The sequence below is a fragment of the Athene noctua genome, chromosome 4 (genome assembly GCF_965140245.1).
Source record: "Athene noctua chromosome 4, bAthNoc1.hap1.1, whole genome shotgun sequence".
Taxonomy (NCBI): domain Eukaryota; kingdom Metazoa; phylum Chordata; class Aves; order Strigiformes; family Strigidae; genus Athene; species Athene noctua.
Window position 1 is genome coordinate 58,803,096 of NC_134040.1, and position 72,089 is coordinate 58,875,184.

Sequence of the window (72,089 nt, forward strand, 5' to 3'; positions counted from 1 at the left end):
GAATAATGTTGTGGATTTTTTTTTCTGGAAGACAAATTTTGATGCATCTTAAATCCTATCTTATTTACTAGACATTATGACCCCTGTATCTGACCTAAGGAAACAGATAGGTGGTAAATACTAATTGAAAGGCACCGCTTGACTTTTTCTTTTTTTTAAATCTTAATAAATTTCCCAAGTCTAATAATAAAGGTTTTGTTTCACTACACAGATCTTGCACAATAAATCAGTTAGTGTGGAGACATATGTGGAAGTTCAAACCTGTGGTGCTTTCGTATTACTACAAACTGTAGAATACATATGAAGTAGTGTAATTCTTTTGAAAATTATAACTAATTAATTCACAGTACTTGCTTCTTTTTCCCCCTCTTTCCCTCTCTTCATTTCCTTATTTAACTAAACATACCTTCTTCCCTGGGACCAGCGTCTGGTACCACCACACTTGGTATGTTTTAAATTGAAATGTTTTCTACAAAAATGAAACCCTTTTTCTTTTCCCACTCCAATAATCTCCACTGAGGAAAAGGTTCACCACAAAAGTGGCTGAGGATAAAAACAGACAACCAAAAATTCTCAAGTTTTAGACAGGTCTATGTTCATTGAGACAGTGGTTCAGGAACAATTCAGCCTGTACTACAGCATCTCTGAAGACTGAATTTGTCCTTTTTCAAGGCTAATTCTCTTCATCCTGAATATTATTTGCTAAATATCATGGAAGAGAAACATAATTTTAGCTGTGATTTGTACTTGTATGTTGACTTTTGACGTAGGACACTGACAAAAGAGAAAATTATGGGGTAATAGAAAAGCAAGCTCTTCAGGATGTTAATCAGAATCAGTCTTCCTGTTAAATGTCTCCTCCCTCAGGTCTTGACAAGGTGATGGCTTTTGGAGGATGGAGGTTCTCAATATCTGTGTGCTGTACCAGATACCGTGGCTTCTGTCAATCACTTGTGAGTTTGCCTTGCTTGCTGCAAACCGTAATAGATTATTATTTTGTCTATTTCAGAGAAACTGGCTCAATGGGCCTTTCTGTTCCTAAGCGTATGTCATCTTCCCAAGATAATTAGATGGTACATATCCTTTCTGACCTTTTGCTTCTGCTAGCCACCATTCTTTATTGCCACTTAGGTCGGAAAACCGAAGTATCCTAACCTTCTGGTACTCCTGAAGACTGAGTTCCTGATCATTTCTTGCTTGAAATGCATAAACAGCATAAAAGGTCTGTAAAAGGAAATCCACAGAAACCAAAATCTGAATTCAGAAATGTAGCCACATCTTACCCTGTTATCGCATATTAGTATGAATTCTGCATACAGAAAACGTGTAGTAACATATATGAACCAGTACGCAACTACATGGTCTACAATTGCTAGACAGACTACAATGAACAGTGCCAAACTAAAAAGTAAAATTGAAGGATCTAGGGAATTCTGCATGGGGAGGAACAAACCAAGCTCTGAGACCTCATTGGCTTACTACACTAGTAAGGTTTTCAGCTCACACCAAGTGCCCGTTTCTGTCACACCAAGCAGTCTTGGATTGGATGGAGAATTTTCCAGCAAGGTTTCCTCGGGAAGAATCAATCACCTTTCCTAAAGCTCCTGTACTCAAATGTGACACGAGTCACTTCTGTGCATTGCTGACCAGCATTGCCACAGATTTCTTGTCAAACATCAGTAGAAAAATCCCCCAAATTGAGCTATTTTGCAGGTTCCTTCTCCATAGGAGAACCTTGAAGCATTATATATGGGGTGTGGTAATGCAATGGCATGTTTTCTGTGAGATGGGACCACAATTCATGGTTTAACTGATTATCCTTTCCTACCTTATAGCTATTTAAGAAAGGCAAAGAACAGAGGATAACGAATTCCCATGTCATACTGACAGATTAATGCCAGTCTTTTCCAGTGTAAAAGAAAATCATTTCAATTATGAGCAGTATCATTCTAGATTTGAAATAGGAACAACGAGAAGACAGGCACAAGCGTGTATCATACTTACATGCTGATCATCCATATCCTGAAAAGCATCAGTCCCTGTGCCATTAATCATGGAATTTTCACAGAAGTGAAGAGATGAGCTGCTGTCACTCTCCTTGTGCCTTGGACCTCTTGTGCTGCTGTCAGTAGAGGGCCGTGAAGAGACGAAGAGGCTGATGTTATCAAAATCATCATCACCAAAGTTGTTTTCTGCTATATCCTTCTGTGCTTTGGCTGGATTGTAAGGCCTCAGGAAGGAGGAATACACATACCCTTTAAGGACTAGACACCAGAATAAAAAGAGAGAAAATAAACAAACAGCAAAATACTGCTAAAACCATTTCAAAGCCAACCCTTCTATGCAGCTGTCAGTATGACAGCGGCAAACAGATGGGGCCAGAATGAAAAGAAATCAATATCCCAAAGGGAAGCTGTTATTGGGATGTTTGTGCAGAGAACTTACTTCCTGTGTCAACAAGCCATCTGCTCGTAGTTCCAAAGGGGTCCTTTCGCTCCACAACAGCCACCAGTTCTCCTTCATGTAAATCAATATCAAATTCCTGCGTGGCATTGCACTTGCGCTTAGCTTGGTATATCAATTCTATGCTGTACGTAGACAACAACTTGGACCTTTGGCCTTCTGTTTGACGTGGGGATTCGAGCTGAAAAGCAAAAAAATTATTCACTGGGAATAAAGCTAAGGCCATTTCTAGGCAACACGGGTGCATAAAAAACAGTGTATGCTGCATGTGGTGACTGATCCTACATTTTTACACCCAGATCAAGGAGTTACTTACACAGTTATAGGTAGCCAAATGCCATCTGCATATGCAGCGAGGACCTGTCCAACTCCTGTATTAACAGGTGAGCAATAGAGAGCAAATTTTAAAGAAATGTAGGAATTTCAATTAAAGACCTCTTAGTCTGTCCTCTGCTCTCAAAGAGACGGTGTTCTGTATGTCAACCATCACTTGCTTAATTGTTTTTCCATAGCAATGATCTTTGAATTCCTATGCGATATCACAAAAAAAAGCATAATCCAAAAATCACTGAGGTGTGCTAAGGTCATGTAACAACTTGGATTATAAGGCATTAGGCAAAAAAAACCCCAGTGGTACTCAAACGGTCTGCTTTTTGTGTGAATTTACTTCACTAAATAAGGGCAAGGTGCTATTAACTGCTGGAAGCATATGCACTAGAGTCTGGTTAGAGGGCAGGGAGGGAGGTGCTGCACATCAATGTGATCTTAACATACCACAGAAGCAAGAGCACATGTGCCTTAGTAATGCTGAAAGGAATCCTTCAGCTTCTCTTGTAAATCTGCATTTGAGTTTTTATTTTACTGTAAACTAGACTCCTAAAAGTTCTGGAAATGTCTGATAAGATTTAGAACCAGGGGGACACAGATTTCGTGGTAGATTTTCTGAATCTTCTGCTGCAGGGGTGCATGTGTGTGCATATGTGTATAAATGCCAGCATGCATAACCACAGCTGAGGATGAGGAAAATAAAGTTATGAATTAGAAGACTCAGATGGACCATAAGAGTATTTAATAAAAGAAGTAATCAAAGTTTATGTATACAACCTTAGACTTAACATGTACTTAAAGACCTAAGGGTAATCAGAGATAATTTGAAATGGATTTTCAAAATAATAACATGAAAACAGAATGAAAAATCTTCAGAAGTTACTGTTCAATGGAACAGATTTATTCCAACAACCTGATTCAGAGCCCCAGTGAAGAGACCAAGCCCAAACTTCTAGGTGGCATAAAAATGGATTTGTTTCAAAAGTGATCAAAAGAGGATGCTTCATGCACAATTCGGACATATGGTACTCACTGGAGAAGGGACAGGTTTCTTTTTCTCCAAGCTCAATTTTCTCTCAATGAACGTTGCACTGCTGTTTTCTTTTACAAAATTCAGCTTGTGAACCTCCTCCATCAACTGATTCTGCACTTCACAGATGCTTGAGAAAGACAGCTGCAAACACAAAGGTGGCTTAGATCTCATGAACAAAATGGTAAGGAAATTTGAGAGAGCAGACTTGGTTTAATGGGCTGAATGCTAGGAGTCGGGAAATCTGACAAGTTCCTGCTCTTTTCTGCAGAGCCCATAGTGCTAGGAACAAGATGGAAAGAAAAGAAAGATCTTTGCTTTAAAAAGTTTCTAATGATTGCTATTAGATTTAAAAGACATACTAATATAACTTAAATCATTAAAAAATATTCTAGACAGTGATGAAAATGAAGAGCCTTGCACTTATGTTACTGAGCCACCTGCTTTCAGATGCAAATGTGCATTTCAGCAGCTATCAGAGAGGCCAAAGTGCTGTAATGCTTGGAGTAGTTTACCCTACAGCTGTGTGTTTGTGCAACTGGGTGCTGCCAAAAGGTTAAAAATCGCTGGATAAGCTGAAGCTCTGAGGCACTGGATAAGTGCTCTCAGTCTGTGCATAACCCCAAATGTATTTCCTGATGTAAATAGGGAAAAAAATAATTTCGTAGGCAGAGCCTCACAGAAAACGGTGCTCAATACAACAGCTTTCAAAACATGAAATGGTCAGACTACAGGGATGCAATTTCTTCATGCAGGAAAAGCATTCATTTTCCCATTAAAGAGCACCGATCTGTTTTGATCCTGACCTTGCTTTCTTAATTTTTCAGCTGTCCCTGACTATAAAGTGCTGTGTTCAAGCCTTGATGGAAAGGAATACTTCAGACTGTCTCACTACAGTGTGTTTCCTGTCTAGAGTCTTGCTCTGGTTCAGGTGAGTGGATTTGGATGTGTGGAATGCATCATTGCAGCTATGTTTCTCAGGGGATTCAAGTCCTCTGGGAAGAAGTACCACAAAACTGAAACACTGTAGGATTTTCACACGAAGAATAATTTCTCAACTTCAATCTTCAGGTAATGATCATAGTGCCCAGAAAGACTGGAGTGGGCTACAGAAACTGATGCCGTTCGGTGTAGCTCAGGCATCTTCGGTACCTTTGGCTACATAAGTGAAATAAGTCAAACTTCCTAAAAACACCAACGTGGACAAAGCTCTTCCTTACTGCCTAGAGGTGTCTGTAGGAGCTTCTGAAGCATATTTGGGTTTAAAAACAACTTGCTTTTCATATAAATTATTTCATCAGATCTCCTAACCTGTTTCTCTTCTTCAGTCATCTGCAGTGACTCTGCAGGCCTAGCAACAGCAGTATTCATGTACATACTTAGAATTTCTCTTCTTGTGTTTTCCGGGCTGCTCGGGGTAGATGCTAAGAAACAAAGACTGAAATGCTAGCAGCTGCCTCCTTTTTGCCTTACTATAATGTTTTTGCCATTACTATCACTGTAGCAGCTGGAACAGCTGCATTAGGATCACTCTTAATGAAAAGTCCAGGCCTGATAAAACTTAAACTCAGAAATTAACTTTTCCTGAGCTTGCAGGCAAAAAAAAAAAAAAAACCAAAAACCTCCGACTGTACTTAGCAGAACAAACAAAATCAGTGTAGCTTGTAGGTATATGTCCTACATAACTCTAGCCAAATCATACAGAAAGAAAAAAGACAAATAAAGGCAGAGCTACAGCTGTTTCTAATGTACTTACTGGAACAGGCACCACCACAGCAGAATTTGATTGAAGTGCTGCAGACATAATATTCCTGAGGAGGGTGATGAAGCAATGCAGGCAGTTCAACACAATCTTTTTGGCTGCTTTGTTGAATACCTGAAGTTCTTCCACTAGCTGTGCATTTAGAGCCTCATAGTCTTTCTTTGCTAGGTCTGGCTCTTCTCCTGTTGACCTCTGAAGGTAGCTGTTGTAGTCTAACAACTTGTCATAGCGCTTCTGGATGAGCTTCTGTGGGCCTGAGAATAAGGCTTGTAGTGCTGAAAGAGGAGTCAAAACAAGCTTGTCCATCTGAGCCATCTGAAAATGTATAAAACAGGTCTAGTTATTACTTTATTCATACAGTTCTTCAGACTCAGTAACAGGTTAAACCTGATGGCAGCCTATCAAGCAATCTGTAAATTTCTCTTCACAAAGCATTGCTGTCAGAGGCAGCTTCAAGGAGAGTCTAGCATGAATCTCCTTCATGACATTGCAAAGGAGAGAGAACAGTTTTGCAGTTTAAAATATCTACTAATGGTAATGGTCCCCTGGAGCATGCAGCCTGTGGTACTGCCCTTAGTGCGCTACCACTGAGGAAAAAGTGGGCAAGGGTCAGTGAAGTGGCCCAATAAAACCGGGATTTCCATAACTGGAAGTCCCACACCAATATACAATCTAGAGGCATTGAGGTCTTGTTAAATGTCAGTCTTGCAGTCCTGAATGCTATCAAAGCTGCTTGCCTTTTTTTTTTTTTTTTTTCCTGGAAACAGCTGTAACTCAATTCCTGTTTAAGCAAACACAAACAATCACTTGATTTGATTAAATTATGTTATGCTTGTTGGTTTTATCTTAGTAATCAACAAAATTAGACACCTGGTAAAAAAACCCAAGCCTTTCTCAGACTTTTCCATCAGTCTCTAATTGTCTCAGGGGATTAATACTGCACGAAATAAAATTTATTTTTGTAAGTCACTTCTTCAAATACAGCACAGGCTTGTAGTGAGTGAAACTCATCATCATATTAAAGCTCTTGAACATTCTATGTGAATTAAGCTGTTGGGTTGAATGGGAGAATAAAAGAGCAGCTGTCCCCCTACCCTCTGTAACACAACACAGTTGAGGACAGATCCATTTTAGCAACAGAATTGCTCTCCCAAAGCTAAGATGATGTACATTGGCAAGATAGTTCCTACTTTATTTCCACCTGAAAAACTGGGCTGTGTTTAGTGAGCCAATTTTTGATGCATTACGAAAACAGTTTTTCCAAACTGCTGGACCTGATTTCTGGAAGAGAAGAGGCTATTATGGATTTCTACCCTAAAAGTGTGAGAAAGGAAGGTATTAATTAATAACAAATGCACAAAGGAAAAAAAATAACCTGAGCTCATTGCTGAGATCTCTGTTGATAATACCCTTTCAGGAAAACATGTGAAGAATGCTATAGGTTGTTCAGTAAGAATATCTACTCATCATGCAATGTCAGGACAAAAGTTTTTTTAAAAAAACCTGATACATAGGATAGAGAATGCTTGTAATCTTGTAAATACAAGACACAGAAATAAATAGATAATAAGTAGAAATTAACATGGTTAATAACAAGGTCCTCAGTTGAAAAGTATAAGATTAAGATTTTTTTTTTTTTTTTTAAATTACATAGACCTTCAGAATAGCTGAGTCATGAGCCAATAGGAGCCACAAATTTTTTTCTGAAAAAAAGTTTTCAGTTTCATCTATTTTGGAATTGCTTCTGTTTTTCTTTAATGTTTCTGAATATGGGGACATCTTACATACAGGACACACTCACCACTACAGTGATAGAGGGGTACTCTTCTGCACTTTATGCACTCATTCATTGTAAAGACATTGAAAATATCTTTCCAATTATTGAGATTAATTTTTGAGATTCTTTTCAAATGTGGGAACTTCAAAGGAAAGGAAGTACAACATCTTACTTCCCTGTCATTATCTGGGAGGATATGGTCTGCCAAAGATTCTTCTGTTTCTTGGCAGACTCTGTTTTCAGTGTTTTGAAAAGGATCGAATAGGTAAATTTTAGCCAGCACAAACCTAAGAAAGCATAAGAAAACCCCCGCCTCTGAATTTTTCCAGCTTGAGCAGCTGTTTGAAGAAGCAGCCTGCCCCATTTTGAAGAGACATTTTAGTCTATCTTAGTAGAGCCAGGCATTGGAGTTCATTTGGACTCTGAAAGCAAGAGACTAGTTGAAAAACTATTACCTTTTTTTTTTAAAAAAAATGTTTTTTAAATTCCTATGGGCTATATTCAGATTTTTCATGCTTTCACTACATGAAGGATAGTAACTTACCTGAAAAGGTAATAAAGCTGAGATTTTCACAGATCTGTGATTCCAGAAGCTAATAGTTCATGAAAACAACAAAACTCAGAAAAGTCACTGTAAAACTGCAAGTACTGGTAACAGAAGTCAGAAAGTAATAATCTGCTGCTTTGTCTGAAGCTCAGGTGAAATGTGCAAATTTAGCAAAGATTTTAGTTTAAACCCAGGAATTTAGCTTCAGAAGTTTTCTTTAGCTCTTCTAGGGAAAACACAATGCACTTACACTGAATTTTATCTTATTCCTTACAGAAACTCAACCAAAAAACCAACTCATCTTTCCCAATGGATTCCTAAGGTTTTTGGCTCTTTTCCGTCCTAGTCTTCCTCACATACACGTGTTTTCTCACACACACAGATAGCTGTGTAACACTGGACATTAGCTGTGCAACACCGGACATTACATAAACTTACAAGGTCTTCACAGAGATTTGCAGTGTTGTTCCGTTTTTTTAAACAGTCATTGACTTCATTGTCTTTGTCTTGCAAGATTTCCTGAAGCCCAATTATATTCTGTACAGCCAGATGCATAGAATCCTAAATTGTAGGAAGATGAAACTGCATTACTATCTGCTTTAATATACTGCATTCACTCATGCAGATACTGCAATAATACTGATTGAATCAAATATTTTCCATCTCTGACACCTGTGCAGTTCTGTGCAGCTTCCAGCCATTGTGGAATTGTTTACTGTGATAATATTTTCTTGTGTTTTGTCTGTTTTCAATGTAAACTATTTAAGAATCGAGTTGTTGACGTTCAACTGAAAAAATTATGCCCCAACCTAATGAAAGTCCCACTGGAAGTTAGCTACTGCTCAGCAAGAAACCAGCTCCAGACCCATGCTCCCTCACAGGCCTCCTCTGGAGGACTAAGACAGACTACAGTGGTATATTTAACTTACTTTGAATTTTAATCTTAATGAAGAGAGCATCTGTTTGGATAACAAACTATCAACACCATTCCGGGGAACAACCCTTGTTGGCTGAGCTCACTGGCCTTCCCCTGTTTGTTGAACCAAACAAGGTGCATTTGCGATAAGCTCTGGCCAGCTGGCTATTGATCTTACCTACCTCTCAAACAACCTTTGTGTCGGGTTTGGGCACACTTACACTTTGAAGGGCCTCATGCCATCTACAAAGTTGGCAAGCTGTCCATGAGAGGGAAAAGTTGATAAGTTACAAGCCCACCCACATCTTCAGAGAGGAGGATTAAAGCATGGACATTTACAGCACTTGAGGACTCTGCACATCTAATGCTAGCTGTCAACACTACCTAGCAATAGGATAAAGCAAGGAGTTCTTACATCCAAAATATGTATTTTAGGACATTTTATTTCATGTGGCTGCAACTCAGTTCTTCCATATTTAATGAGAAACAGTTGGTGCTCCACTGCTGCAGATGTGCATGACATATATGATGGCTTCACACAGTGATTGAAAGTCCTAACTCTGCCACCAGACAGCACATTTTTTTCTGAACTGCACTCATGGATTTCCATAGAGCCTGCTTGTGTGAGGGGAAAAATGCAGAAGTGTGGGTTTCAAAACTTCTTTGCCATGGGCTCAGTAATGCAGCATCAGCACAGCTTATTTATTTAATGCTGTGATGTAGACAGACCTGCCTATAAATAATTTGGTGTTGCCTAACCAGTGGCAGAAATGTGTGTTAAACGGGTTATGGACATGTTTTATGGCCACAGATTTCAAAAAGGCCTGTACCCACCTGTAGGTGTTGCGAAGAGAGTGAAATATTCTTCACACACAATTTCACCGTCTTCTCTAAACTTCGAAACAATTTTTCTTCCTTATTAAAATTTTGATCTTTCACCTAAAATAGATGCTTGCACCGTTATTTTGGCAGTCCAAAAGAGCCTGGCTAATGAAAGAAACGTCCAGAGGACTGCTGAAAACATCCCAATCTTCCCTGAACTCCTCCCTTTGAAAACAGAACAGATCAGTCCCTAGCATTCCCAAACTCCAGTTTTAATTCAAGAAAAGTCAAAGACACAGGACAACATGACAGAGAATTTAAGTTTTAATCCTTGTGGAAGCAGGGAGTTGCTTTATTAAAGCACACCTACGCGTGCCAATAAAACTCTTCATTTTCTGTATTTTGCTCTCCATTTGAGGAAACAATGGTGAAAATTCAGAGATATTTTTATGTCATGGCATTACTTCCCTGGGTGCTTATTTGTGGGTGATGTGGACATTTCCCCCAGGCAGGCTGTAGGTGGAGCTGTTACCTCTAGAGCAATGCTAGCTCTTCAGCTAGAAACCTCAACAGCTGGAAATAGGCTTGTACTAATTTTTTATGCTAGCTGAAAAAAAAACAAAAAAAAAACAAAAAAAAACCAAACCGAAAATACGTTTATTTCTGCCTACCTTTCACTTGAGGAATTTGAGAAATCTCAAGTCTCGTTTTCAGTGACCTTGCTGTAAGGGTCACAGCGTTTTTCAGAGATGTGAACTGGGAACTTTCTTAGTCTAATTAAGCAGGAGAGAGGGCTGAATCTTTAACAGATGTATCCTGATTCTAAAATGATTCTCAAATGTTTTAAGCTTAATTAAGAAACAAAACCAAAAAAACCCATAAAACAGAAGCTTCTAAAGAGAGAGAGAAAAAAGAAAAATCACATCTCCTCTTAATCAAATTTGATTCCTGTTTTTTCTCTGATTTTATAGCCTTGCTGGTGTCCCATTTTGAATACAGAAATTTCCACTGTACAAATAAATGAGCAGAAAAAATAAATGTGGGTAGTTTGCATCAGAGAAAGGGGGAAACCACTGATAAAAAGCAAAACAGGAAAAAACAGCACGTATTTTGTAAAGTCACATCTAGAAAGGCAAGTGTCCTTGTATAATCAGCCATCTCATGCAGCGAGGTGCACTGGGTATAATTTTCAGGTCAGTTGCAATTGACTTTCTTTGAGATTCAGATTTAAGCTTTCCTGAAAATGTTTATTCTGCTAGATTTTTAATTACAACCTTGAAATTATGAAGGAGTGTTTTATTTTTGGCCACCCAACACCCATTGGACTTATCACAGGGTTCTTTGCCTCTGGTAGTTTTGACTGTTCCAGGTTTTTACACATGTAGAGGCAAACCCCCCTGTCCTTCCTAAACAGAAGTATTGCTCATCTTCCTTGGTGGGTTCAGATTCTGAATGTTACGATGTGGAGCAAGACAAACTGAACACATTCTCAGCACTGAGAATAACTATTGCCAGTCTATCCAAAAAGCACTAATCTCAGACTGAGTTTCACAAAACTGCCAGTCACTTCCTCTCTGCTGAAGATCAGAAGTTTGAGAAACTCTTAGATAAAAAAGGAAAAGGTGGAGAACACATTACGTTATTTTCTATTTCAGTCACAAAGATCTTTCCTGTCTTCTGTGACATTCAGAAAATGACTTTATAAATGATGCAGAAAAAAAGCAACACCACAAACTCCATTTCCAATGTGTTTTAAAAAATGCCCAGTGCAAAAGCAGAAGCTGTCAATGCAAATCTGCAGTTGGATGAGTAAGTACCTGAGGTTCTCCCCCTGTCAGTATTTTCAGATGACTGGTGACCCTCTTGGATTTCTTGCTAATGGAGTGGATATTCAGTCGGGAAAACTTTTCTTTAAGGGTTTCATCATCATCATTCCTCTTATACTTCAGCACTGCAGACAGAGAATTTCATGACACTAATAATCTGTATTCACAGGGCTTTTCACAGGGACAGGCACACAAATATGAAACCATTTGAGAGCGGACACTTTGATGTCACTTGCTGTAATCTTGTGTGAAAATGCTTAGGATGATGAAAACCCTGTTATCAACACTAGCCTTGGGAAGAGTGAAGTTCGGGCTTCTATGTGGCAAGTCTAAGAAATATTGCTATGACTGCATCTTAATTATTATCAGTGTTTGCAACTGCATTACAGACAATGAACATGGATATAACATGAATTCTTTCATCGTTTTCATATTTCTGGAGTTACCAGTCAGATAACATAGCTGGCTGCAGACAAGTGACATTAAGGCATCTTGAAACCCAGGATATTACTCAATTTGGGTAGCACAAGCCAATCAAAACTGTTGTAGTGATATGACTGGAGTTGAAATCTCTCTCGTAATTGCCAGCCCAAACCTACAAAGACAGAAGAACTCACTGTGCCTTTTTCTTACCTAGATCTTTCCTCCTTTTAAGTTCATTGATGTTGACATTAATGTTTTTCATAGCAAAAAGGGCGTCTTGTAGCACCTTGTGGTCAGGGTGAGAAGCAGGAGTTGAATTCAAGAGTTCACAGAGTAACAAGGGATATTTCATCACCCGTTGCACTGGTTTGATCATCAGGGATCCCATGTCCATTAGATTTGGCTTTCCTCTATAATTTATACCAAAAAAAAAGTCACGTAAGGAGAAACACCTTGAAGACAAAAGCTTCTTATTATTTCTGTCTAGTCATTGAAGCTGCTGCCTTTTATAGCCTTCAGTTGAGCTTTCAACTACAGAAAATATCAAAACAAGAGCAGTGCTTTGCACTGACTCATAGAACTGCAATTACCACTTCAGTAAAAAAATAAGATCTATCTGTCAGGGAACATGGGCCACTGTAAACGAAACCCTCCTGTCGCCCCCTTAATGAGAAATACACACTAGGTCTGAGTTTTCTCTATCTTCAGCAACCTACCAGACTATTGCTTAGATAGCAGCTCTGAAACTGTCCCACTCAGTCTGAGGGCTCGTGTGGTACAACTTACACACCACAACACCCAGGAAGGGAGATGTAGGTGGAAGAACAAAAAACAGGAAGCTTGAGAAACCCCACGTGAGTGGGTCTGTTACACCCTGCTCTGGCCCCTCAGGCTTAAAATTGCAACATCTCCCTGCTGCGAGTAACTGGGATGCCCGTTCATGGCTGCATCCCTTCTCATAACATCTCCCAAGTTGCCACAGTGACCCTTAAGCTTTACTGTCCTTTACCCATCACTTTTCTTCACTGGCTGCCAGTAGGTTACTTCCAATGATGCCTGAGCTTCCAAAGGGTACCAGATCTGACTGGGGAAACACTGAGCATACAGGATGTTCACTCAGGCTTGATCCAACCCACTGAAAGTCATCTTACAAAAAGGCAAAGCAGGCAGCTGCCTAGGGTGGCAGAATGATGAGGGTAGGGAAGTCACAGATTCCAGCATGGGCATAGGGCCCCTCTGCGGCTCCAGGCTCGATCCTCGTTGGCTCAGCAGGGGCAGCAGTGCAGCTTCCTCAGGCACCTGAGCTCTCTGGCCCCCATGCAAGGGAGTTAGTTACCAGCCAGCTGAATTCATCCTCCAGCCCCACTCTGGACAAAAGCCTTTGCTCGCGCTCTCTAGGCTTGAAGGGGAGAGGCTGTGCAGCTTGCAGGCTGGCACAACAGCCTGGAATAAAACAGGGAAGGGCAGGACTGAGCCACAGGTGCCTTCGTCACTTTCCACATGGCTGGTAGAAACATGGGGTGTCCCCAAAGTAGGTAACACCAGGTGGTCAGGCCCTAGAGCCAGGGCCAGACCCTACTGAGGCTCCCAGCAGGACAGACATGTCCACTGTCTCCTCCTTACAGCCACTCCTGAGCAAACCAGACACCAGTGCTGGCACCAACTACGGATGACTCAGAGACCTCCCCTTTCAAAGTGAGCATGAGCTGTTGGTATCAGCGTAAAAGTCAGTAAAGCAGAGAAAGCTTTCCATTTACATGCCCAAAAAGGCTGCTTTGGAGAGGAAGAGGTTGTCTGACGTTATGCAAGAGTTAATGCTAGTCAAAGAAAGATTTCAGCATATGGAAAGATGGAATAACACAATGTAGAAGGAAAGTACAAAACCCAGGGAACAGCCACTTGGTTTTGCAGGCTGACATCTATTGTTTTGTGCAGCAGAAAAAGAGAAGAAAAAAAAAAAGCTTTCATTCCCACTTTTATATGTATAAAAAGTACAAGAGCCAATCCTTACTGCTGACTAATTAACTAACAATTTGAATGCCTTTGAGAAGAGACATCTGCATATTTAAACCATCTCTCACACACAGGCATTATCTGTAAGAAAGTTCTGCATGAAAAAAATTAACAGTAGATGCCTTTTAAGGCTTCTTGATGTCCCCAAACCTTCTCATCATTACAATCCCCCTCATTTTCCATGTATCCTACATTAAATATAGTGAGCTATTTTCCCTTCTTTCAGCTTCTGGCAGCAATAATGAAAAAAAAAAAAAATCTTAAATTGTTATTGTTTTCTCTGAAAAGCCCCATGAATGCAAATCTATAAAAGCTGCCTCATGAATGGAAAAATCTTCAAGTGTCTTTTCTTTATATAGTTGCACTTTGGACAGCTGCCCAAGTGATAAACAGCCCTCTGTTCACGTATCTGCATGACACAGTCTTGCAATATGGTTCGAGAGATAGTAGGTTTGTTATAAGATAATGACTCCCTGAGGCACTAAATGCTACAAAGTTCAACTCATCTAATTCTCCCCAGCAAGATTAGCTGATGATAGCCACTCTCTCTGGACAGGTACCATTTGCAATGCACCCTGTTAGGATGCACCCAGCCACTGGGCCAGACACACGTGGCAACTGAAAAAGGCGAGTAACGGCTTGTGACATCTATTGTGCAGAAAATTAAGTTGATAATTCATTTGTGATGGTACTTCAGCCTTCTCCCCCTGTTATTTTGAATTTAACAAGTATCCTAGGTCATATGTAGCTGTACTAATCTCATCACAAATTATTACCATAGCTTTGCAGTAAATGAAGCTGGCTTAACTGCACTGAGCTCACAGCATACCCTTCCTCCCTCCTCCTGACAAAAGAAAGTCACAAATGCAGAAAGATTCCCACCTGTTTAAAGTTAAACACATAGTGGTGAGCTATGCAAAGACGGGTGATTCAGGATTTAGTTTCATTTGCTGTCATTACCCAAAAAGCTAGTCCCAGTGGCAAACATGATAGCCAGTATGGTACAGCAGGGCTGAGGTTTGTCATATTCAGCTTGGCAGTTTTGAAGTGGTGTGCGGACATCATAGGCTGCAGCACGACTTAAAATCTCAAGCTCCATGGTTTAACGTGCATGAGTTCATTTTAGTACAAGGCATGTAGGGCAAATAATTCACTGTGCTGTAAGACTCTCATGCAAACCCAGGGAATTCACCGAGGCTGCACAGTTGTTAAGCCAAGCAGAATTTAACCTATTGAGCTGCTAGCAAAGGGCAGCAACTGTCTGGTATTTATGTAATTGTTTTCTTTATCATGCTTGAATGAAAAGCAGTCTGGGAGCAGCAACATCACAGACCATTTAGGGCGAGTTAAACTGTTTTTTCCAGTTCAACGTTAACCAGATTTTTGGGTGAGGTCCTGCCCAAGGGCGGCTGAGACTCTGCAACCTCTAAACTGAGTTGCAGGTAATGGCATTTCTGAGGGCCCTGCTGGTCAGTGGGGAAGGCAAATGCCACCACACAGCACCACACTGTGAGGTAGCCAGGCTCAGGGAGGGTTCCACAGCTAATCCTGGCTTATTTCACTCTGCACACCTTTATAAGAACCAGTTTAAACTCAGAAAGTGAGTTGTATCGTACACTCCAATGGAGACTGTTCCAAAGAGAAAACCAGGCATTCATTTCTGATAGGGTTACACAAGGCAGAGCAGCCAGTCTTGTGCTATTTCTATATGTGTTGCTGTCTCACATGATCTTATTGTGGCTCTCTGGACATTTTGTTCCTCTTGGAGCCCAGCTCATTGGGACACAGGAGTATACAAGAATGTCCCTTATCAAAACAAAATCTAGAAAAACTATTTCCAATCATAGACTAAAGCTTGAAAACCCCAGCTGTAGAACTTCAACATACAAATCCTTCAAAGTGTATTTTACACTGATCTTATTTATGACATGCAATTGACTGCCAGATAAACAAATTCTCTAACTTTACTGGTGTGTTCCTCCCCTACCAATATAGAGCACACTTGCTCCCTTTTTCTCTCTTAACATTTCTGTCAGGTTGTAATAATTTTCTTCAGTTCAGCTAACCCCTTCTCTGACCTCTCCCTGCAGGTAACTTCAGGACATGCTGCATTTCAATGATTCCAACCTGCTGGATGTCCAGAAACTGCAGCTGTGATAAACGTTCCTTTATAGGTTTTCAAAGATGTCACATTTGGCACAGAAGTCCCTTAACCACAAGTTATTGGTGGCTGTGTGAGTATTCTGGCAAAGTGCTGCAATGAGCTTGTTCTTTTCTGATGTTCCTCCAGCCACTCTCAGAGGGAAGATCCTAAGGTAGACTTCTCATGCAGGGCTACCAAAGGGGTCATCACCTTAGAGATAGCTTTACCTGTGAACCTAACATATATTGTAGCAGGTCTAAAGAGTCCTATGCAAAATTATTCCAGAATGTCTGGATTTCAAAGACTGACACAATGTTGTTGCAAGAACTCTTGCGGACCTCAGAGCTCTCTAAGCACATTTATTTACAAGACAGCAAGGTGATAATAAAGGGCTCCAAGTGAATTGGCAACCAAATTAAGCAGCTTCATAAACCACAAATTTTGAAAGATATGGCAAAGCTAGTGCAGTGGTAATTAGAAAACTAGACAGGCTTAGGGAAACTAAAACTGAGAGTCTTTATCACATATATCCTGGAAAAATCTATGGGTTATACTAACACAAAAGGCTTGTGTTGTTAAAATTTCCACATGTACAGTTTTAAGCATACTAAAGATAAATTAAAGATATTTTAAAGTTTACTTTACATGTAAGAAAGGCATAGTACTTACTCTTCCTCATATATCTTTCTGCAAAAGAGAAGAAAACAAAACACATATTAGATTCCTCCTAAAAGGATTTATACAGATCAGGGGCTAGATTCTCGGATACACTTCAGTGACACAGAGCAGCTATAACTGGCCAGTTAACTTAGGTTTATGGTTGCTATGTGTCAGCAGAACTGCACACAACAGCCGGAGGGTACCAACGTATCTGGCCCTATATCTTTTTGAAAGGACAGCCCCAAATGAGAAAGGATTGTCAGAAGCCTGGCTTTGACTATAAGACCCAGACTTGTCCTAACACTGTTAGAGAAGGAAGTTTGGGTCACTGTGCTAGCAACAGTAAGTAACATCAAGTCCTTAATACAAAAAGTAAAATTAAGCATGTCACACTTCATATACATTCGCATTTACTCTCTTTAAATAGAAATGTATTTCTAAATGAGAAAGAATACATTTCAGCCTTTTAGGATACAGAATCAGTGAAGCTGTTAAGTTTTTTGTAGGCAATACCAAGAAGGAAACCTCTTCAGTGTAGGATGGTATTGATACATACTCTGAAAACAGCAGGGACATGCAATGGTAGTTTGGAAATAATTTTCCTTATGGTATGAGTTCACTGAAATGCCAGGGTACCAAAATGTCTCTCCATCCCTGTGTTAGGCTTTCCTGGCATCACATCATCAACCACTGCTTCTTGACTGCCTGCACTCTTATTTCCTTCCTCACCAGTACCTAACTGAGCATCTGGAAGTTGGTGCTTTCATTGCTTCTGCACTGTCAGCACTTTGTGTGCTTATGACGTCCCTTCGCCCCTGTAACAGTTGACCAAGCTACTTCAGGCTGAAAGGAGAGCAGGTAGTTGCCAGCATCCTTTCATTTTTACCAGCTGCATTTCTTTGGCTAAGCTAGCAAACAACATCCACAGTTTGCATAATTGCTGCTGAAACACAGGACTCTACAGAATTTGGATTTGCACGTGTTTCCAAGGCAGTCACCTACATTTTGGGATGGAATTTCTCCTCTTCAGTCAACAGGAGGAATAGGAATCTCAGCATGGCTAATTAAATCTGATTTGTCTGTACAGATGTGCAGAGTGCCACTCTCAAATTGCTCCTGATATAGAAGTTGTTTTTCACATGGTAGATATTACTCAGCTGAGGAACAGAAGCCCCTAGTAACATTAGCCCATTTTAATTTTTTAAAAATGGAACGATATCCTTTTCAAGGGAAAAAAAATAATAAAGAGTAAACATTTTTCAAGAATAGTCATCACCAGCCCCCACATTTATTATGTCTCACAATGGAAAACAGCCTATAACTTATTTGGTAACAATGCTGCATGATTTTCTTCTTAGGGCAAGTAATCTCCAAATAGTAGTAACAGGTTTAGGTGACCACAGCTCTGCATTTGAGTGTGCACTTTCAGGTGTTAATATTTGAATGGGCTGCAATCTTTAGGCACTGGGAAAAAACACAAGGTAGTATACACACACCAGTCCTCTTTTCATTGGTTCCTGTTTAAAGGCTAATCAGAAAAGAACAAGACAAAAGAAGGCTTCATTGTGAGGAAGGCTTTGTCACTTCCTGCTAGCAAAGGCTACAACGGTTCAGCACAAAATATCCTTTCTCTTCACAAATCCCAGCCGTGATGTTGGAACAGGAGCTCCTCTTGCTGGCTCTGGAATTCAAGTGGCAGCATCCAACCTAGCATGTACGTGGATGCTATCTTTTATCTTTATTTCCTTCCATGTGCCCTTGCCTCAGCAGCAGGGATGAATGAATGACAGTAGTGGCTTCTCTTGATTAGCCAGAAAAGAATATTGTAAGCATCAGCAACTAAAACATGCCCTTAGGGGAGATACCTGGCCATTCATTAGCCTGAAAGCCTGAGTTTATGATAATCTATTTCTTCCAACTTCCAGGGTAGCTAAAACCTAAGTACCCTGCACATATACTCTCTTATGTATTTAATAACCGGACGTGTTGCACAAAAAGCGCCTTATTTTCAACATGACCTGTCTTCAAAGTGAATATTTCTCTTAATATTGTTAATGATTTCCTTCACCACTCTTTCCACATTTCACTTGGACATACTACCCATCTCCTCTCTGCAGACTGATCACTAACCTGTTGAAATATCTGTTGCTGATGTACGCTCCATTATTTGTGACAGCTTTACATCTCTCCTACAAGCATGCAGCATGGGCCTTTCCTGGAGCTGGAGCTAGACCTCTGATCTGAAGGACCATGGTGCATTCCCTTCTGACAGCTCTGTGTGATGCTTTTGGGAAAGTGCTGTGGCAAGGGGATTTATGAGTGGGAAGATAAGCACACTTGAGTGGATGAACTGTTTCCTGTGACTGGCTGCAGGGGAAGCTGCACTGGAGGAAAGACAGATCCATTATTCTGTAGCATCCCTGGTTCCCAACATGTTTCACTGAGGGGCTGGCACTGGAGCTGACAGCACAAAGCACCTTCCGCTGGTGGGACCTGGTAGCTTGCTCCAACACTGACCGCTCTTAAATATCCCCATCATGAGGGGTCCAGCACCGCACAGCCACTCCACATTCCTGGAACCTTGCAACAGGAGCCCAGAAACACCAGTGCATGTGAATAACTGCGTTACAGGCTATTTCAATTCAAGCAATAGAATTGCTGAAGATGGGGGCAGCAAGTTTCCTGGGAGCTGGGCAAGGTGTTCCCAATAGGCCATGATGTGATGCAGCATTTTTTTTGCCAGTATGGGGCACTGAAGCTAAGGAAAGAGCAACCTTTCTTGTGCTATTTTTGGCCATCTTAGAGAGAAAGAAGTCTAATCATGGCCCCTGGCTTGTCATCTTTTCATGAAAGCAGCATAAGCCAGAGCTCCCAGCAAGCCTCATAAAACTCCGGATTTACAGGGGACCTTTCATCTACATCCATTTAAAATGTTCCCTGCCAGGCAACTGACTATGGACGGAAATCATCATTTGAAAAGATCTTACTTTAAGGACTGTACACAGTGTCTTAAATGCTGCTTCAGTTCTTCATCCTTTTCATAGGATTCCAGCATGGTGTGTGCATCATCATGGCGATAGCAGTAGATTTTATATGTGTCTTCTAGTGGGCCTTTAATCTGCAAGAACACTTCCCCTGTTAAAGAGAAAAACAAAGCGTGTCAAGCCAGACAACAGCATCTCAGAAGGAGTTTTATTATTCCACCACATTAGCCGTGAGCTAAAAAGGCTGGCTTCCACTTTACTTCCCTTGGAAACGATCTTGTGTGTTTATGTGCATTATTTATTACACGTATTTCTTAGCTGCTCATCTTTGTCATAGCCAGGCACCATTATATCAGTGTTAATGCACAAAGATTCCCTTAGGAAAAGGCATGAAATCTCTACACCTCGCACCCCTTCATAAACAACCCCCTAATTCACAACCCCATCTTAATGCCCCTTCAGTGGAAACCACACACGAGAGCTTAACTGTTAAGGGGAGACCATTTTTGTGTCATGGGCTGGCAGGAGGGGTGAATGCAAGCCTGTTAATTTTCCTTTTGACTTTTTTTCAACTGAATATGAACTTAAATGGGTTGTAACAATAATGTCTCTATCTCCCATTAGCCATTTCAGTTTTATCTATTTTGCAAAATCCTGAAATGGCAACTGTTATGGCCTAGAATAGAGATTTTTCTTCATGTGACAGAGGAGTAACGTCCACCCCTCCCCTAATTAAATAAAACCACAGTAGATTACAGACATTTTTATATAGTATCTAGGTTTACATACAACTGAAGGGGAAAACATTTCCATTTCAAGTCCTCCACACCACCATTTTTCCCCAAAGAACAGTGGGGAAATTTTAGAGGCACTAAAGTAGTCCTGCACCCGTTTCTCATTTAATTCTAGTGCTTAATTCTCTCAGCCTAAAACTCCCTTGTTGGTTTCTGTGTATGTAGAGTGGAGAAAGCATGCTTCATCTCTTCTGCTGAGATATTCATTTGGTTCTTACACCCTTACACAGCAGTGCCCTGATCAGCATCCTTGGAAATGCATATAATAAACAACATCAATGGTGAAAACTCCTGTCTTGGGCATTTACTGAAAATTACATCTATGTGGCAACTAGTCCAATGTTTCATAAACGTTCCTGTTGAGTTATAACAATGATTATTAAAGTTAAAAGCCAAACACCACATTAATTGGGACCTCTCTATTCATTCACAGACTGAATGCCAAGCTGTCAGGCATCCTGCATGTTTCATCCTGGCCAGAGTGGGCTGTTTCATAATACATTGCATTGAACTGCTCCATCTTGAAGTGAAAAATGATTCAGTTACCACAGTAACACAGCTCTGGGTTTTTTCCCCTAGCAGCGAAGGTTAACTGGGCTGTCTGATGCATGTTGGTTTCAAGGTGCGAGTAAGGGAGCAACAATGACAGAGCTAAGGCCACACAAGTTCATTTTAGTTACTGTAAGGCCACAGTCAGAAAATCACCAGCATCCTGTAGTTAAATGCTCTCTAGCTGTCTGTCTGCTGCTTAATGCTAATGTTGATGGGCTACCAACGTACATTGCATCCTAACTTTGCCATGAACTCTCCATACAGGCCTTTATCAGCCAATGGTGCCAGGGGAAACCTTAACAAGATTTCTCTTGATCCTGCTCCCCTTGGCACCTGATTCTCAGAGATGCTGAGCCCTCACAGATTTCACTAACTTTAAGCGGAGCTCCAAACGCCTAGCATGGCCCATACTATGCTAAGCCCTCAAATGAGTTTATGTTTTCAGTAGCAAAAATGCAAGCTGTAGGTTTACAGCTCATTTCAGAATATACTAGAGGCTGAAAATTATCATGCTCTTCTCCAGAATGAAAGAGATGAGCAAGATCTGTTCACTGACGTATTGTGCCACAAAGACAGACACTTTCATTGATGCTCAGTGATGAGAAAAATTATGTGCTGATTTCATGGATAGGGCCTTTTAAAATCAGATGGATTTCTTAAGCCTAAAGCCTTTTTTGGTTCTGAGCCATATGGACCAAATCAGATGAGCTTTGGGCATATTGCTGCGGGAGCTTGCTTTATGAACCAAAACCACATTGTATTTGGGCACAGCTTTAAAAATATGGAGTCTTTTGCACACTCTGACAGAGGCTAATCTGCCTGATGCCCCTTCTTAAGTGTGGTAGTCATTAATCTCAAAGAGAAAATCCTAGGATGAAGGCTTAAGCAAAAGAAACTGTTTCTCCTGTGGCTTTCAGTGGTGTTTCCTGGGTGGACAGCAGTGGGAGGGGGAGGAAGAAGGGGTCTAATGGCTAAAGCCAGGGTAAGGTTACTAAGTCTTAATATTCCTCCGTATACAGTATCCAGAACTGAGAGGAGAAAAAATACAGGGGAGAACTAGAAAGGGTATTTAACCTCAGTGACACTTAGCATCAGAAGACAAAGCACCACAAAAGGTCCGTCTACGTTAGCGTTTTAGCTCAGATTAGGAGAGGGGTTTTGAAGCCAATCTCTCAGTGGTCCTCATCTCCCATGCCTTGGTTGTGTGGTGGAGCAGTCACAGACACAGACACTGGATCCCTTTGAGGATGGTAATTACCAGAAGATGCACTCCAAGGGCACATCTTATGTACTTCAACTGTAAAGGGCATCTCTCAATTGAACCCTCAATTCAGCCAATCTGAAGTAAGACCTCTTGAAATGTGTAGTATGGATACCAGGTCCTTAGCAGCACCTGTTTCACTCTACAAGTCTGCTCCTATTGGACATTACTACTCATCAATGTGGAGATAGCATAAGGTGTGGAGAACATAGACTAAAATAAGACATGAATATGAACAACCACATTGTTTTGGTTTTAAACCAGTGAATTAGCAGTTCTCCTTAACCTCACCATGACTGGCTTGCCTTCCAAAGCAAGGTAGTTCAAAGCAAGGTAATTAAATACCATAAACATGGTAGAATATGATGTGTATGTTAAACATTCTCAAGCCTGCTTTTGTATATACACTGACTTCAACAACATTTACACTGATTATGAAGATCCTGAAAACAAAATTTTCACCTTGATGTACATTTAGAGGATGACAAACTTACTAACTTATTGCTTATAGCGATGCAATTATTCTCCCTGCTTCTATCGCAGCCTTTGGAAGAATGTCTCACACCTAACCAGCCATCATCTTCCCTGCCATAAGTTAGCCAACTCTGTGATCCACAATCCCATTTTCATGGTTCTTTGTCTGATTCTGGAGAAATACACCCTAATAGATGGATAAAATTGTTTGTCTTTACTTCTGGATGTGGCAGGGAACTAAAAGGATGATTCTCTTGGCTGTGAAAAAGGCACTTCCTGCTAGAATAGAACATTGCTTATTAAGGGTATGACTCATCATGATGCACTTTTGTTGAAATACCGCCAAACAACACAGTCGCATCAAACTACGTTAAGCTGTTGCCTTGGCAAACCAGATTGAGACGTGCTAGGATTAATACATTTCCCAAGCCTCATATGCTTTACTATCATGTTTCTTAGTCAAATGACAACCGATAATTTTCTACCCCATTATTTGTGAGAAAAAGGGTCATTTCTATAACATGTTACCTGTGCATTGTGATCAGTTTAGAGAAGAAAGAACCTCTCTGACCTCTGAATCATGGCTGGAAGTTTTTTTAAGTAAACTGGCTGACTTTGCACTGAAACAAATTAAGAATTCTCACCTGATCCCTTAAGGTGGATCACCTACTGCCTCTGCGCTGAAGAAGCAATTATAGGAGAGCTGATGAATGGTAACGGCTTAAATCTCTCCAGCTGTGCCAGAATGTCAAGTGAAGCCTTAACATTCATGGCCTGACCTGCAGAACATGTGACTGTTGTGACATATGCAGAGCCAACCTGTTTGCTGAAAATACCCATGATCCCTACAGACATTCCTGTTCAGATTCCCACAAACTTTGTATCAATGACAGCTTTCTTGCCTTTACTGACCATGTCCCTGTTAAGCACATGTAACCACCTCTTACATGAATTGTATCACCAGTAGATGTATGTTTACAATGCTTGGGGGGTGGGTATGAGGGTGTTGTCATGTGTTTGTTATTCCAATAATTTTTAATGCTTTTCTTGAACGGCACAAATATGAGTATGCAATATAAGAGTTGGTCTAAGTGTGAGCAGAGTTACGTATGCAATACCAAACTAGATGAACAAGATATGATCAGTATGTGACATAACTCAGTGCTGAAGGTTTTGCTCATGCTAAACTCACTCTCTCCTTCCTTTCTACCCCTCAACATCCAGATGAATGGAAAAAGAGCATCATGATCATATGAGTACAGTAGAGCAGCTGGACAGGTTTCACATGTTATTTTTCCTGTGTCATTATGACAACTTGTAGCATGTTAGCCTCTGGGAGTGGTACTAGTTAAGTCTGATGAGGATAAAGGACAGGAGAGTCTTATGTTTATTCTTTCACGTAGCTTTGTAGAACTCAAGAGGACAGTAAACATACCGATTATTTGCATGGGTGGTTCCACATCTGTCGTGGCTTCCTCCAACAATGACAGCAGTTTGGCTGATACTTGATGGACCAGTTCAATATTGCTAAACAAGCCATCCACGTCAAAGCGAGCAATCTAATGGAATACAAATATTAAGCAGCTACTGACAAAGGATAAAGAAGGACATTGTATATTACAGACCTTCTCTTGCTGTGGCCTGAGTGTTCAACACTCCAGGAAACATCACTTCTGTAAGACCTCACATAAACATCCTCCTTGTGACTTCAAGGACACATATACAGTTTTCAGATTAGTATAATATGGTTGACGCAGTTAACAAAGGGCATGCTATCAAGGGCTTTTAACCTTATTTTCAACTATTCCTAATCTGGAAGTGTTTACCTAAGAAGGAAATAAATATTATCATCTGAATAAAGAAAAGATCTTTTGCTGGCTTTAAAATGTTTGTTTAGTTTCCCACTGAGGAAAAGAACAGTTGACAGTGGGTTTGATTCCCTGATTACCAGTTGCTAACAGAGGCTGCTACATAAACTGAGACTTTGGCTCTTTGGTGACTGCTACCAGGTACAAAGACTTACAGACAGTGGTACCATTTTAAGTCAGTTGTCCTATAAACCCAGAAATATAATCAAGATGATACAATTTCCACTAAAACAAACACATTTACAATTCTAGGTATTAATATAACCTAAAGAGCTTCCTACAGAGCCTGAGCGCACAACATTGACTTCAGTCAACTGCATCAATTTACACCAATGTAAAATTTCATTCCATGTCCCTACTCATCTTAGAGCAAGTAAAATATTTCCAGGACACATACTTTTCATGCAGTAGTTATTTATTTCCTTGCACAGCAGGGCAATAGTTAATATTCAAAGGACAATTGGAGATAGCCAGTGGTAATGTGTTAGTACTGAGAACAAAGGCAAGACTGATTTCAACATCCATATTGATACCCTCTGAGTGTATCTTTCCATTAGAAACAGAATTGCTGACTTACACAGCAGCTTACCAGATGCCAGGAGGATCAAATTGCATGCTATTGTAACAGAATCAGAAATATTCTTTCAGTACTAATGCAGTTAATTTCTTTATAAGTATTATAGGGCCTAAAACATGTTTTATCCATTTGGAAATATGAAACTGATTTACTGCTAGGTCAATTTTTTAAATTCTATCCTTCTCTAAATATATTACAAACTTTCAGTACTGTACTAGCCTTAAAACCATGCAACATTCTTGAAAGCCTTTCAAAAATGCAGAGGTTATTAAATTAAGACAGTTATAATCTCTAAATTACTTTTCCTATATACATCTAACACAGGACTTCCGACCTCTGCTCCAGCACAATACCTACATAGTATTTGGAACTACAGTGTGCATGGACACTTACACACATTAATACAGTGACAAAGGACAGAATTTAAATCTATGTTTTCTGTTGACTGGAAAAGAAGGAATACAGCATGCTTGTCAAAAATCTCAGAGTTCAACCAAGGAATACTCTTTCTTGGTGCTGGCCAGGCTGGGGAGGGAGTCAAGTGGAGACTACTTCTAGGCAGATGAACAAGTGAGGAGGAAGAAGTCAAGAACTCCTTAAAATTATGCCAGGAGATGCCAGCTCTTCTGAAAACCAGTTGGAACAAACTCTGACAGAGTTTTAAGAAAGAAAAAACGTTCGCAGGAGCTTAAACATCACAGGCTTCAGCTGGCCACAGCATTTCCTGAAGAGGCAGTACCAATGTCATGTAAAGACACTTTGGCCTCTGCACCTGTATTTTGTCACCAGTTTCATAAGAAACCCTACATACAGAATACTTGGTTTAAGGTTTGGTTTAAATTATTTTTTTCTGTATCTGCAGCAGATATCATCTGTGCAACCTCTGTGACCGCTATGTTGCAGGCCCCACAAACATGAATCTTTCTCTGGACAACCTCCTCTATTCCCAGCTTTCGGCTGCATAATTTTTCTACAAATTGAAATACCGTTGAGAAAAAGGTGCTCTTTGAAGTCTCAGCTGAAAAAGAAAAAGGGTATCATTGGCCTAATAAGATCTTCTGCCTGAAAGTTTATGAGCCTTCCTTCTTAAATGTGCCTTTTCTGTGTAGAATACAAATTTCTGAAGTGCTCACTGGTCTATCAGACATGGTATTTCTCCACCACAGCTGTCTGAAACGCTGGGAAAAGTTACCTTTACAACTGAATTTAACCTTGATGGGGAGGTTCATGCCTTTTCAGGTTGCTGAAAATACTTGGAAATATAATGGAAAATACTGTTTGATATCTTCATAAGTGATCTGGATGATGGGATGAAGTGTACCCTGATGAAGTTTGCTGATGATACCAAACTGAGTGGATGCTTCAGAAGGGAGAACAACCCTGCAGTATGACCTGAATAGGTTGGAAGAGCAGGCTAACAAGAACTTTATGAAGTTCAACAAGAACAAGTGTAAGGTCTTGCACCTGGGAAAACATAATCTGGGAGTGCAGCACAGCCTGGCGAGCAGCTCTGTGGAAAGGGACCTAGGGGTCCTGGTAGACAAGAAGCTCAATATAAGCAAAGTGTGCTGCAGCAGCAAAGCAAGCCAACAGGATGCTGGTTTGCACCAACAAGTGTATTCCCAGCAGAGATAAAGAAGTCATTACCCCACTCTACTCAGCACTTGTCAGGCCACACCTGAAACACTGTGTTCAGTTTTGGTCCCCACTATACAAAAGAGATGTGGAAAGGCTGGAGAGGGTCCAGAGGAGGGCCACAAAGACGATCAGAAGACTGAGAAGTCCGCAACATGAGGAAAAGCTGAGAGAACTGGCTTTGTTCAACCTTGAGAAGAGAAGGCTTAGGGAAGACCTTATCACCATGTTCCGGTATTTAAAGGATGGCTAGAAAGACACTCCCTTTTTACAAGGATTCACATGGAAAAGATGAAGGATATATCTGGAATAATATCCCCAGGGAAGTGGTGGATTCCCCAACATTGGACACTTCTAAAATTCAGATGGTCAGGGTTCTGGGCCATCTTGTCTAGACCATGCTTTTGCCAAGAAAGGTTGGACCAGATGATCCTTGAGGCCCCTTCCAACCTGGTATTCTATCATTCTATGAAAATACCTGGGTTTACCAGTTTTTACTGCTTTTAGAGGTGCCAGTAAAGGACTGCCAGGGCATGTACATGGGGTTATAATTGCAGAGCAGTATGGAGAGTTGTAAGCTGCCTATTGCAGCCCACAAGCATCCAAGTTGCCCTGTGGGCAAGTACCTGATGCAGGCTTTACGCAAGTGTAGTGCAAGTGTCAGGAGCATATCTGACTTCCCGCTCTCCTCGTTAGAGCCCTGGCACATCCCTTTCCAGAGAGCTAGCTCTAGACTCACTCCTGGCATCATGTCACTACCATGTTGACACTTGTGCTTGCATTAAGATTATCTGCAAGCAGAACGTGGGTGAGTTGAGACCTTGACGTCACTGCCTCATCCTCCACCCCCAGCGCTCACCTGCTTGTTTCTCAGGGGCTGAATCACTTCCTTGATGCAAAGATCCAGGTCGCTGATATAGTCTTTCTCTGTCTGCATGAGTTCTGTGATGATTTTCACCCTCTTGGCCATCATCCGTCTGCTAACTTGTTCTTCATCCTCCTGTGGTGAAGACACAGGGGCTGAAGACCCCACCTGTGGGGTCATTTTTTCTGTTTAAAAGAAGGAGATTTGTGAGGAGCATTGTAATCCCACATGCTCACCCAGCTTGCCCTGCATGACCGTGGGGGAACGTAACCAGTGCCTGTTGGAAATTCCCCAGTTGCCATGGGAAGCAGGAAAAGAAGCGTAAGAAATGTCAATACTAGCTCAGACCCAGTGTCATCCCATCTCCCCCTTCTAAAAGTGGACATGGTTTTGGCAAAGGAAACTGTCCATTTGGCAGTGAGGGGATAACCCATCACCAGCTCCCCCAGCTTTAATGTTGTGTATGTGAACAGAAATTTTCCATGAAACACAGAAGAGTCTGATCCTTGTCACAATGAAATTCAAGGATAGCTGATGCCCTTCTACTCCTTTGAAAATGCAGTCTCGATCTGACATCTATTATGATTTGGAGGATGGGAGAAAATGTGTTCCTGTGGAAGAAAAAGGCTGTGTTTACCATAAATAAGCTTCACTGGAATAACCTTTGCTCTGCACAATGTAATGTTGAGTTTATTCATGGGAAGCTGAGGGCTACAGCTACTAGAAGACAAGCTTTTAAATGAAGACAATGTTACTAACACTGACGATGAAACTTGCAATTCTGTTTAAAAAGACTTATTTGAAGGAGGCAAAGGAATTACAGGAGAATATGGGGGAAAACCTTTAACGATAAATAACAAACATTTCTTGGAACAATGGAGATCACTGGGATCAGGGCATGCTTAAGTATTTTTCCACAAGTATTTTACTTGTTTCAAATCATAGAAACGCAAGCGAGTCTTCTACAGATAGGTAATTTATGTATGCTACAGGACCTGCACATAACCTACTTATCTGTAATGATGGTCTTCCCTTTTGCCAGTTTGTAAGCCAGCCTGCAGACACCCATGTCCGCTGTACAAAGGGTACTGAATTTTATCTATGTACACTGACAATCTGTATTTTTCATTAGGAAAAACATACAAAAACCAAGTGAAAGACTTCAGAAGCTATTCTGGTGTTTTTCTGCTAGCCACAAGATGGTGCAGGGTACCAACAAAGATGGTCATATCATTACTGTACTCATCTCTGCATTACTCCGGTCATGCTTTGACAGCATTGGCTTTCATTGCTCAGTGGCAAAGGACGGGAATCTCTACCGAGGATCAGACTGTTACGCCTTTGTGTCAACTTCTTGTTGGGGAGCATACTGTATAATGAGGCAACAGCAAGCAGTACCTGATGCTTTGCTCACTGATAGTCAATACTGAATGTGTTGTAGTTGTTTGAATTGATTGTCAAGGAGAGGTCGTGAGCACTCAAGTGAGCATTGAACAACATGCAGCTCATCTGTACAACACCAGCCAAGGCTGTAGATGATAACGGAGCTGGACTTGTGGGAAAACCAAGCAGCTTTCAAGAGAGAAGGCTTTGAGCCGCCTACCACCGAGAGGTATAAAATGTTATAAACCCAATGTATTGTCATCCCCAACCCCTTCTACAATTATGCTGACCACTAATATTCAGAAAGGACAGTTTCGTTATTAATGCTTCTCCCATCAAGTTTTCTATTGAGACTGATGTGACCAGTTACCGTTTTAAATAGCTACTTTTGGGACTGCACCTCCACCTCCGTACTGCTAATTTTAAACAGTGAGGACAAGGAACCTAAACAAAACAAACCAGGGAGGGTGGCTGTTTCTTCAGACTTTTTTGTATTTAGATGTACTTTTTATCTTTGAGTTTTTAGCCTTGAAGTCTGTGTATAACAGCCATGAACGTTTTGTCCTCAAGTCTGTACACAGACAATAAAATGGAAACATGATGAAGATGTCTCCCCTCCACAAGGCTTGGGCTATCAAAAGGTTTTCAAGCTGAATCTTGCCCTAGTGAGTCCACGCTGGTGTGAATGCATAGATTGTACAGGAGTTCTCTGTGCTGCAGGTCTCACCCACCAAAGGTGCGGTGGGCTGGATAAAACAGACTCTGTCCTTACCTTAGTGAGGAGGAGAGCAAAATTGGTACCAGTATCACTCCACAGTTCCCTCTGAGCAATTTTCTGCCAGGGTTGCAGAATGAGGCCACCTTGCCTGCTGCTTATGTGCTAAACTGGCAGGAACTTTTCCTCTGAAAACTTACAATATGTAACTACACTTATAAATTCACAAGGAACCACATGAACAATACATTTCTGTTCCAGTTCTGCACCAAAATCAGCATTTTTCTTGAGATCAGGTGTGAAAATGTTTGCATGTGTGTGATTCTATATGAGAGTTCAGGGTGACTCCTGAAAAAGTGCAGAGAGAAACAGATGCCCTGACAAATCTCAGAAATGTCATTTCATCTCAGATGCAGCACTGTTACAATATCAGATGGAATTTGAAGGTAAACACAAGATGCTGTGCAAAAGAATTTTCTAATCTTTTATACTAGTGGCAGGGGAGGGCATTATATGAGCAAAATAAAACCCCTGTATCCCACTTCAGGCTTGAAGGTGCAATCCCTTGAGAGGCTGTTCTTTCCGTTTTATGTCATTAGATCACCCTGATCAAATTTGATTCTTGAATTATGTCAGGGCTCATCTATTATCCTTATCGCATGATAGATAATAATGCCAGGAAATAAAAACTATTCTCAACAGGAAGAAATAACTATGAGAAATATCAGGTAGATGCTGTTTCCTTATAGAAAACATGTTTTTTAATAAATGTATCCTTTTGTTAAAAGAAATATAATTTTTCATTTTCACTCAATATGTTCACTTTTTCATTTCAGGTATGTCCTTCTCTATAGAATGCAAGAGCAAGATCTTGAAGTGATGATTACAGCCAAAACCTGTGATTTCATGTTCAGCTGATTGCTTTTGACCAGTTCGAGAACATTAGTAGCTTGTGAAATCCTTGTGGAGTAAGTGAAAGTTTAATGAATGCACAAACAGCAAGTGCATATCTGGAATATAAGCTGGCTTGTTCCTACCTGGTATCGTGTACCAGCCCTGGAACGGTTCAAGAGAGAGGATTAGCAGGAAGAGACATTGCTGAGGATTAACTGCGACAGTAAGAATTTGGCTCATTCATCCTCAGAGATGCTGGGTTTAGAAAAAAAGTTAAAACTTTCTGTTGAATGGTTTATTAGACAGCTGTGTCTTAAGACCAGTTTTCAAAAAAGTTATTGGCATTTTTAGTAGGCATAAACATGTAAAGCAGAAGGTACTTTTTGCAATTGTTGCTTTGTGATGCCAGTTACCTGCAGGAGTCACCTTTCTGGAGGACTTTGCTTTGGAGAGGAAGGTGCTAACTTTGGTTTTCCAGCTGTATATTGAAGTACACAGCTCTAGTTGCATGAAACCAGAGGTTCACTATATGATTACATGGACAAAGCAGCCACATGTCTTACAAAAAACAGTTTCTTGCAAGTAGACTTCATGAAGTCTAAAAATATCCCCCAGATGGAGACATCCAGCAATGCAGTGGAGGAATAGAGCTTGCAAGGTGCAAATGTGGCAGCCCGGTTCTAGGCCCAGGGGAAGCATTGGGGATTCTACAGTAAGTCACTGGAGGAACAGCCATAGCAGGTTTGCAAGATCCGTACATGCAGATTTCCCTGGCTTTCCCACCTAGAGAGTAAGCAGCTCCAAGAGGTCTGCTCTATCCATCCTTCCTCCCAGGTAAGATGCTCAGGTTGGGTATTATGTTTGCCTTTGGGGACAGGACCCAGGTTTCTCCCCATCCAATCCTTTCCATCTGGAAGTGAAGGCACTGGCACAGAATACAGCAACAAGTACAGTGATATCAGTGCATGGAGTGAGTAACAGGCCTTTTTATTACTTAGGCAGCATTTGGAGGACACCAAAGGAACACAAGTTCTGCACTCACACTGTGCAGATATGGGGATTTTGCCTGGCACAAGGGAGCAGTGAAGGCATAAGTTATCAAGGTATAACAAACAAATTACAGCATTACTGTGTTTTCATGTGTGAAACCTGAGTCTCACACCACCCTGGATAAAATTACTTCTCTGTGAAAGCAAGTCCTCAGATAGCCTGTACCCTCAGATAACCTAGCTGTTGCACACAGGAATGTACACCAGCCTTTATCAGCTAGATTTGGGAATGAAATGCAGGCAGCCAAGTTCAGAGACTGCTGCTGTGGCAGCTTTTCTCTTCCCCCTCATATCTCCCCTCACACCATAGCCCTGGCTCTGCCCATTACACCCCTGCTCCCACTGCAGGTGCAGGGAAGGCTGTAGGGCACAGGGAGACTGGGATGCTTGAAAATGAGGGAGCCTGAAACAATAAAAGCAGTGGGAAAGGATGGAGTGTCCCACTGTATGCAGAAGTGCATCACATGACAGGAGTTTTACTCCAGATCCCACTCCCTTTGTGAGGGGCCACTTCATAAGGGTGTCGTTATAGTTTTCACACCAGCGTTATTACAGTGCAATATTATGGGGCAAGCACAGTACAGATTAGATCTGCTGTACTCCAAGTTGGGCACTAAAATACAAAAGGATTGGGAGAGGGTTGTGGAAAATGCCGTTTTGTCTTTTACTCACAAAGGCACATAACAGCAGCATTGTTCAGGAGCAGGTTTGTTGCACACGTGCTGCGAGTTACACATGCAAAAGCCCCTTTTCTGAACACAGGAGAACACCGCAGGACCAGAATGACCTTGCACCAGTCTTCCTGGGCAACGGGCTCGCTTATAAAATCTGCATCAGAGACTTCCTTGCAATTAGGTCATTCAATCTTTGATCATTTTTCTGTTCCATAAGGTACAGAAAATATTTACATTCGACACGCAAGTTCTTTCTTCAATTCCTTGACAGCAGACCGCTTTAATTATATGTGTGCTGACAGGACTACAGAGAGATCCCATGTGACCGCAGTGGAAGGGAAGAAAGCTTATCATCAGGTGACAGAAGAATGCCCTTATTGTTAGCGCCAATACTTACAAATAAACCTTCCAGTGTGTCATATACCGGTATAAATATACCACTCCTGTGGCATTGAGCTAATACGTTAATAAAGTAAGAACCTAGACAGGGCTGCATCTGAATTACTTTCCCTGGGGCACATGCCCCTCAAGATTTGTCACGGATTAGCTGTATGAACTGTGAGCTGTGTGACCCACAACACAAAGTATCCCAATTATTAAAACATTGGCTAATATGCTCAGAGAAGGATCCATAAACCTCCTTGAGTCCTAGTCTTCACTCCTTTACCCCAGTTGCTATTACTAGTTATGCTGCAGTAGATCCTAAGAGTCCTAAACCACACAGCAGGACTGGATTGTGCTAAACGCTGTGCAAACATGGCAGCACAAAATGGATTCTACTCTGAAAAGATAAGCTCGCTTCCCAGCCTGGCTGCCACTGCTTTATTGCAGTGCAAGTGAACAGAATTAGATCCTCCAAGCATAAATTTGCATGGGAGAAAATAGAAGTATTTCTTAGATTGTGATTTCTCATCACAGAGCACAGGGGGGTATTTTCATCAAGTCATGTCCTACGCTTCAGGAAATAATCCAGACTTTTACTCCTTACCATACTTCAGCAAACCAACCACTCCAAAGATCAATACATTTTGCAGTGAAATAGGATATTATCTGCATTGTAGTCCATAGAAAGTTAATCAGTAAGTACAGCGCAAAGCAAATAAGGAACTGGAGAGAGGTGTAGAGGATGGTTACTGCTGATGGGAGGTGCCAAGAAACTGTGTGCATGGACTTCCAACCCACACAGGAAGAAGCAGGCAAGGAGGAGGATGGGGAGGAGGAAGGTTCTTTGTTTGTGATGGAGTGAATGGGGGTTGAGTTGCCTCTGACTGGGTTTTTGTATGCCAAGGGATAGCAGCTTTCCAGGGATTTCTATAATTTCACAGGTTTCTGAGTAATTTCTGTTGTTGGTTATTTCTCATAACTACATTAGACACAGGCAAAATGTGAAATTCAGGGTTCGGATACGACCTGAGAGGCAATATATTGTGGTAGCTCTGTGATTTGAATCACTATATCTATTACAGGTATGTCACTGATGTATTTTAAATTGAAGCAAATAATTTAACAGTGCAGTTGACCCTTTGACAGTTAAAGTTATAAGGGAGTTAATATGTAATAGATTTGTAAAACAATGAGTATTTTCAAAGCATGCATTGTCTCACTGAACACTGCAAATGTGATCTCCAATTCCTTCTGGAAAACTACCATTTTCTATAGCTCATTTTTCACGCCCAGCATAAGTTTGGTATATGATTATGAACAAAACACAACGAAAAACCTAAGAGCGAACTATGTTTTAAATCCCTTTTCATGGTCTTCCCTTTTTGGTTGATAGCATCTATCCCAACATGACACATTGTATCTTAATCTGTTTTGATGTTGCAAACATTTGTGTGCCAATAACTACATCAAATGAACTCCTCTTACTGAAATACACAGGTACTCACAGAATGGCAGCTTTAAGTTGATTCAAAGGTTGATCCCAACATTAATGCAGTACATAGATATTAATACAGTTATTTTTACAGCTGCTACTGATGGATTTTCACTGTAGAAAAGAGACCAACTCCTAACAGCTAAACAGCTAGGGGTAACACGTTTGAAAACTGAGCTGCTAAATACCATTTCGCGCCATTGCTTAAGGATAGTAGCAAGTTCTTCATTCCTCTTCAAAGGACATATGTGCAGGATTTTCTAGTGAACATAGGGCAGATATAAAAATATCACAGGAACTCTAGCTTAGCTCTTATAATGGCCCTTGATACTATTTCTGCATCCACCACAGATGCTAGTGAATATATTTTTCCTAACCCCATTTTTTCGCTCTTTAGAACAGTGATGCTTCTGCGCAGTTGATGGAGAACTATGAAAGAAAAATACATGTATGGCTTTATCAAAGTATTTCTGCACTCATCAAAGAATGCAACTACAAACCAGGTTCTAGATGACTGCATGGTTGTACCACAAACCTGCCATTTTATAGCAATTGCCTTATTTTGCCTTATCTAAAATGGGACTGCAGGCATTTGGTTATCTCACAGGGTAAGGTGAAATAGATGCTCTAATTCTTGCCAAGTTCTTTGAGAATATAATGGTTACTCTGCATCTTATTTCCTTTCTAAAAGAGTAAAGCCAGGAGGTGTTGCATGGCCATTCACACCAGATAAGGTATTGAATAGATGTCCCTACTATAATAATTAACTATGAAAATGCTTTCTTGTGTTTTTAATGAATCCTTAGTTTTAAAGTGAAAAACACTTGCATAAATTTGCACCTTTGACAATGCTACTGTGCTCGTGTTTGTAGACTTACAGAACAAACCATCTTGATTACCCTGGACATCTGGGCGGTAGGTTGCCTTTCTCACTCTTTATAGAAAACATTTTGGATTCTGCATAAAACAGGAAATCCAAGGCAGAGACTGAATTGTCAGGAGTTTGTATGCCTGTTGGCTCACTTGGTTTTGTTTTTTTTTTGTTTGTTTACAGGCTTTTATTTGGGGACCTATGCTTGTAACACACTGAGCTGCACTTTGACCATATACTTCAGAGTTGCTAGAAATGGCGGGGGGCTGTGGGGGTGTGTGTGCTCTCTGTCTCGGTCCAGCCAGGATCAGGGCACCGTGCAGAAAAATGACAAACTCACAACAGTCTGTTGAAGGGGGAGCATTGTCAAGAGCAAAGGTTGCTGCACTGTGTGCAAGCTCCCAATTTATTACCACCTGTTTACACAGGTTCGTTTTTACTTTTACATCCTACTGACCTTCAGGTTTTGCCTGTTTGTAGCTTACATGCTCACCACACTTTGCAGGTGGTGTTTTTTACTGCTGCTTTTCACTCAACACAGTGTTACATAATGCTGCCTCAGTTTCCCACAATCATTCTTCTAGCCTCAAGGTCAGTTTACATTTTGCTAGCCACCGATTCTTAATTGCCACAGGGGGCAACAGCCTAGTTTCTACTCAGGGAACCGTTTAAAACACACAGAGGTCTGGAAGGGCCCTCAAGAGGTGTCTCGCCCATGCTTCACCTTGCACAAATGTGCTGCAGTGCTGCTGTAGGCACTGGGGTGTAAAGACACCTTGGACCCCATGCTCTGCCTAGGTTGCCTGCCACTAGCAGAGATGTGGGTCCTGCAGCCTCTGACTCTTAGCTGTGGAAATCTGCCCCACTCACGGGAGATTCCCCTCTGCAGGGTTTGCTCCTGTTGCATCTCCTCGTCTTACACATCCTTGTCTGTGCTAATGCCTACCACAGCTCTGCAAACTGTGTGTTAGAAAACATTAACAGGGGTCTATAGAAGGGAAGGGCAACTAAACTTAGAGTTTTTCCTCCCACTCATATGGGAAGCAAGTGCAAATGATTACCATTTGTATCTTTTTGCAAAGCATTTACCATTCCAGGGTGATCAAAGTCCTGAACTGGTGATATGCAACAGACCGTTTATGTCACCCACAGAGCTGTTGGGTTTTCTTACCAAGAATGGACACTTCAAAAGCTTTGTGCCAAAAAACCCACTTCCCTCACCTTGAAGTAAGCTGCTTCACTTCCAAGTGCTAGTGAGAAAAATGAAGAACATAAAGGCATACAATCATAACACATCATCATTGTTGGCAGGTAGCACATTAGGCCTGGGATCCATGATCATAATCAGATTCAGGCACATCTAGCTCAGCAAAATTTGATCCAGATCAGGCCTTGGCACATAACTGATTTCTTTCCATTGCGACTGTAAATACACTTCATAGGAATTTCCAATGACTTTGTTTTCGCTCTGAGGACAGGCAACTTCTAATCCAATATCAAGCCTGCAGGTACCTTGTTAACCCATCACCGTTTTTCTTGAACAAACACAAGCAAGCAGAGTGACCTGATATCAGGCTGGTGCTTTGCAGTAGGTGGCCGCAGCAGTCTCAGCTGGTGGCAGGAGCTGTAAAGCTGGATTTACGATCTCCTTGGATTGCTGCCATGAACATAACCTCATGCTCTGCCATGACTACCTAGGTTTCCCTGCCTCCTTTGCTTCAGATTTTAAATAGGAGACATTTAAGGCATAAATACACCTGACATCGAACAGAAAGATCTCACTTTTTGCTGGACACTGCACTGGTAACCTTGACCTCACCTGGGCAACCCCCTTCACAAGTGAAAAACTGCTGTTTTGGTGGGACCTGTGCCAGGAGCTTGCCTGCCCAACCATAGCAATCCATGCTTGTACCCTGAAACACCTCTGTCAGATCCCTGCAGTGTGTGCCTGATTTAACTGAAAATTTTTCATCTTCTCATTGATTAGCTATCACGAGGAGGGAACAGCATAATCGATGAACCACTCTGTTGTTCTCAGCGTATGCAGCCACCATAGAAATCCTATTATTTTCAGGTTTATTATTTTATTTTCTGCTTTTATTGTCTCTCTGAAGGAATGATACTTCCTAATTAAGTGCATCAAAACCATAATACAGCAACTCAAAGTATTTTCCCATTTTATTTCCCCATAAAGGATTATTGTCACAAGAGTGACTGTCACAAGGCAGTTATACCACTATTAGTAATAGAGGCTTATATTATAATACTACTCAAACCCCACATTTGTGATGGGGTCCTGTCATTCAAGACCCTGGATACCCACTGAAATTTGTCAATTTGCATGATAGAGCACTCCCAGAAATAGTCATACACATTCTTCATCCTTTTTCTCGATTTGTGGCATCACATTTAATTACTGACAGGCCCAATACTGACATACATTGCCAATTTCTGGTCCAGATGCAATTTGATTCTTTCAAAAGAAACCCTCTCCATAATGGTATAATTTGAATCAGCATATCCATCAAAACATGTATTTAGCTGTATTTCAGTTCAGGCTTGTACAATCTGAGCAACAGATAAACACATTATAGATCTTGGTATTTTTACCTGAAAGAAAAAACTGCACTTGATGCTTCTAATTACTTAGCATATACCCCACTTGATAGGACAGCCAGACAGATAGCATGGAGCCATCATATTTTCAAGTTACTGTTTGCATTACAAACACATTCTGCTGGTGAACGAGAAACATCCCGGCTGCACATGCATTTTTCAGGAATACACCAAAACCTTTGATACATTTTGTGTTCTGCCTACACGACATTATTTAGGAAAATTCAAGGAAACGTTGCACACCCTGGAAGGGGGGGGGGGGGGTAAGGCTGTGAGGGGGCAATTGCTCACCCCAGCTATGGGTGTGTGGGGGAGGAGACTGCCATTCCTTTCTTTATCTCGAAGCTGCAGACGGGGGGGTGTCGATATACCACCTCAGCCAGAGCATCTCGAGATACACCCCAGCCCAGAGGATCCCTAGCAGCAGAGCACCAAACAAGCTTCCCGGTACCTTGTAATTTCTGGCTGTACTCTGTCCTGTCAGACTGACTCCTCCTCAAGGTGCTGTGGTCCCCGGTGACCGCAGTGCTCTCCACCACAGGCTCTGTCCTTCTCCTCTCCCCCATGTACAGCTTGCTCCTCAGCAGGGCCAAATTCCTCTTCCTGCCCCCCACGCCTTCCTTCCCTGGACAGTCCATGCTCGCCATGGCCAGCTCTGCTTGGTGGTGGTGGTGGTGGGGTGGGGAGGCAATATCTTGATTTCTTAGGAAGGTGAACTCGCTGCCCAGGTGAAGGCAGGTTGCTTTAGGCTTGGTTTTGGAGCAGGGCTCCCAGGGCCCGGGGCTCAGCCCTGTCACCTGTGCTGGAGCAGCTCCACCCCCGGGAAGCTGACGCCCCAGGCAGTGTTTGCATTCACCTGCCCTATGTGCAAGCACGCCTGGCGGGGCCGGTTTCAGAGCCAGCCCCAAACCGCAGCCATTCAAGGCCCCTTTCACTGCTTCAGGGTATGCTCCTCACCCCACTGCAGGGCCGTGGGTGCCGGCACTCCGTCCTTGCTGTGCAGTAGCAGGGCAACGTCCGAGTGCGGCAGGGCACCGCCATGCTTTCACAGGACACCTTCCCTCTGCACTGCCGGGGTAGTGGGGAAGCAGAGGGCATGGCAAAAAGGAAGAGGAGGCCAGGCCAATCCCTTGACCATCACTCCTTCTCCTTCCTCAGCCTGGTCAGGACCTCAACTCCTTGCGTATCGAATTGCATCTGACAGGCTCCCAACTCCACCGAGGGGTGTAGCCAAGAGGCTGGAAACTCCTGATCTACAGGTTTGAAGGGAGACTGATCCCCCAGGACAACGAAGAAAAGAGATGAGAAGGAGACAAAAACCTCTCTGGGAGGTGGGAAGCAGCGTGGAGCTGATGCTTGTCTCAAACCAGGCTGTGTCCTGCTTTACTCACAGAGAGGTGATACAAAAGCCTGCCAAAGACTTGTGGAGGCTGTCATAACAAATCACCCTGCTCTGATGACCGAGGAAGTGGACACCTCTGGATCGGCCCCTGGAAGAGATCTTACTCTCCTGTCTGTTAACAGTGGCCTCTGGCACACTTGCACTGTCTAGTGATCCTCCATAGCACTGGCCTAATCAAGCTCATGTTAAAACAGCAGGAGCTGCTGGCATCTAAGCTTGGACCGGACTTATCCTGGGAAGAGCCCCAACAGCCATTAGTAGCAATCACTGCTGCTGCTGTGATTCCCAGCCCCTGCGGCCCTCGCTGCCCTAGGAAATGCCTGGTGAAAGCCCAGTGGTGCAGCCTAATCGGTGTCGGTCTCATGCGCACTCATTGCCACAGCATCTGCAGGGGAACACAACTAATGTCCCTCTGACATACACTGGCAGACCGTTCTGCTTTAGCATTGCCACACTGTGTCCCTGAAGGACTGCGTAGGAGAAAACAAGCAGGGATGCAAAGTAGCAGTGTAACTATTTCCAACTTTTGTTTTTCTTTAAAAGGCTGGTCCTGTGATGCAACCTCCTGATCAAAGCCCCTAATTTCTACTCAGAAGTGAAAGGAAAAGGTTATGAAACTGTTAAGCAATTTACCATGTCAAATTGCAGCTCTGTGCCAGTGCTGCACAAAGTGTTCAGCCCAAACACAGCCTGGCAGAGGAATAAAGCATGGAGTGGAATACTGGGAAGACTGTGCTCACCCAGGGAAGTCACATATTACGTAGGCAATTTCTGTGTTACATCTTGCCTCCTCGTTGATATTCCCTAAGAAACTCTTTGTTTTGCAAGTCAGACCACAAAAGTTCCTTGAAAGACAGAGCAGTGGTTACAGCAGGGAGACGGGTACAAAGGGATCCACCAGTGACACCCTTGTGACAAGCATCAAAGCCCCCCAGCAACAAGTAAACAGAATAAGGTGGGAGTTGAGGGAAATCAACCACCCCATTTCCTTCTGGAAGGAACTGGGGAGGGGATTTGTTTCAAAGCAATGGCTTGGCATTTAGCAAGGGTGGTAAAATGGGTTTAAACAGTCACCACCCTGACTGCTGCTCTTGCCCAGATACTTTTGTTCCCACTATTGCTGCAGGGTGTAAACACCCGCATTTGAGACAAGATGGAGAAACTGATCTGGCTGAAAACTCCCTCCCTCCCCCCTTTCCTCCAGGCTAGTATCCTTCTGGATCTGTGCTCCTGTTTAGTTCATCACCCAGCTACACAAGCAGTTGTGGCAGCATGAGGCAGGGGATGATGCAGGGGCACATGTGAGAAACTGGGGGTAGGGCTAGTGGTTGCTTAAACCAGCATTTTCCAGAGAAGGTATTTCCCCAGACAGGATTTTACGGTGTTGTGCTTTTCATAAGGCACGGGTCCCACCATTTATATGAGATTTCATTATATCTATTTAAATTAAGATGGTTTGGGGGAGAACTGGGGAATATATTTTGGCTGGGTGGATGTGAAAGAACAAACTTTATAAAATTCTTGGCTTTGTAGGCTCTCTGCCACATATGCAGGGTTACAGCCAAGATAGGATATAGTGAAGTTTGCTCAAGTGTTTATTACGACAGCAATCCACCCACATGCAAAAGTTGTCTTCCTCTTCCTCCTCAACTCAGTCACAGGGTGTGAAAAGGTATGTGTTCATTCAGCAAGGTTGTGGGGAAAGCCGGCTTGTGGTTTGCTGCTGCTTTTGTACTTGCAATGGTTTACCTGACTTCAGCTGGCAGCACTATTCCTGAGGCAGCCAGGAGGCCAGAACTAACTTACAACCACAGTCTGGAAATGTAGATGAGTACTTTCTGCAACCTCAAAATATCTCCTATGTTCCACTCAGCATGGAAAAGGCTGAAAATAGCATGTCTTCTGTAATACTCTAAGTGAGTGGGATGCATTCAGGACCAGTGGCTTCCTACCCCCTCTGGAGGGAGAGGAGGTTTGAGACACATCCTAGTTTATTAAATCCAATGATTGTTTTACACTAGAGGGCTGTGCCAGTGCAGTCAGTATGAGCAATATGTAAAAACAATCAGAAGTGTATGTGAGTGAGATACACCTACAAAGTCATTACTATTTACTGTACTTTACCTGGACTATAACAAAATGCCACAGAAAGCATGGTCAGAACTGCATGTGAAGTATTGACTTCAGCTGCCACTTGCAACAATACGAGCAACCCTCCTTCAATTTCCAAATTACTCCTGCTCTCTTCTGGCCCTGGTAACAACTGAGCATCAAGCAGTATCAAAGTCACTCATCCATAAAACGAGAGGGACTATTTGGCACCTACAAGGACAAAACACTCTTTTTACAATGAATGTGAAAATCTTTTTAACAGGTCTATGTTGTGCTCTTTTAATTCTACAAAGCAAACTGGAATCCAGTTGATGCAAGCACTCACATCGGAGTTATTTGCACGGAAGACACCCTGCTTAAGAGACAGAACAGGTGCTGATGTCAACACGGAAAATATTGGCATTATGTTCCCAAGCAACTGTATTAGACACATATAAGAGCTTATTGTTGTACAGTCAATGCTAACCTTTATCTCCATTCTGAGCTATAAACAAACTGGGAGAGCCATCAAGACTGATGGCCATTAAGTAAGCAAACAGTTATTTGTTTTCTTGTAATACCTCACAGCTGTTACAGAAGATTTCTTTATAATTTAGTATCCCAGAGCATATATGAAATATGCTGGTGTGGGTTGACTGCTGTGCCTGTTCCCTTTGAGTGGAGGCACAGACCACCGCTGGAGTCCTCTGGCGGTGACACCAGACTGCCATTTTCAAGTTTGTTCACTGCAATGGCCAGCACAGCCATCAAAGAAAAAGAGAGTCTCAATATGCAGCTGCAGAGCGACTTTACCCACCAGCGCCAATTTTGCGCACGTAAAGCGATTACACTCGACAGGCAGTGGAGAAGCAGAAGTGTACGATGGTACTGCTGGAGAAAGCTGTCCTACCCTCCTCACAGGGGGAGCATGACAGCAAAAAGGTAGTCATCTCTATAGATCCATGCCTCCATACAAGGAAGCCTAGGTGCGTATAAAAGCAAGCTCATATCTCTTGTCACTCTGCCTGTACACACAAGTCATAGCAAAGATGTCTTCTGAGAGACAAAAAGATGAGGCTTTGATAAAAACAATCACGCATAAGGCCCACCGAGGACTTTGAGCACTGGGAAGTTGCTAGTACATACACCTTACTTGTTTGCTGTTATACTGGTAAGATAAGAACAGACTGACAGGTGAGGATAAAAGCAATAAAAAGGGAAGGCTTAAGGATAGGAAAAACTGGAGTCTACACATTGATTTTTCACAAGGAATGAATCAAAATTACTTTGAAATATACATAGAGAAAAAAAAAAAAGAACAACTTCAAACACCATTCCAATAGTACAAAAAGAGAAAAAAGCCTGTCTTGCAGGTGAAAAGTTATTTAGCGTGGCAGTGTCACCTTCACTCCTACTGTTGATCTTGCCAGACTGGTGATTCCTGTAGAGAAACAGGTCTTTAGAAGTAAGTGCACAGTGATAATTTCTTTTAGCCCTGTCTGTAGTGTTTCTTGTCTAAATATTTGTAGGAGAAATTAATAAAGCATATGCCTGTCGGGGCTCAGACTAGGCTATTGGTATTTTTAAGAAGGGATGGCTCAACCTATCAGGCTATGCAATCCATCTCCTCAACTGCTGTGATGCTTTCTTACTCTCAACAAAGCCTCTGCCCCAGTTTACACATACAAAAGACTGACACGTTTTCTGCCTACAGAGAGGGACCCGGCTCTCAAATGAAACACCTGCTGGAGAGGAGAGGGGATGCTGAGAGAAGGGTCAGCAGGGCCTGCATTGTCCTCACAGTGCCAATGGATCTGTCACTGTCCAGGGCTTTGTGTCAGTCTGTGAAACAGGCTCGGAGCCAGGCCAGCTCCCAAAGGCACACATCTAAGGGCAGTGCTGCTTTGAAAGGGGTAAGAGGTGTGGAGGAGAGGGGAACTCACTAAGAAACAGAGTAGGCCTTTGATTTCTTAGGGGTTACAGCCATGTAGTTATTTTCTAAGGAAAATAACCTGACTCTGTTGATCAAGTAGATGGCACTGTGATATCAAAGCTAATGAGAAAAGACAAGCAAGCCAGCAAGGCACTGATAAAAGGACAGGAAGATGAATCTTCATTATTGTTACGTTTCAGTGTAAAACAGGGGGGTGTCGAAATTACCAAAGATGAAATATTTTCTGTGGGATTCTTTGAGAACCTTATGTCTGGCAATTCACAAATCAAGAGGGGAATGGAGCCTAGAAAAGACTATCATGAGCAATAGGCAAGATTTTCCTTCTAGGTCCCTATTTTGAATGATTATAAATTTGCAGCTTTGCACTAAAACTTCATTTTCAGATAGTATTTTTATAGCTGTACTGAAACCATTTTTCTCTCTCTTTGTGTAGGTGCATGTATGTGAAAGAACAAATGAAAGAATGAACAGGAAAGAAGACTATTCGGTGATTTCTATTTTGTGATGGGGAAGTTGCTTTGGAGTAACAAAGATAAGAGTCTTAAAAAAAAAAAAAAAAAAAAGGAAGTTCCAGTTAATACTCACAAACAAGTTTTGGTGGGGTAATGGTAGACTGAAAATGCTTGGTTTACAGGGCTTAAAAAGAACTCAGTACAGATGCCCAGGAGGGGAGAAATGGGCATAGCCTACAAAGCTTGACTTAGCCACGGTGACCTGGCCTCTTGATAGGCAAATCACTTTCTAGGCAGAAGTCCAGAGAAGTTAATCCGGCAAGTGAATCCTAATATACATTACAGGGAGCCTAATGAAAAGCATGGTTTAAAAATGAAACAGCTCAGAGAAACGATTTATTGAGAAAAAAAACAGGGTGTGAACTTGACATCTTCCTATACACAGTAGTGAATATTATGACTAAAAACGAATTTTGCATAAATACGGAGGATGAGTCTTTTTAAAACAATAGAGTTACTGAAGTGAGTTCACCACTACGAAAATGGGTTCACAGTCTGACCCAAGGTACTTAGTTTCTTTGGGATGGGAGCCTCTATCTTTATTCACACTGAGATGGAAAGTAATATAACCTGATTCTTGTTACTGAAAAACTAGTTCCTTTTAGTTAGATGATGTATTTTCTTGCTGCCATCAGGCATTCATCAGCACGTAAAATGCAGATACATGTGTGTGGGCTGCACATATAGATCCTCCCCCAAATCTAGCTGTGCCAGTGAAAGAGGTTCCTGACTCCAGCGACTCATCCTCCTCCTCCTGCTGCAGACTGTAAGTGCAAAGACCTGCAGAAGTTGTTCATGCTCCTTAACTTGCTTTGGCCAAAAAAGCAGCCTGACTAACTTAGCCCAATGTTCCTAAACTGCCTCAGCTAGCCTTGCTTGGCTTGACCTGAACTAGAGAGCACTGATATGGGCTGATCCAAGAGCATGGTGGTGGGACGGTGATGGCTGAATGAGTGCGTGCTGGCAAGCAAGTGCAGGCAGTGACCTGTCTCACCGAAGTGCTTGGATGGGGAGGATGGCTGTCCACAGCTGCTGGCCCTTTGCACACAGGCAGCAGCAAAACAGAAGGCTGGCAAGAATTGATTCCTTCAGATTAATGGTCTTATAAGTCATGGAAATAGAAGTTATATTACAGCAAAATTTAATGATAATGATGTGATCACCAGTCAAGAGCAAACGCACCGAAATAGCACATAGTGGTACTAATGAAATTCTTCAAAGCCTTATTAGGTGAAAAGATGAAAATGATTTTCATTCAGGAGGAAGGGAAACTTTTTTTTCTTAAATTATAACATAGATATTGTTTTCTGCATTTAATTTCCACAGCATTATCATGGGCAAAACATTAATTGTGTGTGTGTATATATATATAAAAAGTGTGTATATATAAAAAAGATATAAATGTAAATGCACACTGCAGAGTACAAACTTTTAAAGTAAGGATGTCCTTCAGGCTCAGGTGATTATACTGCTGTTGAGTTTTTGCTATACTCCAGTGGCATTCTGCTGGAATGAGATTCACCCCTGTGCAGAGGGCAAGCATAAAACCTAAGTACCATGTAAGTCCTACTTAAGTCTTAAGGACCTGGTTCTAATTCCATTGAAATAAATAGCAATATTTTCATTGTCTTTCAGTGGGAGCTGTTTCAAGGTCAATAAATGGGATCAGTCCTATACATTGCTTTTTGCTGGCCCAGCTGGAATGATACTTCGAGGAGACGGATGTAAATTGTTTGGGAATAAAAAGAGGTGAAATAATACCTTGGTAGTAAAAGCCTTGATAATTCTGGTGAATTTGCTTAGAGTAGATACTAGAACCAAAACATTCTTTTGTTTCAAAGATTCAAGGAGGTTAGGTAAATTTATTCTAATCAGGAAGCTGGTCTTACCCATATCTGACTTGAGGAGTACTGTGCACATTTCTGTCATATTCTGTGTAATATAATGCATAATACTGAGAAATACAGCCAAGCCTATTTAAAGCTTTATTATTTCTGCAGTGCTGAGAAAATTTTGGATACCTTAGAGTACAAAAACATCATGTTCTCTGCTCTGGCAGCATTAGCTGGGTTTCTGTGTGTTTTCCTGCTGCATCATCTGCCCTTGGTAGTAACACAATGGCATCTACTTATGCATCTAAAAAGTGTCTGCACGGAAACTCGTTTATATTTAATAAATTCCAAGTGTTTCACAGCTGATTTCTCATTACAGATGAGAAAGCTTTCGATAAGACCACATTTGCAACACAAGGCAATGGAGAACTCTGTGCTCAGACTTTGTGCGTCTTACAGGGACTCCTGGCCACAGTGTATTTCACTTCCCAGCTTGTACAGGTAAATAAATATATATTGGACCATATGTAGGGGTAATAAACTTTAAAAACATCACAACCTGAATACAGATGAGAATCCAATGTAAGTATCAGCAGGGTTCAAAATAAAAAACGCATCTACTATTGGGAACCCATGCAAATAGCCTGCATATAAGCAGCACAGACAGACTGGCTTGGGTGACATTAAACTGCACATGCTGTGAAGAAATAAACACTTCTGTCCCCAGGGAGCAGCCAGGAAGGGTCTTCACAGCTACATGGGGCTCAGGTGAGGGTAACAACCCTTCTACCATCACCCCCAATTTTACCTCCACACTTTTGGCAGTGCTGGTGGCCTGAAAGCACCTCAGCGAGGGCACAGCTGGGGTACCACCTGCCCAGAGTTGTCTGGCTCCCGCTGAGGGACACCTGCCACCCGAAGAATTTTTTTTTTTTTATTCTTATTCTCAACTCGGTGGAGCTCTCCCTTGAGGTTGGGCCTGTGAGGGCTGCTGACAGCCTCCATCTTGCTCTGAGGTGTTCACCCTGGCCTCAGTAGGGGGAAGCAGCACCTCCTGGGGCCCACAGGGAAAACGGGGCAGTGCCTGGGCCCAGCAGCAGCCACCCCCTCAGTAAAAACCTCCACACACAGAATCATCTAGGTTGGAAAGGATCCTGGAGATCATCTAGTCCCACCGTTTGCCTAGCACGGTTCCCACCTACAGCATATCCTTAAGCTCTAAATCGACCCTACTCTTAAACACCTCCAGGGATGGGGACTCCACCACCTCCCTGGGCAGCCCATTCCAATGTCCAACAACCCCTTCTGTAAAGAAATGCTTCCTAATATCGTCTGAACTTTCCCTGGTGCAACTTGAGGCCATTCCCTCTTGTCCTGTTGCTTTCTACTAGGCTAAAGAGGCTCAAACCCAGCTCTCTGCACCCTCCTTTCAGGGAGCTGTAGAGGGCGATGAGGTCTCCCCTCAGCCTCCTCTTCTCCAGACTAAACCCCCCCAGTTCCCTCAGCCGCTCCCCGTACGACCTGTGCTCCAGACCCTGTACCAGCTCCGTTGCCCTTCTCTGGACACGCTCGAGTCATTCAATGTCCTTTTTGTAGTGAGCGGCCCAAAACTGAACACAGGAATCGAGGGGCGGCCTCACCAGTGCCGAGTACAGGGGACAGATCCCTTCCCTGTCCCTGCTGGCCACGCTATTGCTGACACAAGCCAGGATGCCATTGGCCTTCTTGGCCACCTGGGCACACTGCTGGCTCCTGTTCATCGGGCTGTCAGTCAACACCCCCAGGTCCCTCTCTGACTGGCAGCTCTCCAGCCACTGTTCCCCAAGCCTGTAGCGCTGCTGGGGGTTGTTGTGGCCCAAGGGCAGCCCCTGGCATTTGGCCTTATTGAAACTCCTCCAGTTGGCCTCAGCCCATGGCTCCAGCCTGTCCAGGTCTCTCTGCAGAGCCTCCCTACCCTCGAGCAGATCAACACTCCCACCCAACTGGGTGTCAGCTGAAAACTGACTGAGGGTGCACTCGATCCCCTCGTCTAGACCATCAATAAAGATGTTAAACAGGAGTGGCCCCAACACCGAGCCCTGGGGGACACCACTCGTGACTGGCCGCCAGCTGGATTTAACTCCGTTTACCACAACTCTCTGGACCCGGTCATCCAGCCATTTTTTAACCGAGCAAAGTGTGCGATTGTCCAAACCCCGGGCAGTCATTTTTGCCAGGAGAATGCTGTGGGAAACGGTGTCAAAAGCCTTGCTAACGTCAAGGTAAATTACATCCACAGCCTTTCCCTCATCCAATAAGCAGGTCACTCTGTCATAGAAGGAGATCAGGTTTGTCAAGCAGGACCTGCCTTTCATAAACGCATCCACCAACAGATCCGCCTTTTCAATGGAGCCCCCGGGGGCCAACGGTCGCGCCCTCCCTCAGGTGGCAGCCGCGGCAGGGCGTGAGGCGGCGGCTCTTCCTCCTCGCCGGTGAGGCGGGAGGGGGACAGGGGAGCAGCCCCCGGCGGCCGGCAGCACCCTCCGCTGTTTCCCGGCGCGGGCAGGCGGGGCAGGGGGCCGGAGTGGCGCTGAGCTGAGCTGAGCTGAGCGGCGCAGGCCCGGCGGCCGCAGGAAGGGGAGGGAAGGCGGCCGCCGCCATCATGCGCGCGCCGCCGGGGCTGGGGCGGCTGCTGGCGGTGAGGGGCTGGGGGCGGCCGCCGCGCCGCTGCCTCGGCGCCATGGCCCGCTACGGCACGGAGCAGCGGGGGCGGCCCAACTCTCCCGATTACCGCCTCTACTTTAGTAAGTAGCAGCCCCCGGGCTCGACGAGCCCCTTCCTTCCCCGCCTCGCGGGGGTCGCGGCGGGGAGAGGCGGCGGCAGCGGCTGCCCCAGCGGCCGCCCGCTCCCGCCGAGGTCCCTCGGGCTGGCTGAGTTGTCGCCCCTGAGCTCCCGCCTTCAACTCCAGGGGGGCATTCTTTTGTGGAGGGTGTGAGGGGGTTTCCTGGCAGATGGGCTTTTGGAGGGGATGCTGGGCCTGGTGTGCGCGGCACAGCCGTGCCCGTCACCAGCCCTGCGAAGGCCTCTGGAGGGTGAGGAGGTGCTGGGGCTGCGGGGTTGAAGCGCTGCCGCGGTGCGGTGTTGTGGCAGCCTGGGTGCAGAGGCCGCGGGGTGCTCAGGGACCCCAAGGACAGCCTTGGGACCCTTGCCTCATCTCACCTCTGCGGTATGATTGCCCAGGGGGAGCATGGCCTGTCACCTGGGACGAGGCCAGCCCTCTCTCCAGAAACGTCACGGTGAGGGGAGGCTGGCGTCCAAAACACGGGGCCTCAAGCCTGAGGGGCCTGTGGGGCCAGCAGCAGCAAGAGGCACCAGAAGGGCATGGGCAGAGCTCCAGGAGGGTTCTCCAAACCCGCTGAGAGCTGGTGGCGTGCAGTCTCAGTATTACGCATTTTAGTAGTAACGTTGTTTGTTTGTATGCCACTTCTCTAGCTATGGTTTTGTACAGTTTTGGTCTGTTGACTTACAAGCAGTTAATGCTGACGTCTGGTAGTGTGAGAGAAGCAAAGGAGGCGTTCTGTACCCTGTCACCGCTACCATGCCAGAGATGCCTTGTGCTCAGTCCCTAGGGGACTGCCAGTGCAGGAGATCATCTAGAGAAAGTCACTTTAGTTAGTGGGAATAAGCAGCCTACTACTAAACTTTGGTTTTTTGGGAGGAGCATCTGAGAAGCTTCCAGGAGTTGCAAAACCAACTACCGTTTACCCTTTGCAGAGGTGGTCAAAGTGCAGTCCAAAGCTAAATGAAGTCCCTTGTCTGCTTTTTCCTTTACAGTGATTAGGGCTTAGCAGAGGAGAAGTTCCTTGGGATTTGTGTTAGCATCTTATATTGTTGTTGATGTTTCTGTTTTGATGCAGTACTTGGGCTTTTAGTATTATTGAAAAATTTCTGAGTAGTTTGAAAAGCTTAAACATCAACAATGAATTTTGCTCCTTTCTACAGTGAGAGCAAGGCTGAGGTGCAAACTGGGCCCCCTTTAAGCTAATGTCAATTTCTGTTTTTGAGATGTGGTGTTTCATGTCTAGGGCCTGAACAATTGTCACATTCCTCACTTACTCTTTTGGTCAGACTTTGGCCTACTGTGTGGGAGGATTTTCTCTTTGTGGTCATGAAACTCTATTAGAGATACAGTGAAGTCACAAGGGCAGCATTGCTAGAAACCCAGATGAATTTACTGATAACTCATGGAAATGAGGTTCCCCTGGTATTTTTTCCTCCGTCATCTTTATGTAGCTTGTATTGACAGGTAGTTAGAAGAAAAGTGTTGTATTGAATACTAAAGCAATGATTATGATTCCAGTGTAATCCTTGTCAAACAATCAAATTCCTTGTCCTACACGTAGGTTATATTTTAGTCCTTGGAATTAAACTTCAGAAAAAGTTTTAACTGATGCATAATTGTGATATATCATACATCTGTAAAGCACAGTAGCAGTACCAACGTCTTCTGGCATATCTTTAGATTTGTAATGATACTTTTTTGTTTTGTTTTTCAGAGAATGCAGATGGTAAATATATTTCGCCATTTCATGACATTCCACTGTTTGCTGGATCTAAAGAGGTATGTGTTTATGCCTTGAACCACAGTTAATTTCAAAATAACAGTTTTGTTGGTATTCTTTAGGTACAAATACAGTTTTTAAAAGCCATCGCTGGTTGTTTTTTGTTTATTTTGGTTTTTTATCAATTAACGGACAAATTTATAGTATCAGAAATTAAATTTATAGTATCAGAAATTACCACTTTAACGCAGGCTGTTTTCTTATGTAATACAGGCACAATAACTCCACCCAATTTTCTCTGCTGAGTTCAGTATCTTGCAGTGAAACATGATGATTACTGTGTAGACCAGCATAGACGTCTCTGAGTCTCCAGGTGATTGAGGGCAGGGGGAGCCCTCACTGTATCTTACGTTACTTCTCTGTGTTTAATGTTCGTGTTTATGGGTGCTTGAATTAATTCTTACTATTACTCTTCTTAATTTGGCAATTTTCTACATCTGCAATTAAAAGTGTACGTTTCCTTGCAGTAGGAGACGTACTGCACGTGATTATGTATCTTACGGTGTATTTCTTTAAATTTCCAAAAGGAGCATTATAATTGGAAGCCAACAATAATGCCCAAGAGAAAAGTGGTAATCGCACCTTCGGAGAATTACAAGGCGTGAGGTGCAGCTGAGCACTTTCACGTCTTGTTAGCCACACTCCCTGGAGTTTCATTATAGCAATAATGAAACGCCTGTTTTATATGTCACCAGTGGGAACTGCCAGTCTTTGGTTTAGACTTAGGGTTGCTTATTATGGTATGCTTGTTACACAAACAGGTTGGGAAGGTTTGGGACGTTTTCTTGATTTGTTGCTGGGTCTCTATGGATGATATGAATGGTGAGAAAGGTCAGCAGCTCTAACATGTTCAGGATGAGACTTCTGAACTAATGAACCAATGTCTTGACTTACTTAAACTGAGAGATTAAAAATAGGCATGAAACCTTTTTGATCAGCAAGACCCTAAGCATGCTGCTTTGTGGAAGAGGTAAGTCTCATTCAGAGAGTCATTACTAAGATGCTCTGTTCAGTGAGTGCTGTTGTTGGAAAAGCCATGGGCATTTTCATCACGTGTTTCCTGGGGGCTTTGCTGTCCCTGCATCTAGAGTTTAAGGTTTGAAGAGGTGGATTATAGTCTCTGATTTTTCTGTAGATTATAGTACAGTGATGTCTGATCAGTGTGGAGAGGCTTTAATTTTGGTGTGTGAGCAAGGATTCCACAGGATATAGGGTCCTGAAGGGGGAGCAAGAAAGGAGTTATTGTGAAGGTCTCTGTTAATTTTGCCTTCTTTTCAGGAAGAGGACATAAGGAGTTGTATGTTATATTCTTTCCTTTCCCTAGTCCTAATTTTGTGGACTTTATTTTGTGATGGATAACTCCAGCCTTATTTTTTCATACTGGTTTTGTTTGTTTATTTTGTTTTTTATCTTTTTCAGCTGAACAGAAGGATGACTGTTTTTCAGTTGAGGACAGGCCTAAAATACTGCTTAAATTTTTTAGTAGCTGGGAGAAAGCGGATGTGTCCATGTACATTTTTATCTTCCTCTGTTAACAGCTGGAAAGTTATAATTTCACAATGAAAGAGAACTGAGTACTTACTTTTAAAAGTTGTAGTGTAGGCCTTTATGCCCACAAAGGGATGTTTCAATTGCATTGAAAACTACTGTTGTCTGTATTTATGTGAATACAGTATTGCTCTCTAATTTTCTTTGTACACTCTTTACTTCACTCTTCCTCTATAGGATAAAGAGATTCCAGCAAAGAGGTCAAAGACTACTGGAGCTGAGGTACTGCTAAGCTTTATTTTTTTTTTACTATTCCCTTTCCAACATCACTGTTCTGCAGAGTGAACTTGCTCTCACTGAATATGGTTGGCGTATCTTTAAATGCAAGTCTTTTAGGAGAAGAAGGCTTAAAGGGATTTAATATTCTCCTCTTTGAATGAGCCAGAAATGTCAGCATTCTTTTATTCATCAAGATGTTCTCAAAGGCAAAGACTTTTATACCAGTCTTTGAAAAGTTCATTATGACTATTGCAGCATAAATATGTTAACTTTTTTGCTATTGCATTCAGAAACATTTACCATAAAATCTCCATTAATGAAATATTCATTATGCTGTGACTGTGGGTAATCTTTCGTATATATACAAAACTTCAGAAATCATAAGTATGTTATAGGGCAGAAATTAGACTTAGTATCTGCTTTTTAGAATTGTTGTTTTGATACTCATCTGGGAGCCCAAAGAGAGAAAAGTCACATCTGCTAATGGTTCAGCATTAATCATCGCTGAAGTTAGACTTAGCAGAAGCCCAAAAAACCATGGAAGGTCTGCTCAGGCTTTTTCTGTGAAACAAGATATGTTTGTGCAGGTGTCTTTTCCAAAATGTAGCACTTTTTGCAGTGCTTTCCCTGGTGTAGGAGTACCTAAAACTTAGTAGAAGAAAGTGAAAGAAAAAAATGAAGCAAACTATTCTTTAACACCATGGTGTGTGGGTGTGTGTCCCAATCTTCTCATATCTGTTTGTCCCGTCATATTGCAAAACTGTAACTACCCATCTGATGTGAAAGAACTGTCTTAACTGTCTAGGTTCTCATAGTTCTGCAATTAGTGTGTGGTACACTGGTTCTTCTGTACAACAGTCCCCATGCAATCCTGCACTATATATTTTCTTTCCCTTTGCCCTGTGATTCATTGAAGCTACAGTGCCTAGGTAACGCTTTTTAGATTTCCTGTTACTTGATGCCTGTTTAAGTACGATTTAGTAGACAGAGAATCATGCATGAAAGATGAATCATTGAGGAGAAGCAGTACGTGCCAGTAGCCTTTCTCTGAAATCATTGTCTTGCAGCATGAATTCTTAATTACTGCTCTTGCTGGTAGTCAAGTTTTCTGTTTCTTACCTGCTTAGGAATACTGTGATAGTACCAGTTGCGAAGCCTGTTTTATGCAGTGTCTAAAACTGTTCAAAACTGCATTTGTCTGTGTAGTGGGAAGCATAATAGCTTGCTGAAAACCACATTTCTAGTACCCTTTTTCTGATCTCTGGATCTGCGGAGTGGGGGGAAAAAAATGCCAGTGAGGCTAAGCAGCTCTTGCTTCCTGGGCCAGCGTAGACTCTGAAAGCTGCTTCACATAACTCCTGCTATGAGAGAACTCTGGACTGGGATTTAATAGAACTACAGAAAATGAGCAAAGGCAAAGGTACATTCCAGTCTTTGTAGGCTTCTGATTCAAGTAAGCAAACATGCAGGCTGTGGGCTTCGCAAACATGCTTGGTCTTAGATGGCGAAATGTGAGAATGCAAATAATTTAGAAAACCCTTTTTCATCATCGTGTTTGGCTGTTGGGGAGAAGAGAGAAAATAGAGGGATCTTTGTGTTCAGGAAAGCAGTTTCTTAACACTGGCCTCTTCAGAAGCTCTCCTCACCTTGACGTAGTGAGAAATGCATCCCTGTGTGTTTGTATATAGGGAAAGCATGGCTTAATCAGGGGTTAAAGGGGCAATGAGGAATTTAATGCCATGTACTGATTCCTGAAGACCTTTGAAGCACTGTACTCCTTACTGTTGTCTAGGGATGCAAAGGCTATTATTGATAACCTGGTGTTCAGTTGATCCTTGCACTGAATTTGGCCAGAATTCAAAGGTGATAGTTCCTCTTGCCCTGGAAACACAGTGGCATCTTTAAAACTTGTGCTTTTAGGGTGACAGTTACTTGTTACTTTCGACAAGGGCAAGCCCTTTTAAGAGTGTTAGATTATGCTGAACTGGTGTTCATCAGATGGCAGTTTAGCTATGGAAAATGAAGATAATTCTGCATGAGTCTCTTCAGTCTGTCTAATCTACTTTAAGTTGTTCTTGGTGTTCCTGATGCCAGGAAAACAAGTTTCAAAATAGAGAAGTTTCAGCTTTCAGCATTCATGGGGTAGGAGAATGCACATCATACAAGTCTGTTAGCTGTTTTGCAGTCTCAGTGTGTAGTTCTAAGGGAAATGTCATGGTGTTTCTGTATGCACTTTTCTCAGTAGTGCAGCCATTTCTTGAAACATTTTAGACTTTACCAAATTTCAGTTAAATTTTGCTGTGCAGCCAACTGTTGACAACTGATCTTTCTGCTTTCACAGATGTTTTTTGGCTGTTTGAAGACTAGAGAGGTTATTTTGAGGGAGAAACTGTGCTGAAAGAAATCATATTCAGCTTCAGTCTCAGAATTATCACCAGCTTGCAGTCTGAACCTGTGCTTTGTCTTAAGCATTACAAGCACTTGGAATCCACTCCTGCCAACATAAATATCTCTGAAAAGTATCAAAAGTTTCCCATCTCTGTCTGGAAGACTGGATGTTCCCACTGTGGTTACAGTTAAAACTGTCAGAGGCAGATTGTTGAATATGGTCTTCCATGTCTATCAGGAAGAAGGTTTGAAGAGGTTGTTGTTTTCTTTTCAAGACAAATGTGACATGTTGCTTCCCTGCTGTAGTGAATGGGTTTCTAATCTACTTGTCATTGTATGTCTTTGGTAAAGTATTCACATGTCATGTCGTTCAGAGGACCCAGGTGTTCTTGAATACAAAGTTTTATTTAAAATGTTGGCCTTGGTAAGGAATCTGTCCAAGCATGTAGAGGTTATAGTCCTCTAACTTGCAGACACCCAGAAGAGCATTTGAAAAAAAAATTACAAAGAAGGAAACAAGACAGCTTTTGTTTTGTTGTATCCTGTGGGTTGTGCAGTGCTGGAATGCCCTTGTGGACTTCAGCTGAATTGCTTCTGTCAGGCAAAAACTTCTGATAAATTAACTAGTCAGGTGAGATATAAGGTGTCATCTGAGTGATCATGCAGCCTGAATAGGTGATCTGATGGAGGACCTCATCCTTCAGTGTTCAAAACTGGTGTCAGAGTTGTCTTATGATAAAGTTGGTATGTTTCATAAGAAAAGCTGTCACTGTTTCTCGTGCAGTACAGGTGCACACTTTGTACTGACTTTTTATTCCGTCTGAACTACAGCCTTCTTTGGTCACATTAGACCTTTTTTTAGTATGTGTAATGTGGGCTGTAGTGTGTCCATTATGTGTATTCAGGGATTTGTGTGTTCCAAATCTTAGCTATCAGTGAAGCTTTCATCCTGAGTCTTGAACTTTCCCAGCCTTTTTCTATGGACGTGTCCAGTAGCTGCAGGCCTTGTTTTATGCTCTTGTAGATTAGCAAATACTGAGAATAGAAGTAATCTTCACTCAGCAGTCCAGTTAAAATCTAATGGAGTAGACTTGGTTTACCGAGAAAGTTGCATCAGTGATTTGATCAAGCTTAACTTCAAATAAATAGTTCCTTAAACTTCAGAAGGTCAATATTTCGTTTTCATTCATGTCACGGTTGTATATTGAGTAGTATTGCAGGTGAATGTATCCAGTAACTAGTTTATCAGAGAATATGCCTGACACCACTTTTGGGATACTTGTGGTTAAAAACTGACATAGTGTTTGTGATTCCCTTTTCACTGTAACGTTAGGGCAGTACACTATGATGAGGCTGCAATCACTTTGCATTTATGCTGGGCACTGCATTCCTTTTTTTGTTATGTGACATGTTAATTTATATTGGAAAAGTTCCACTGTCTTCTCATTTAAATACAGTATACTTGGTCTCCAGATGTTACTGGCATTTGGTTTGTTGTTTTCACTGGCAAATACCATGTAGCAAGTGATACATTGGGAATGCTTATAACATGGATACTCATTTTATAAGCAAGCCCTTCTCAATTTATTTCTGGGTGTATTTCATCACAGTCCTTATTTTCCTTTTTTTTTTCTTTTTTTCTTCTTTTTTCCTTTTAAACATTGTCCTTTGTTCACAATGCTACTGGACTGTGGCTCATCTTTTTCGTTCTCGTTAGTCCTCAGGTGCATGCTCAGTTGATGGCTGGTGAGAATCCCTGCAAGACTGTAAATGAGCAGACAGAAAAGAAATTGAAATGACAGCTGCTTTTACTTTCTGTCTTGTCAGCTCAGAGTGTCTCAGTGAGGAAGGGTCAAGAAGCCCCCAAATGTTGCCTCTAATGCTTTCAGGGTTTTTTTTTTAACCACTCTGCTACAAAAATGATTAAGGTAATTGTAACCTTTAGCATATCTCTTCTCCCTGTCATGCGGGAGTGATGGTGGATGGCAATCAGGCCTTAAAAAGTGGTGATGTTTGTCATTTTATGAAATTATATTGAGTTTCTGTTCCTCTCTTTATTTTTTTTGTCACTTTCCTTGCTCTGCATTGGTTGCTCCATTTCTGCTTCAATTTAGCTGAACCTTCAGAGTTGAGCATTAAATGTTGCAACTCCTGGGCAAAATCATACCTGTTCAAAACCCTCCCCTCACATGCTCCTACGAAGGAACTTTGGAAGACTGGGAAAGGAAATAGTTGAACAAAAAAGGGAAAGTTAGGTAAGGAAGAATTGTTTCTGAGAAGCATGTATGCGAGTGAGTCCAGAAGGGTAGGTTGTGGTTGTAAAATAGTGTCACAAATGTGCTTTTTTATATATTTTTTTTTTTTTCTTCCTGTGATACTGAGGTTTGTAATAACAAACCCTGATCAAAATGAGTTATCTTCTGTAAGAAGCCAGAGCTAGCAGTTGTTTTTGCCCATCAGTCTTAATGGAGAGAATGCTGACTCACAGTTTACCTGGGTACGACTGTCTATTTTCCTTGCTTTTCTCAACACTTGCTGTATAAGTATGTTGAAGTATATTTGTGTATCTTTTTTATTTTCCTGGTTTTGTTTTCTTATTTCAGAAAACAAAAACTGTTCCTGTTCTCTGTGTGAGAGAGGCTTTTGCTTGTTTCCGCAAACATGATGTCATAATACATTTAAAATGATGTTCAACTGAAATGAAATGTAGTGAATTGCCAGCCAGTACTAAAGAAAACACCCCGATAAAGCAAACATTTATTTACATCCTATGTGAGTTCCCATGTAATGTAGTTAGCATGCAGTTCTTAGGAAATAAAGGATATCGTTTAAATGTACTTGTTGCTCCTTCTGATGTAATTTTCTGCTGATTTTTGTATTCAGTTTTAGGAATTAGGAAATGCACTTTTGACTGCTCTGTTGAGCAAATGGATTATTTTTTTTCCCCATCACCTTTTCAAGGTATACTAGAGCCATAAGTACATATGTCTGTCTTGTGTTCACATTAACCCAAAGTCAAACAAGCTGCTTAATAACCTGGATTGAAAATTCCTCTTGGGCTCTGTCAGGACACTTCCCTAGCAGATGGGTTCTGTCCCTTTTTCTGAATCTAGGAAACGGTTTCCCCCTCTCTTGCATGCTCCAGGAGACTGTCCTGAAGAAACCATCAGCCAGCAGAGCTGTCGTGAGGCTAGCCTATAGGAACTACTCCATCTGGCCTGTTGTACAGTCTGCTGTCATGAAGTGGAGCCCCTTCTACATTAGGTGCTTGCAGAGTTGGATTAAGTTTGGACTGCAGCAAGCAGCAATCTCATAAGCAGACCAGTTGACTGCTGTCATACTAAGGCAGTTAAATGGTAAACTTTCCAAAGTAATAGTTTTCATTTCATGTGAGATCTTTTTTCTATCGCTGGAAGGTGTGTCAAATGGAATGTTGAAATGATCTCACCATTGCATGAAGGGGGTAGAAGTGCCCATTTGGGAGTTTGGTGAGGTGGAATTTTTGGGTTTAGTGATTTAAAATAAAAATATCAATTATCAGATGCATTCACTATCCAAAACTAACCACTGAATGGCATATGCAGATAGTAATCTGTGAAGACAGGTGGTGTCTGACACTTGCATTTCTGTTTGCAGCTGAGGTAGGCATGGTTTTGCAGCAAGGGGTGGGGAAGAACTTTCAAGTGGTTAAAAGGAATAGGCGCTTGGTCTGGGAAAATAAGAGTGATGGAAAAATTCCTGCATGATATTTAGATAAAGAGGGAAACAGGGTAGGAAAGAGGAGGAAAAAAACCCTAAAAAAACAGAGGAGTATATATCTGTCTATCTGTCAAATTATCTAGTATATGCTCTCCTTTCCACACTAGTGAATCCTGTCTCATCACTGTGAAAAAGTGATTGCCCTATAAATAAAACTTTTTATTTTTAAATGTAAGCACTGCATGAAGTTATTAATCTCTTGTAAATGCTTGTGGCGGCTTAGCATTAGACAGAGTACTTTCAGGGATTTTTTTTGCATACAGATTAATCTGTCAGGCTGTCACATTTAAGACTCTTGACAATTCACATTTGATTGATACCACAAGTTATGAGGACCTGGTCTTAGAGCTGAGTTATATCCAAGTGGGTTTTTTTTTGTTTTTGAGAGCAGCATTGTATTCATTTCAGTCCAATTGTTGTCCAGCCCTGAGAGCTGTTTTGTTAAAGACCTGGAATAACTCTTGACCAATTAAAGCTCAAACCCAAGATTTACAGGCTGCCGAAGCCATTGTATTAGACAAGGTCAGGAAGGCATACAGTGACATCTAAACAACAAAAATACAGGACTGTGGTGGAGGGGAAGACATTATGTATAACTCCAGGAGTACTTGTAAGTTTTCTGCCTGTAGCTACCAGTCAGAACAATTCCTTGACCTGCTTGGCAGTTCCCTAAGAGTTGCTTGTCAGCACTGGCTCTCATGCTGTGTATTTCTTTTTTCCAAGTGTTTCCCAGATGTATGTGCAGACTTTATTTGGCTGTTTTCCAATCCTTCCCTTACCTGCTGCTGCATGTATGTTGCTTTCTTCTGCTTCCTTAGTGTTGACATCTTTGAGCTCTCTTTCTGATTACTTCTCTGTTTGAGCTGTTCTTATGTATGTAAGATGTACTTCATGAAACTGATCTGAAGCACCTTTCTCTTTTTTCTTTCTTTTTTGTTTTTTTTTTTTGTTTCATTTGGTTATGATCTGATTGGGGAAAGTGATTCCATCTGACATGCCACTGATTGCAGTATGGGCACAGTACTTATGGATGGCAAGTTGAATGTAAATTTACCAGGAATTTGCTGTCAGGATTGTACATAGCGTGTGATCTCATGGGAGAAACGCTGAGTGACAGTTGGGGTTTTCCATTGCTTTCTTACTTAACATATTCCAGGTTTGTTTGGGAGGAGATCATAGAACCACCGGAATTACTTTAATCAGACTGTGGCATTGACCCCAGTAATGGTATTTGTTTGTTGGAGCTGCAGGATACAAGGAGCAAAAATACGAATATTGGTCTGCCTGAGCCTTAACTGCAGTGTAGTTAAAGAGTCAGTGTAAATCTTCATCTAGGTTAACTATATATTTTTTTCCTACAAATCTCTGCAAAAACACTGAACTGTTGCGATTTTTGATACCAATGTGAGTTTTCTTTGGCTGTGAAGAGATGTCCCAGGCAATGTGATATTTTGAGATTATGTTAGTAAACTAGGAGAAAACAAGTTGTAGACATATCTGGGTGATTTGGTCTACTCACCCATTTCAATTAATACTTTACTCCTTGGTAGTGCCTAACTCTGACAGCTTCAGAAGAGGAAACCTTACGGCAATTACACAGTTTTTCTCTGGAAAACGTCACTTTAACCTCCTCAGCAAGAAGGACATAGATAACTTATTTTTCCTCTAAAAACATGAGAGTTTACGTGTGTTATGATTATTGCCCCATACCCCCCTTCTTAAAACAACTTTCAGTTTGTTTTTTTTAGGAAGAAGGCTAACACAAACATGAGGTTATCTGGGTCCATGTCTTCCTCTGCCGTCACTTTTGGATTCATTTTGCCTTACTTCAAGCAGATTTGACTGAGAATCAGGAATGTTGGTGGTTGTTGCATTTGCATGGATTTTGAAAAAAATGAATAGGCAAAAGAGGAGGGTCTGAATTAATAAATCCACAGGGGAAAAAAACAAAGCATCATCCTTTCCAGTGCTTGAGGGAAGCTAACTATGTACTGTAGAAACGTCCAATCCCCTTTGACTAGTAGACTGAACCCCTGCCTTGTGGCAAATCATTCCATTGACTGAATATTTTGTGAAGAGTAATATTGATACAGGAATAAAAAACATCATGTGGATTTCCACTACTTGTAGTTGTTCACGTTTTCAATAGGGTGAGGTGGGAAAATGTTGAATCAAGGGGGCTGAATATCACTGTGTGGCACTTAACGACTTGTACTTAACATAAAGGAGCTGGAACAGGAGGATGTGATGTATGTTGATGCTGAATACAGAGGACAGAATTTGTCTTATTGTAAAATACTAAGTGACAAGTGGATTTTGTCTTCAGTTCTGTCATTTTATGTTTCAGGTCCTGTTTAATATGATTGTAGAAGTGCCTCGTTGGACAAATGCAAAAATGGAGGTAATTAAGAAAAATTATTATATGGGTATTTATGAAAGTTATGACAATGCAGTTGCTTTCAGCAGTCAGTTTAATCAGAATGTGGATTACTCTATACATAAAATTTTCTCTGTTAAAAAATTAATTTGAAGTTGTGCATATGGACACTTTCCTTGCGATTATAACAAGCGTTGAGGTTCTCATTTTGTTTTCCTTCTGCAGGTGAGCACGGCTTCTTGACAGCCCTCTGACTGCAGAGTGCAGCATACCTGCACTACACAGTCCTAGAGTACTGGCTTGCAGGACATTGTCCAACATTTAATTTTACTCTTGCTTGCTCATAGAGTATTCCACTCAGAATTGAGTTCTTTTCATTTCCACCGTATAGTGTGCTAGGCCACATCCTGAGGAGTTGCAAGTTAAAAAGCATTTCCTTGTGACAGAAAAAATACTTGGGGACCTCACTGATTAAAATATCTCCCTGCAGGAGTAGGTACTTTCAAAAGTAGAGCCTAGTGGGTTGTTCCTCTGCAGTTACAATAGAGAAGCTGAATAATGTAGTGTTTGTGAAACAACAGATCTCACCAGGATATATCCTACCTTCCTGAACATTTGTATTAATTTTACGGATGCTTCCCAGATGCTTTTGAGGAAGTTTGTGGTTAAGCTGTTAACTATTTTGATTGTTAAAAGTAACACCAAAGAACCTCCCCAGCCTGTTTATTCACGATTTTATTTTCTCCTTTCCCTGATGCTAGAAAACCATTTGAACTGTGTTTACCACCGCAGTTGTTACTCCACAAGCAGGGTTACTTTGGAGATTTACCTTATATTTTAGGATGATGATTTATTGTGGAAGCTGGGTTCTCTTTTGCAGAGTTTCACTTTGACAATGCTATTTGAACTGTTTGCGTAAAGCTTAGGTTGTTCTTCCTCCCCTTCTCTTGGCACATTATGTCAAGGGTAGAAATGTTTGCTGTCTTCGTAGGTTCAGAAATTAGTGGGTTTAGACTTTTCTTGCTTGATAGAGGAGACCGCATGTGGTTTTCTAATCTGTAACTTTTAATATACTTGAAATTTCCTGCATTAATTATTAAGGCAGTTGTCTTGGCAGCCCTTCAGTCCAGACTGTGGTAAGGTGCTAATACCAAATCTTGTCTACATCTCTGTGCTGAGATTCCCTCACATGGAATGGAGACTAGAAAATTAAACCTTGCCTTAGGATGAATGATTCCCACTCTTACATCCCCAGTACCAGATCTCCTGCTCATCAATTTGTTGTATTTCAGTTGTTCTTCCCTTGCTTTTACTGAAGGTGCTTTTCCTGAGACTTTTGTCTGCTGTTGTTAGTTACTCCTCTTTGTCCTGGTTTACATCAAGAAAAAGTGTTGCTGAACTCTGCTTCTCTCAAAGTGCCAGGTGGCCTGTTTGAGGTCTCCATTGTTAAGTTAGCACCAGAAGCAGGTAGAATCAAGCATGAAACCAGAAATATGTGAACCTTGATCTCAGCTCTTGGGGAGGGTTTACCTGTGGAATAAGTTCATGCTGTTGACAGTTTGGTGTGGTTCAAAAAGGTGGAATTTCTTTGAGATGGCTTTGGTGGTGGTGCTTTAGGTAAATTACAAGGATGTTGTAAAACAAGTATAGGGTAAGAGGTGTGTGCTTAGGCACACAAGCTGTGTACTGCCTGAGTCAGTGTAACCACTGAGCCTGTAACAAATGTGAAGCCATTCAGATGAGTGTTTGTAAACAAGAGCCAAGCTAACATGGATTGGATTGTGGTGTGGCGTGTCACAAAGATGTTACGGTGAATTAGCTGGTGTGTGGTAGGTAACTCACATGGCAGTGGGTTTGTATTTGAGCTTTTGGGGAGGATGACAATAATAAACTGTTATTAGCTTAGTCCTTCTGTGAGTGCTTCTTTGGGAAGAAGAATGCTTTCTTCTAACGGTGGCTTAACTGGTTCCAAATCTGTGTTAAGTTGGCATTTGGTGACTATGCAGAACTTGTGCTTGTGAAAAAGCATTTGTGTGCTGAGAGGTGGTGGAGAAAAGAGATGTAGTCAATAGGAGAGTAATGAACAGAGGCTGAGAAGAAGGTGAAACACTTCTGCGGTTGCTGTCAAAGCCCCTGTTGTCAGAAGAACTTGGGCCACTATTTGCATGTCAGTTGAGCTTGTACTATAAAGTGCAAGAGCTTCTAACTTAAGTTCTTCCAGTATTTGTGTTTGATCATGACAGTCCCCTTATAAATTTATGACTTTCTCTTCTAGATTCATTTTTTCTTGCATACTTCACAACGTTATTTAAAACCTTAATAAGCTGCTTTTTGAACATGACCCTTGAGATTTAGAGTGAGGCCATCGTACTTTTAATACTTCTCAAACCACAAGCACATGCTCCCAGATGGATCTTTCTAACTGGTTGGGTACAGAATGAATTGCTTTTCATTTCACCATCTCTTTCTTTCTCTCTCTTTCTTTTTCATGATCTGCTTAGATTGCCACTGAGGAGCCGTTGAATCCCATTAAACAAGATATAAAGAAAGGCAAGCTTCGATATGTGGCAAATATCTTTCCTCACAAGGGTTATATATGGAATTATGGTGCCCTCCCACAGGTAACATTTTTGTTATAATGGTGAAAGTTTTCTATCTTCTTTGTAAATTGCCTTGTAAATCTTGGATACTACCTGAATGCAAATCAGTTGCAGGAGGGATGTTTCTCTTTGATACATTTGTAAATTAGGATTTTTTATGTTGAGCTTTATTGTATCCATAAATTTTGATTAGAATTTGGGTGTGGGTGTAAGGATGTGTTGTGTTTCAGGAAGGAGTTAAATGATCATGAAATCTCAGATCTTTAGTCTGCGTCTCTGTGCTGTAGTGACAGAATTAAACTGTCATGGTCTGCTATCCAGGAATACTTTGTCAAGTAGCCCTTTTCTGCTTAAACAAGGCATTTTTTAAAAAAGCTAATATAGGATTTTCATGTGTTGTAGCATAAATTTAAATTGGGGTTTCTTAAATATCTCTAACAAAGAGGAACACAAGGGCTGCTCTTTTTTAGATTAAACCTCAACTGCATTAGCTACCTTTTCTCTGAACTGTGAGACTTTACTGATGATGACACATTCAAAACTTTGAGCCTTGAAAAAGCCCAACTAATGACTGAAATTTTGAGCATAATGAAAAGTTTTAAACTTTATTCATTTCAGTGAACAACAAATTGGACTTAAATTAGTACTTTAATAAGTACTTAAAAAAAGAACATGATGGAGCTAGGAAAGAATGATCTATTTTCTTTACACTTAACTGCATAAGCAATGAAAGTTAACTCCTGAAAATCTGCTTGTTTATTTCATCCGTGAAGAGGCAGGTGCTGGAGTATAGCAATGAAGTTCTTATCCAGTCAGCAGTCTCAGTAGACAAAGTTTCCATGTAGGTGTAGTTGGAAACCAGCAGTTCCATTTAGTGTTTTGAAATTCATGTGTGCCTTAGTACAAAGCAAAAACTAAACATTTGAACATTTTTCTTCACAAAGTGCATTATTTTGGACTGATGACACTTTCCCCAGGAGAAGTGTTCAGCTTCCCTTGTTGCCTTGTGAGTCCAAGAGAGCTGGAGATAATTGTCATTTTTATTTTCTGCAATAACTTCAAAATACCAGTTGGATCATTAAACCTCCATTTGTTGACATCTAGATGATACTCCAGATTCCTACTAGCCACTGTAACAAACAAAATCCAGCTCAGTGCCTCCATTATCACAAGAAGGCTTTTCATCAGGATCAGCAGTTGCCAGAGGTTCAACCTTAGTATATGGCTTAAAGCTATATATTTGTGGCTGCTGTTTTCTTCTCTGTTCCACAGCATAAAAAAATAACAGTAGGACTGTCATTATTGCAGGACTTGCTATACTGTCCAGAGGACAATACCATTCCTAGCAAGCTTTCCTTCTAACCTACAGGTGGAGGGGTGCAGCTGGGCAGGAGAATAGTACTGGTATAATGCAGCCTTAAATAAAAAGCACTTTGGAAGAGTATTGGAAAAATAAGTTCTAAGTTGAAATCCTCTCTTGGCTCCACTTCAGCAATTTTTTGGTAATGATTCTGCTACCTAAACACCTGAGCATTTGCTTTTCACTGTTTTGCCTTTTAGTATCAGTCAAATTCTCAAAAACAAGTTTGAGGTGGGGGTTTGACCATGGACAGCAGGAGCTCATAGAGCTTCCTCGAAGAAAAGTTTTCTAACACTGTTTCAACAAAACTTCATTGGACTCAAAATTCTTAACAGGGAAACTTCTCCAGTTCAGAATGAGTTACTCATTACTAGCCAGTAAGAGACAGAACAAGTACTGGTCTAGTAATTAAGTTAACTTGGCTATGATTCCTTGGTTGTATAGAGCTCAGAGCAGGGCATGAACGTGCCTCCTGGAGAAGCTTCTTTGGTCTTAAACTTCTGGCTGTTCTTGGGAATGTACACATCTCAAAATACTCAGAAATATTTCATACCTAAATCTAAAAATGTAAAAAAGCTAATCGAGTTCTGAGAAATCCATACATAGGAGCTTGGTTAGCTCAAAGCATAGATGTTTTTGAAAACAACTTATGTTAGTGCCATGGTATTTAAAGAGTATAATAAGAATGTAATGGTAGGATGTCCTAGCTTAATCCCACAACCACTAATAACCAGAAAAATACACATTCAGGGTCCTCTGATACCTTAATCACTGCAGTTTGGCAGTGTATCTGTTGAGTCATGAACGCAGTTAATATTTTTGTTTTTTCCTCAGTAATCCTCATGTTACTTGTCCTGAGTATGAGGATGAGTTATGCAATGTCAGTCAGGCTGTTTATTTGTTTGTTTTTTCTTTTCCATTGAGCAAGCTTCTTCTCGGAAAGCTGATGTTTTTATTGGTGTTTTTATTAATCTTAGTAATTTAGAGGTTGGATGAATTGTAATTGCAGTTCAACTGGTAACTGATAATTCTTTTTCCTTTGACAGACCTGGGAAGATCCAAACCATACAGATAACATTACAGGATGCTGTGGGGATAATGATCCTATTGATGTTTGTGAAATAGGTTCAAAGGTTTGTCTTTATCAGGATTAATTTAATTTATTAAGGTTAATTTAATAATTTGGTAACAACTTTTGGAGGAGAAGCTGGTAATAGTTTCAGGGGGTCACAAAAGTATGAATAGAGGATCTGAGGAGGTAATAGGTAAGGAAATAGTGTATTTTTAAAAAGGAAGGAAAAGCAAGATTTGGTAAAGTCTGTGTACTGGATAAGAGGGAAAAGAGGTGAACACCACCCTGAAGTTCTGTGACTGGACAGTGAATTCTGGGTGGAGGAGGTGGGGGGTAAAATTCTGGGGAAAGGAAAAGATTTCTTTCTTTTTTCCCCATTAGTAGTATGGGACCTGGGAATAGGTTTCTGAAAGATGAGGAAGTATGGCAGCATTGTACTTGAATTACAAGATCAGACCCACAAAGGAGGTAAGTTTGAGTTTTCTCATGAGTGCAAACAGAAGTAGATCCCTATTCTCTAGCGGAGAAGACAGGAACCTGTTGCGGTATTCCAGAGTTATGAGATCTGGAGTGAATGGATGAAAAAGAGGTGCAGCAAGCACTATTAGTAGGTATAGGGAAAAGTTTTAGCTCACTGAAAAAAATTCTACATATCTGGAGACAGCAAAGAATGGAGCAATCCTCCGTGGTTATGATAGAGTTATGAAACGGATGAGTTTAGAAGAGGGATCTGTTGGGATATTTTAGGTAAGGGGAAATTTAGTTGGTGGCCTCAGTGAAGGTGGTTTTATTTGAGGAAGGGAAGCTAAAGCTGAATCTCAAGGGATCCAGAAAGAGTTTTAAAGGGAATATTAGTTGGTAGGGAGAAGGTTCCCAAGAAAATGCAAAAAAGAGTTGTGCTCATATTTTTGGGGAAGGTGGATGTGTATATTGGAGTCTAAAGGAAGGAACAGCAAGAGATAGGTGACGATCAGAAGTTGTAAAGTAGAGAGTCAAGAGGCAAGAAGAAGTTAAAAAATGTGTACAAGATGCTTCTGATTTGCAGTTTGTTGTGAAGATCAAGAAGTTGTGTGGGAAATGGGGTAGAAGAGAAGAAAAAAATTTTCTGGCTTCTCTGCTTAAATAAATGTTGACTGGAGAATGGAGGGTTGAAGAATAGCAATGGTGGTAGAAAGGCTAGTAATGTTAAATAAATGTGTACTGGGTTTACAGAAGTATCTTGCAATTACCTGCTGGTCAAAAATGTAATAAAACTGTTGTGTCTGTAAGGTAAAAAAGAAAAATTCTCTGTACTGTTTTCCAAATTTTTGTGAGATTATGTTCTTTTTCAGATTCGTTCTTCTGGTGAGATTGTTCAGGTGAAGGTCTTGGGTGTTTTAGCTCTTGTTGATGAAGGAGAGACAGATTGGAAGATAATTGCAATAAGCGTGGATGACCCAGAAGCCCAGAAAATCCATGGCAAGTATTTTTATCTTTCTTAATGCAAGTTATGTCAGCAACTTGCACAGTAGAATGATACCAGAGTTTAGGCCACTCAGGACAAGAAGAGGCAGACAGTGGAAAGGCCAAGACTTCTTTATTTTTTTTGTTGTTGTTTAAATCAGATGCTTCCTTCAAGGAGGACATATGTGCTTTCACACTAAGCTTTTGAACAGGTTCACTTGGATTTTCAAGAGGACCTGTCATGCAGAAAATCTTTTGACTTCTGAAACATAACTGCCTTAGAAAATGACCCCTTAAAATTACAGGGTTATCTCCTGTGTAATAGTGCATATTTACCCACTCAGATTATGTAGCATACTGCTATTTTCCTTGCTGAAAGTGTTTGTTCCTTTTATGTTTGTAGGCATTGTGTTGCATTCTGAAAAGGGCTGTACCTTTTCAATGTTTTGTCACTTGTAACTGGGTTACTTTCAGGGTTTGTTGCCTAGTATGAACAATTAGCTTGAATCTTTTAGCTTGAAAATTTGCAAAGTAAACTACTACTAATGCAGCTCACCCTAATATCAGCCTTGGTGATGGGTAGCTGTGCAGGGGGAAATACCCTGTCCAGACTTGTTGTCCTTGACCATGCTTCTGGTATCCAGATGGAATTCAAGTACTAAAATGTGTCAGTGTGAATAGCACATGAGGTATAATTCTGCTTGCAGACTGTTCAATAAGATGATGATGCAGATGTGTTAAAACTGCAGGGAGTTAGGTTTTTACAGAACAGGAAAAGTCCAGCTTTTCTCTGGGTAAACAGAGGTTCACTTCCTCAAATGCAGTGTTACTGTGAGCCAACAGAATTAAGTGAGGAAGTTTGTCTCAGTGATTGTTACGAGACCAAAAACCATGTATGCTGTCAGGTATGTACAATTAGATGCTGTTCATTGTTGTTGGGGAGCACCAAGGCACAGAGTGGCCCTCCTGTAGGAATAGGGCTATCCAGTAGCTTTTAAAGGAATTTATGTTTCTCAGCCATTGAGGCTTTTTCTGCGTTTCTGAATGTAAAGTAAGTATATCACTGCACTGGCCCTTCATTCTCAGTTTTCTTGCAGGTTACTTTCACATGGAGAATACTTGGCTTGTGGGGAAAGAAGGGGAGAAGAGGAAATGAGGAAAAGGAAACTCTTGGGTTGATGCTGATTAAAATCATTGGGCAGATGAATTACTCCATAGTGTTTATGACTCTTTAACTACTTTGACAGTTAGAGCTTAAGGAAATAGTAAGTAATAGTTTGCTGTTAATGTTAACGTCAATTTAAACCTCTCTATAATGTGCAGTGATATGCAATATAAGTGTCAGTAGTTAAAAGGCAAGTAATTAGCACTTTATTTCTATACACTGTTCTGTTTAACTTATACCTTTTTTCCTTAACAATTTCTCTGAGAGTTTAATCAGAAAAGCGGGTGAGAGAATTGAAAAGGAGTCCACTAAGCAGGGGCAAAGCTAGGTCAGTTTATGCCACTGGGTTAAGTAGTTCTAATTGAAAGCCCTCTAGTTTGGTTTTGTTTCATTTTTTCAAGTGATGACTGATTTGTCAGCTGTGTTACAGCTTTAGTTTGTTTGAGAGGGGAGTAAGATTTTTAGACTTGTTTAAACAAAAAAAAAAAGGGCAAACCATTGCCTGTAGTTGATTACTGTGTGCATCCTTTCTTATCAGGGAATAGAAGAAAAATAAGAAGAAATAAGAAGAAGAATAGAAGAAATAAGAAAAACTTAAGAGAATTGTCTTTCTGAGATTCAGAGAAGTGCAGAAATGTTTATCCAGTTTAATATGATTTCCCTTTGGGATTGGAGTTGCGGTCCAGGATTACAAAAGGAAAGAAAAGGGAAAAAAATAAAGCCCCCATCTGCTTTCACAAAACATGACTAGCTTTGCAGTGTTTAACAGCAATCCTTCTTCAGTCTGCAAACAAACAAATCTGTTGGAGTAGGCAGTACAATATGTCCTTTCATACTTGTTTTTCCCCCTTCCCAAAGATGTTAATTATTTCAGCATAAAGGGATAGCAGCTACAGATAAAACTGGTATCTCCCTCTATAATTGACATGCTGCTGTGTTACAGTGGTGGCCACCTAGGGAAAGATGAGGCTAAGTGTTGCCTTCTAAGTCTGTCCAGTCATTTCTGTATCATTTGCTAAACGTTTCAAATTGGACTGAGAATCATCACATTTGCTTTCAGCTCAGTATGTGCACAGCCCCCAGTGAACATTTGGAAAAGATAATTCCAAGACACCAGAGTGGTGATTACTTGCAAACCCCATCCTGAGCCCGCGCAGTGTCTCTTGCTGCTTTAAGCACACCCCAGGTACTCTGTATATTCTCCTTCTGGGATTGTGATAGTTCTCATAAGTGCAATTGATTTTTCTGAGACTTCGCAGAACTTAAAACTGAGCAGTCCCAACTTCTGAGCAGTTCTCATTGTTTATTCATAGCACTCCACTGTACTGTGTCCTGCAGGCATTTATTGATAAATACTGGTTTAAATTGGAAACCCTGCCTAGATCTCTCTTTCACACAGAGCAATGAGAAATTCTAGTTTACAGTGACAATACCCAGGAATGATAAGCAGTGCTTAGCACCTATTCAAGTGGGAACTGTGTCATCAGTGGTAATAGCAGGGGCTTAGTATCTTTTTAGAAGGTAATCTGTTTGAAATTATAGCACTTAATACTGGTGGGCATGGGGACAATCTCACTTCAAATACAAGCTGTATGTCAGATGCAGGTACCTGTCTGAGAAAGTTTCTTTTAGACTAGAACTGGACATTTCGGATTTATCTATTTCAATAAGATTTGTCTTTGTGGCTACCTGAAAACCACTGAGTTGTCTTTCTGCTCAGGCAGTTGCTAGGCAGATGGCCGTTAGCGGCCCAGCAAAGCAACTTCAGACCAAGCAAGTCTGGGAAAGGGCCTAAAAGCTCCCTGCACACTGAAACACTAAATCTTGGTGGTGTAATAGGCCTGGCTGCTTTGTTGTTGTTGCTTTTTGTTTGTTTCTTTTAAAATACTAGTCAGGAGAAGCAGCAGATTCTTGGAGCGGAAAGGCTGCTTGTCTGCTTATCTCATAATTTGGATTGAATTTAATATATTGGAATTCACATACATATCCGTGCTTTACAAGGTTAGGCTCAGAAAGGATGAGTGATATTTTCATGCTGTAATTTGGTCTAAATGTATATGGCATCTTCATGTTGGACAAGAGGTTTTGAAGATCACTGGTAGTTGAAGCGGGAAGAAGTGTGTTTGAAGCAGTTTATGAGAAGTCTGATGCTCAAAAGGTCATCTTACCTTCCCTCAGTAAATTGGACAAGTTACATATGTTGGATGGCATTTTGGAGGTGGTTTACTGGCCTGGAATCTTAGCAGCCTTTTTTTGCTAATGCTCACTGGAAAGATGCCTAGATATATTCAACAGCAGTGGTGATGTCTGCTGGCTTTGTTGCGCTACCCTTTGCTGGCACTGCTAGAGTTAACTGTGCTATGTTGCCATGCTGCTTTTCTAGTGTGCAACTCAAGAGTAGCTTTTTGAGTTGAGTGGTTAAACCCTAAATGGCAAAAAACAAAGCATACTGCATACTTTGTACTGTATATTGTTACAGACCCTTGCATGTGAGTGTATTTATACGCAGAGAAGCAGCAGAGGCCCTGAAAACCTTTGTTGTGGATTTGTGTAAGCATTCAATATAAAGAAATTAATTATCTGTACTGAGGCTCGCCCCCTACCCCCTCACACCATGCTGCATAAAATACACCAAATGCCTTTATATGGAATGTAGCTGCTGCTTCCTGTAAATGTTTACAAGATGTTATTAAAAACATATGTCCTCTCTTCCCACAGAACTTGTTTAGAAAGCTTGCTGCAAGCATGTTGTTTTAGCTTTGCTTGCAAGAAGCAGCATCTGTTGTACTAAAAATGGTAGTTTTGTACAAATGCTTTTGTTGCTCTCTTTTGTGAAGCAGGATAGAATTGGGATCTGCGTTTGCATTGGCTCCCTCCCTTGACAGAGAGCAGCAGTTGTTTGTGCCAGCCTCTAGTGATTTTCCTTATTGAGACTGAACTGCAACCCTTAATGTGATTAGCCATCTTTTTTTAACCCTCAGTGCTTAACTTTGGTGCCCAGAAAAATGGGACCTGTGGTTGTATGTAGGCAATATAAAGAGATTACTGCCTAGAGCCCAGAGGGTACCTGCTGATAACATACCTGCAGGAGCCTGACCTTTCTGCTCTGTCACTCTGAGTGGGTTTTGCATGCAGAGATGAAACCACATTAGGCCGAGTACATGCTTGCTACTCCTATACTTGCTCAGCACCTTTTCACATCAGTGTGAGTACTTAGCTCTAAGGGAAGGTAAGCAGTCAGGGTCAGAAAAAAAGTGTCTAGCAGTGTCTGCTGTGAAAAAGATATCTTCAGTATTTTTAAAATCATATTATGCAGCTAACTTCTACAGATGCTAGTGCAGTAAATCACTGTACTGCTTATCATGATCTTTTCTTTTACCTTTCTTTCCTTACTCTTCTGTTTTCTGAGTGTTTTTCTCCTGCTCCCCCTGATATCCCAGAGATGCTGTTTGGATTTCTAAGTGGAGGACCAGCTGTCTTTCAAGCTTTTCTATGGTGCCTTTTAATGAACTGAAGAGGTAGCTGTTGAGTGATGCAAGAGCTGCTGTTTTCCTTATATTTTGTCCTATGTGCTGACTCCACAGCAACAGGATTTTTTTGTTGTTGTTTTGGTGCACTGTTGCACTCTTTCCTGCTGCTTGCCACCAACTCCCATTATATTGTTTGGAGTTTTTTTTCTTCAACCATTTACTCTTCATTTGGTACCCAGTAACTGTCCTTCATAATAAAGAATAATGAAGCAAAGTATGGGGATGAGGAAGAATAACTTGCAAGGAACCAAGAAAATAAAAGCAACCACTGTTCCGCTTCCTGAGTTCTCAGAACCAGAAATGCAGCAGCCAGGACAGTACTTTAGGGGACATACAATGTCATAGCCTGATTCTCTGTAGTCGTTTTACCCTGGCAAGGTATTCACCAGTAGAGTGAAATTCAGAGAGCTGATTCTGTCCCTGAAGATGGTCATTCCTG

At 41.5% G+C, this 72,089-nt stretch overlaps 2 protein-coding genes across 2 annotated transcripts in view; one reads left to right on the plus strand and one right to left on the minus strand.

The window, feature by feature from the left end:
* Positions 1-1,038: 1,038 nt before the first annotated feature.
* Positions 1,039-38,444, minus strand: ARHGEF38 (Rho guanine nucleotide exchange factor 38). Its single transcript, XM_074903986.1, has 14 exons — positions 38,249-38,444; positions 27,714-27,904; positions 24,210-24,333; positions 19,697-19,844; positions 16,719-16,736; positions 12,104-12,303; positions 11,462-11,595; positions 9,657-9,761; positions 8,345-8,467; positions 5,577-5,897; positions 3,824-3,964; positions 2,446-2,644; positions 2,005-2,264; positions 1,039-1,224 (listed from the first exon to the last, which is right to left on the minus strand). The coding sequence occupies exons 1-14, from the start codon at positions 38,442-38,444 to the stop codon at positions 1,039-1,041; spliced, it is 2,346 nt and encodes a 781-aa protein (XP_074760087.1).
* Positions 38,445-48,128: 9,684 nt separating this feature from the next.
* PPA2 (inorganic pyrophosphatase 2) overlaps positions 48,129-72,089 on the plus strand; it is a 38,403-nt gene continuing 14,442 nt past the window's right edge. The window contains exons 1-7 of the mRNA XM_074905496.1: positions 48,129-48,371; positions 50,124-50,188; positions 51,915-51,959; positions 60,451-60,504; positions 62,982-63,101; positions 65,487-65,573; positions 66,844-66,970. Of these exons, the coding sequence (XP_074761597.1) occupies positions 48,230-48,371; positions 50,124-50,188; positions 51,915-51,959; positions 60,451-60,504; positions 62,982-63,101; positions 65,487-65,573; positions 66,844-66,970 (640 nt within the window). The 5' untranslated portion in view covers positions 48,129-48,229. The remainder of the gene's footprint in view (positions 48,372-50,123; positions 50,189-51,914; positions 51,960-60,450; positions 60,505-62,981; positions 63,102-65,486; positions 65,574-66,843; positions 66,971-72,089) is intronic.

Excerpts from the sequence above, each read along its gene's own strand:
- ARHGEF38 (XM_074903986.1), bottom strand. The coding sequence starts at position 38,444 with ATGGCGAGCATGGACTGTCCAGGGAAGGAAGGCGTGGGGGGCAGGAAG. Across the intron at positions 24,334-27,713 it reads AGCCCCTGAGAAACAAGCAG|ATTGCTCGCTTTGACGTGGA; the intron begins GTGAGCGCTGGG and ends GTATTCCATTAG. Across the intron at positions 19,845-24,209 it reads ACCACCCATGCAAATAATCG|GGGAAGTGTTCTTGCAGATT; the intron begins GTATGTTTACTG and ends TCTCTTTAACAG.